This window comes from Labrus bergylta, chromosome 23 (genome assembly GCF_963930695.1).
Source record: "Labrus bergylta chromosome 23, fLabBer1.1, whole genome shotgun sequence".
Classification (NCBI taxonomy): domain Eukaryota; kingdom Metazoa; phylum Chordata; class Actinopteri; order Labriformes; family Labridae; genus Labrus; species Labrus bergylta.
In genome coordinates, this window is record NC_089217.1 from 10,357,466 (window position 1) to 10,429,554 (window position 72,089).

At 39.7% G+C, this 72,089-nt stretch overlaps 1 protein-coding gene across 1 annotated transcript; it reads left to right on the forward strand.

Annotated features, from left to right (window-relative positions):
• The first annotated feature begins 4,679 nt into the window (after window positions 1-4,679).
• Window positions 4,680-20,876, forward strand: LOC109988144 (leucine-rich repeat neuronal protein 3). The gene is made up of 2 exons (XM_020639535.3): window positions 4,680-5,070; window positions 17,087-20,876. Exon 2 carries the CDS (start codon window positions 17,516-17,518, stop codon window positions 19,643-19,645), a length of 2,130 nt encoding a protein of 709 aa, XP_020495191.1. The 5' UTR covers window positions 4,680-5,070; window positions 17,087-17,515; the 3' UTR covers window positions 19,646-20,876.
• The last annotated feature ends 51,213 nt before the right edge of the window (window positions 20,877-72,089 follow it).

Below are 72,089 nucleotides of genomic sequence, written 5' to 3' on the forward strand. Positions count from 1 at the left end.
AACTTATACGGTAAAGGTTCAAGGTATAGAGGGGATGAAGGCAAAAAAATGCAGAATCAGCTCTCATTCATCCTGAACATCTGAAGATGTGAGTGCCTTAAGGGCGTTTATAATCTTTCTAAGTAGGGAAAAGTAGATTTTCCTTTACATTCAATGTATTATTGCAGCAACGTTTTGTCATACTATTGGTGACATGCTCTGATTTTCAGGCACAATTAGGAGGACATATATGCTTTAAATATTCAGAGCCCATTTTTAAAGCACTGCACAATCTTGTGTAAGACAGGATTCTCTGTGCAGACGCATACATACACAGACAGCACACATGCTAAAGTGGTTTTTCATGTCTCTGTCAGTAGCTATAGTCCACACTTGAATAGAACAAAGCAATGTCCAGGTGTGCATAACTAGTACTGTTACATACTCTATGTACCCTCATTGATAAAAGAAAAGTCACAAGAGTGGATTTAAAGCGATGCTAGCAGGTTGAAAAAGACCACAGTTGCATTTTTTTGGGGACAATGGTCATAATTGATCTTCACATTATTCAAAAACCTACATCAACAAAGATAAATAATGAATCCAGAGGCCTGTTGTAGACAAATCATTCATATTCCTCAAACCTCAGATACAGAACTTGGAATGTGAATGGATTCTGTTTGTAGTCGTCTCACCTAATAATGAATGAAAGACTCCTCTGATGCAACAGAGGCAAACTTTTAAGAAGTCTCATTTCTTGGCAGTGTATTCAGTATGAATCCATTCTGAAAGGACCAAGCCCTTCACCTTGCATCTTCCTTGATCTATCAAGGCTATAAAAACATCACATTGTCTGATGGTAGTTCACAAACAAGAGATTCTTTAGTTACTAGACTCTTTAGTGTCACTCTGAAAGCGTCTTCAAACCAAAGCAATTTAAAATCACAGGAAAGCCTCATTATCCTGTCAGATTCCTCCTTTGCTTAAGTTGTTTGTTGTACTGTTACTATGGCAAATATCAAAAAAAGCAAATGTACACAAGTACATGTTATTGCACCACTATATGGCCGTATTTCTCTGGAGAGAATCTATTTTTTTTTTACTCTACTACATTTGTCCAACAGCTTTACTTACGACTAATGTGTTAGATTATATTTTTGTTTTAAAAATAGTCCTACATCTTCAACCAAATCAAAAAAGGTTGAAAATACAAGAAAATGCAGCGTGAAAATGTATTTTATAGCTAGTTGAAATAAGGGATGAGTTATTCTCAGAAGACAGTGACATAAAAGAACACATAATGATCTTATGGAGAATGCCATATTGACACAGAATAATGTCCCCAAAGGTTAATTAAGTAGCTAACTTTACTAAGTAGAACAACTACAGCATTAGAAGTGAGTGCTTTCACTTTGCTGCTTAGACTGCATATAATAAGTACATATTATGACATAATATGCCAACGCTAAGAACTAGTATTGTAGTACTAGGAACCGGTCTTGGTCAAGACTATTTTTTTTTTATGGACACTGTCTCGTCTCGGAATCTAAAGCATTTTTACTCTGTCTTGTCTCGGCCTCAGACTGGGCGGACTCAGGATTTTGTAAATCAAGACCACCACTGGCTATGGTCACGCCATTACTGCTGTGATTGGAAGGAAAACGCCCCTTTCTACAAGAACATATAACTGCAATTCATTCATTATTTGATTTTTATCCCCCCAGTTACGGCTGCAACCTTCCTGTTGTAAGGTCTACAGTAAGTGAGTGACATGCCGGGTGCACAAGAGGATGATTTTTTATTGATATTTATGGTCTTGGTCTTGACGTGGTCTCGGTCTTGACTCGGCCTCGATCCCTAAATGTCTCGGTCTCAAAGCACTCTGGTCTCAGGTAAGCCTTGGTTTTTGTGGTCTTGACTACAACACTACCCTCAATAAAGTAAAGTATGAAACAGCAAATCTTTTGATGCTGAAAAACAAATACAGTCTATTTGGCAGCTGCTAATTTTAATTGTGACAACCACATTGAACTGTGTTTTGTTTCTGAATCTGGATTTCAAATGAACTTGACATTTGATGATTAATGCTGTTTTGCCTACATGTTAATGAAAACAATAAATGTGTCATCCTGTCACATCCTGTTTGTGAAGCTGCAGACAGGCAAAAGTAGCACCTCGTCATGTTAATCTGACGAGGTGCACACACATTAAACATGAGCACATTAAAGAACACAATAAAGTTCCATGGTGAACACTAAAACATACAAGCCATAGCATCCCCCTAAGCTAACTAGTTGGATTGTACCTGCACTGAATTCAAACATCCTGCTGCTTTTTTGTGTGTGATAATTACACAAAGCTGGGGTCTTTAGAGAGTGAATTCGTCCCATTATCACAGGCGGAGGGAGGTTTGCAAATTCGCAAATCTTAAGCAGCATTATAAAAAATGCAGAATAAGCAAAACAGGGGGAAAGAGTATGTAAAGTATTTGAAGAATTGCATAATTACTTTTGAGTTTGAGTGAGCAGCACCTGGGGCATGGCGAAATCCTCCGCATCCAATTAAAATAAAACTGTCTAAATGGTATTATGGCATTGAAATTATTCATAAAGGTCATCCATTTTGGAGTAAACTTTCAAATAAACTACTTTGTGCAATTCACATGAGATTTGAATCATTTCTGGAGATTTAAACAAACGGGGGGGAAAACTTGGATTGTGACCCAACAGAAACCCCTTAAAGTCTTTACAGAAATAAAAACACCACATAGATTAAAAAACATGTACAGGAAGGTTGTATTTATTAAAAATCACACTTGGTGAATTGGGGCACAGGTGGAGTTATAACAGCCTACAGCAGTACAGTCTTTGGATCAGAACTCTTTGGGCTGACAGATGAGGTACGTCTCTCTTCTCTGAGGCAGCGGATAACCCTGCTCGACCTCCAGGAACATCAGTTTGTAGAACATTGTGTTAGAAATCCTCTTGGGATGTGAGTCTGGAGCTCTGGAGCTAATAGGTACAGATATCCATTTTCTTTCCTGCCTGCGTCTTCTTCCTCATTCCCCTGCACTGCAAAAAATGTCCGTTTAAAATGGGCTACAAAGAAAAGTGTAAGCTGCTGACCAGAATGAGTTTCAATTCATTCAGCTGGCAATGAATGTTTACCCCCACTGTTTCTGCAGCCAGAAACACAGCGGGAGCACGCTGGTGCTGATGCGATTACGGTGGCGATTATAAATAAATGATGCAACTGCTGCATTTGGCATATTTTCTAAAAAACTTCAATTAGGAGTTTAAAATGGCTATTTGAGTTTGTTATGTCTTTATGACCTACATACGAACACTAAAGCATAGACCAGAAGATTGGCCTTTTATACAAAGCTTTTCTTAATGTCTGTATTTGGACAAAACAATGGTTATCAAAACAGATGGACAGACGTGTGGACTTTAAAGGATTTAAAAAAGGATCCAGAGTTTAAACACCTTATACTACACACATCTGTAAAATATCTATTTAATTTATGGAATATATTGTTAGATTCAGCTGTGTACTGTCCTGAGAGGTCACCTTGGACATTATTGTAAAATGACTTAGAATTTTTCATTTTAAGTTGACCTTGCTACAGAGCTACTATATATAACTTTTCTACTATGGGTAATCCTTTAAGGCTTTTAAAATAGATTCAGGCGGCTGTCATCATGCTAAACAACCTGCTCTTTTGAAAACTGAAACATTACTCCAAATTTACAAAACCAATAGTGAAAGTAGAAAAAGAAAAAAGTATAAAGTAGTACTGGAAGATGTTCTTTTTTTGATTTCTTTTTTTGCGCAGTCTTTTTTGAGTTAATAGTTCCTTTACAGATGTCAAATATGCAATCCTTTACACCTGGCTACTCTGCTGTGTTTATGGACAGTTATTGGTTTAGTAACAAATTCACGTCTGAACAAGGTCTATCAAAGTTAAAAATGAATTCTTAGTAGTTAATGTTAAAAACGATCTCCCCTCATACCAACAGTAACTACTTGCACCTCAAGGTCGCGGTAATTAGGACATAATACACGATGGGATATTTTCTGCATTGATCACATTCATTCTAAGGGCTTTAGGTACATTTTACTTTACACAGATGATACATATTTAATGCATTTCTTATTTGTATCCAACTTTTACAATGGTATATCGCTCCATCATCAATGACACATCTTATTGATTATCCTACTGCATTTGCACATAGTCATGATGTAACATTTCTTTTACAGTCTCATTGTTTCACATGCTTTAACAGAATTTAGCAGCATTCAGGGCTTTCATATAAGTACTACATATTGAACCGGAGTATCTATGCACTTTTTATGGGTTTAAAAACAAGTATGTGCATCCAACACTTTCTCTCAGGTCTGTTGCAAATCATCCACATATTTTGATGACAGTGGCTGTATTAAAAACATACATCCTGCAATTCCAGCAAAAACGATCCCTTATGTTTGTTTTTTTTTACAACTCCTGGCCAGAAGGAGAGACTTGTTAATGGATACTTTTTGCAGCGTGCTTCATCTCCGACAGAAGAAGAGATGGATGAGAACAGGCTTCTGGGAAGTGACTGACGGCTGCTCCCAGCCAACCAGAGCAGGGATGCTGCAAGCAACTCGCCTGTTTCTCTGACGCTATTGGCTGTTCTCTGGAGAGTCCGGGTTCGCTCTGATATTAATGACTGCTGAGGACACGGCGGAGCATCTATGTGGTCCGCCTGACACTTGATCCAGGGGAGAGATGCGCCCTCAGCAGCCGCTGTGAGAGCTGGAAGGGAAGGGCACCGGGAACACATGAATCTCAATCCAGACTCCAGTCTACCTGCTTTTGGACTTCTTCGTTTCGTTTTGGTTTCCCCCTTGCGCAGAATCCGTTTGTGGAGGAGAGGCTCGAACTGATTTCTGACCAGCTGCGTAAGAAGAAGAAGAAGAAGAAGACCACACATTGTTGACGGGCTTTATGTCGCGCGCGCTGGGGTTTTCTCATCACTGGAGCGGCGCACTTGATGGAAATATAGAAAACACATTCTTCTTCAAGGGCTATGATGGTTAAATCGGGTAAGTTTACTCTGTACATCGTTGGGATATATGCCTGTTATTAGACATTACCGCACGGGTTGCGTCTGTGCCATTCTTTTTACAAGTTAACGAAAAACACCTGAATCCTCTGATTCGGTGATGTTTTAGTTGACGTATAATCTTGAGAAAATAGTCACAGATACCGATCACTCTTGTGTGAGTTTAGGAATTAAAGAAATAATGTAGGTTAATTATGCTATCTTTAATTATGGCCTCGAACGCTCACAAAACGTGGAGACGCGCGTTTGCGCAACTATGCAGGTTGCGCCTTCACCAAATTCGGTTTATGACGGACTCCTTTTTTCTTTAGCCAAAACGCCACATTAGGTATGGCAGCTGATGGCGGAATTGCGAGTGCATGCATGTATTAAAGTTCGAATTCAAGTCAGTGTGTGTGTGTGTGTGTGTGTGTGTGTGTGTGTGTGTGTGTGTGTGTGTGTGTGTGTGTGTGTGTGGAGAAATGGACTGGCAGTTTCATGTCCCCGGGTCCTGCTCAGTGAGCGCACACCAGACTCGTATCGAAGAAATGCACAGAATGGTGGCCGACCCCCTCCCTTCACCATCTTCACTCATTTCCTCTACTTTAAACCTTTATGTTGAACCATTGAACGACACCTGCCATTGAAAATACTACATATACTCGGGCTTTAATGGGGAACCTAATACAATCACAGACTCTCTAGCGGGGATTAGGATGCCTTCCATTTCACCAACATCTCGCCACGTTGCACGCCGGGCTTAACTCCGCCACAGAGAGGCATCTTTTAGCGGATTCACCATCATCACTTCACCTGCTGGTGCCCATTACACCCACCCACACATCGAGAGATCCGGCTGGAGAGAGAGAGAGAGAGAGAGAGAGATACATAGAGGGGAGGAAGGTATTCTCTAATCCCTTGACTGCATTGGGGCGTCTCTTTCTCTCTCCCCTTCTGTCCAAAATCTGTGTCACCCAGCAGATGTATCACTCATTAATATTTCAAAGGCATAAACAGATAATGGCCGATAATGACAAATTTAATTTTCACCAAGGGGCTACTGGATGTGATTGCTGTAATCTTCAGTGCATGTAGACCATACTGTGCATGTGTGCGTGTGTGTGCATGTGTGTAAAGCCCTGTGCTTGTTCCCAGTGATGGATACAATAGAGTTTGGCCTCCACAGTGCGAATGAGTCACCCCAAAGCAGCTGCTCAATATGAAACACACAGTCAAATGCCACATGAGAGCCATCATGGCCTTGTATCAGACACTGTGCTGCACTGAGAAAACCCTCATCCCACACGCCAAGTATTGTTCCTGCTTGGTATTATTTGACTACCTGCTGAGTTGGCCAAGCCTGTTTGTAACTCTGATTCTAACATTAAGGCATTATATTTTCACAAGTGTTACTCAAGAGCAAATATTACGGAAGGATGTTCCTGCAAGCATCTTAGGTCTAATTGCAAATTTTGAATTCTAACTCTCCGAGGAAGTACGTATAATGTAACAACATAGCGGTCCCATCTCCATGGTGACAAAAACATTCAAGCTAAGCAGTGGTGTATTTTGTTATTAATTTGTCACATTTGTTCAAAACAAATCAATATAAGATGTCCACACTAAGTTATATACTCAAAGTGAGTGGCTTTGCAAATTGTCTATTGATCTGCGTGTGAAACAGTGAGAGGCCGTGTTTGTGTGAGTGTATGGGGAGGTGGGGGTAGGAAACGGTACATTGTGCGTACAGCGGCCTTGTGGAGGCTTGGAGTGCATGACAGGCAGCAAAGTGTGGGCGTTCCATATTAATTTCTCTATAGGCAGAGGGCAGCAGGTGGCTGTGAGGTGAGAGGATGTGTGGGTGCCAAACCAGTCGAGAAAATTGGAAAAATGTTCCATTAAAATCGAATTTCTGTGAAGATTTCTTTTGGTCATAACGGCGGTAACAAGAAGCCTCAGGATCTATCGGCACTCCTGAGTGAAATGCATGTAAACATATTCACAAGACGGCTGCAGGGGATCAGCTTGTGCAGCCAAGCATAGGCTTTGTGATAGCAGCATGTTCCCAAACAAACACAGGCACCCATTAAAATGGAATAAGTGAAGGCAGAGGGCAAAAAGAAATAGGGAGAGAAGGAATTATGTGGGGTTTTTTTTGTCTTAGATCTTGTTGATGGATTGTAAAAGACCTAACTTGTGTTAGTAGACACCAAAAAGGAAAGAAAGAAAGGATCAATATGTGGCTTGATTGCAGCATCCATGACATTTTCAGCTCATATCAAAAGGTCAGAATGGGATATGGCACTTCTTTTGTGTTCAATGACATAGAAGCGCTTTAGCTATTTAGCCAGATCATGCTTTAAACAGTGTGTGGGTGCAACGTTTTAAAGCGCTGGCAACACACTGCTTTAACAAATGGTGTACTAACATTTAACATGTATAAATAGATAAATGTCAGGTAGGTCTTCATGCAAAACAAAAATCATAATCAAAGATTTACCCGCTAATTAGTCGGCTATTCTACAGATTCCGATCACAAAGCTCTACATGATGAGGACATATGCCCATATTGCAGTTTCAAACAGGAGGAGAGAAAAAGGGGGACATCTAAGGGCTACTGCTGGGCCATCCATCTGTTCTACATTTGAAAAGCTTGGTGGATGCTGTATGAGACTAAATCAAGTGCACACGTATTGATGGAGATGCAGAGGCATAGAAGTGCATGCATGTTTACATATGTGCAGAAATATGCAAACAAGTGCACATATATACAGAAGCAATTGCGGTCTCCAAATCAGACAGTCATTGTGCTGCAGAGCCTTTGAGAAGACAGAAAGCAATCATACAGTTTGAAAGTGCCGTATCTTTCATCTGTTTTAGCAGAGGAGGAGTTGCAGAGAATGACAACAGGAAGAAGAAGCCTTTATCAAACCCCATGAAATCATAATAAAGAGGTCCGAGCCGAGCGATAAATGCATTTCAGTGGCATATAATGATTGATTCCATCTGCCGTAGGAGCTTATTCCCTGCAGGCATGTGGCCCCTTGACCAGCCATATATTATTCATATAAATATAGATAGCTGCGCATCTCAGAGGCAGCACACATGCCACATTTGCACCTGCAGATTCAATTTGGCTCTGACTTTGAGGGATACGCCATTGGCTCCACTCTCCCCCTACTCCTCACACCTCCCCTCTTTCATTCTGGCTAGCAGCAATACATGGAACATTATGCAGATCTTTTTGTCAAGAGTGAGTGCGATTATGTTGGGGGAGAAATGAGTGTTGGAATGTTCGCTACGCCTTTGACCTTATCAGCGGCAGCCCCTAAGCTGGATACCTTGGCTTAATTTTAATAGATGCAGCACGGGGCGAATTAGACAAGGGGACCTAGCTGTGCTCTTTCACGACGTGGTGTGTTATGCATGCATTATGTGAATGAGCTTTGTTTTTTCATGTTCTCTGAGAGGACACTGGCGGCTAAGTAACACATGCATGCTTGTGTCTGCAAGTGCATGCTTCTTTAATGGATTTGTGTGTGTTCCAGGCCGCTGTATTTGTGTGTGTGCACGTGTATGTGAGTGCAGGTGGGCGTGCTATACTGTTCAATAGTGCAGCATGTGTGTTCTCCCTCACTCAGCTCAAGGGCATGTCTTGTCCAGAAAAGGGTGGAAAAGCAGAGACAAGGTTCCTGTGGTTAATTTGGAACATTGATTTTACATTAACAGTCGACTTGCTACTGATTCATGGCAGTTCTTGGTTTCTATCCGCTTACATATACATACCGGAAGCTTCATTATGCATACACACCACATAGAAGTTTCTCTTTAATGGACTCTTCCTTACCTAAGAGAAAGTATAATAGTAAATCAATGAGGTGAAGGGCGGAGGGAGGGACAGTCAAGCCTTCCGGAGGCTCCTTCCCTCTAAGGGGCTTACCCAGAATGTCTATTCAAAGTGGATTGGTTGTATCACTGCTGCTCTACATGTCCAATGGAAGTCATTAAGGAGTTCCAGCCTCTTCATTTATTTATTTTTTGTCAGTTGTCAGAAGAAATAACATTGCAGAAAGAGACACAGCAGAACAAAAAAATAAACAAACATTTCTACAATGTGTTTCTAGCATATTCAACCTATACAATTTTCAGACAAATTGTTACTTTGATGGGTCAAAATGTTTGTTACCAGTTTAGAAATAGGAATTATTTTAAACTCATAAAGCACTGATACAAAAAAGGTTCCTCAATTGGAATTGTGTGGTTTGTTTGGAAATGAATGGAACTTCAGAAAGCTGTATATTTGCATAATTGCAAATTGGCTGCCTCCAATATGAAGAACTCTACAAGCCTAGCCGCACAAGAAAAATATATGTTTAGTACTTGAATTAGAACTGCTAAGGAAAATAGTTTATATTATTAAATTGATAAAGTGAGGCCAGGATGAAAATTTGCCAGTCTAGAAAAGAAGGCAAAGGAATGTAAAAATATAAACTGCGAGTACGGTGGATAGCGACTCCCTTGGTGGATTATTATATGCTCTGGCAGAGGTAAAGCAACCGATAACAAGATCAAACCACATCCTTTCAGGGTTAACAAAAAGTCATGTGGTGTCATTAAAAAACACATTCAGACTTTGGTAGATAGGACTGACTGTCTCCTGAGACAGTATGCAGATAGTCTAGATTGGCCACAGCAGGGGTGACAAGTATTGAGGATGCAATTAGGCTGACAGCAAATGAGCGACAAGACAGTGGGAGGCCCGGGAAGAAAGACGGGGAAACTGGATATACACAGAGACAAGAAGACATGCTTACTTTTTTATACAGACCCATGCTAGCATAGATCGCTGTATGGGTTTCAAAGTGTGGACACAAATGTGAGAAGTAGAAAGCAAAGGTAAACGTCTATGAAGACAGATGTGGGGATTGCTATATCATGTGGAAAGTGAATTTGAGAACGAACAGCGAAAAATAAAAAAGAGGCGGAGAAAGCGGTGGGGACTCAAATAAGAAATCCTCACGAGGCTTATTACCAGTGGATCAAAATTCCTAGGGAACCTTTTCGACAATGCAAAGGCTATTCACCTGAAAGAGGAGGCAATTCTACTGCGCCCTACTTTCCACTTACCCCTGACCTTTATGTCTTCCACCCAGTTTTATACCAGCGAGTGTAATGTCTACCTCTCAGCAGATGCAACACTGCCTTGTTACCATTTAAACCATGCAGGTCTCATAATCATCTCCCCCAAGGGCCAATATGCTCGCTGCAGAAGCATACATCTACACTTATTCCACAGCTTAGATCCTGCAAATGTTTCCTCTGTGTTCTTATAAGCCCAAAATCAATGTACAATTTTTCAAACTGTAGGTCATGTACAATAATATCAGTTGTTGCCAATATTAGCCATATTTCTGCAGTCAGTTGTGGCATAGTAACTATAAGTCTCGTGTATATTATTTCTCTCCGTTTCTCTTTTTCTTTTGTCTCCATTTTCCCCACTTTTTTAGTGAGGCCATTGGCGGCAGATGGCTATACACCAATTATTCAGGCTCTCTTTACGTTCCTCTCCGTTCCTTTCTGTTTAGATTTTTGTCCATCTTCTTGTCTCTCCCTCTTTCCTAAATTCTTGGCATTGCAATTTCTTTTAGCAGATTTCTGTCCACAAACGAGTCTGTTGTAGCTTAAGGTTTCTTCCAGTGAAAATACCTTTTTCCTTACCACTCGTCCAAGCTTGCTTGTGATGGATTACTGTTGGATCCATGTACATATATTTTAGAGAACAGTCTAGACCAGCTTCGTATGTAATGGGTCAAGAGGTCACTTTTAATGTGATTTGGCAGTTTATGAATACGAGTTGATTGATGGATTGACAGGTCAACTGGCACATGGAATATCCATTATTATCCAATCCATGAAAAAGCAGTAGCCTTTTTGTCCCTGCTTGGCCAAATCCCATCTAAACCCTGCTAAGCAAGTGGCAGGATTTATAACTAATTTCAATAAATAGCATAAAACAAACAGTTCTGCCCGCCTGTTTGGCCGCATGGCAGACTTTAAATCAGGCTTTCCTGAATTAGCACAGATGAGCCACAAGGACAAATGCTTTCTGGTCCAACTGTGGACACTCATTAATTTAAAGTAGTCATATCTCACTGGTCTGTAATCAAACTGTATTTGTACCATTACTGTCCAGAACACCCAGTGTTAATATAATGGAGGAGGCCCAGTGGGGATGTAAGTGTGAGGGGTTGCCAAGATCTGAAAGGGAATGCTTTTCACCTTGACAGTGTCTGAACCGCTAAGATAAAAGCTGCGTCCTAATTCAGGTATATTAGGATTTGACTGGTGGTGCCACTTCCTATTGGAGTACATTACATGAGATAATTAATATTACTGATACAAAACAGAGAGTGATGTTAGGTTTTACTTGACAACAACAAAAGCCTACATAAACATGCACCATTTTATTGAAGAGGCATTTCATTGTTTGGCAGTTATGTTATATATCACACTAATTAAGAGTGAAATTTGAGACTAAAAAGAATGGAGATATGCCAGGTAATACTGGTGATGCAATGGCATTGCCATCTCTCAACAGGCTTTCTGTTGGAATATTTAAAAAGATATATAGAGATATGATGATGGTGATGCAACACTTGCATGAAAATGATTTTGAAATAATGCCTGATTGATTACCAACAATAAATCTGGATATATTCTTTCGTTATAAAGCTATGGATTAAAAAGCAATGTAACATCGGTAAGAGGTCGCTTGTTGTTACACACCCAGGGTTATTTTAAGAAATATGAATTTGCAAGGCTGACTAATTTATTTACGGCAAGTAAACTTTACCACTACTGGGATATATATAGTAACAAGAATTGGTTTGAGGTAAAATCTTTCATGTGAAAAGGATGAGTATTTTTTTTCTCTTTGTTTCAGGCAATTCTTGGTCCTGAAATCAATAAGTTATTATGGTTTAGAAAATACAAAATATCGCAATGACTATAGGTCAACGAAATCCAGTATCTCTAGGGATTTTATTATAACAATAGCTCTGCTCAGCTCCATTGGAGTTTATGGTGTCTTTAAGGTTACAGGCCTGTTAAAGCCCGCAGGAAGTGGCTGTTCTAAAAACAGCCACTTCCTGAAGTACAGGAGTACCTGCCCAGCACCACACAGCGGACAAATACATTTAGTGACTACTATAGTATCAGAGTGAACCATTAAGCAGAGTTAAAAGACTTGGTAACTGAACAATAAATTACTCAGATCTAAAATTATTATTTTCTGAGTAAACAATGGTATTAAACAAAAGAAGCTCTATTTCACAGTTAGGATTGCCCTAAAACAAACTACATAGCAGGAGCATGTTTGCTGTAATGTTCGCAGTCAGGATTAACACAAGCGTAAGTGAAAAGCCCATGGGCTAGACTGTCAGCCTTGCTACGGTAATGGAGGTCCTTTGGAGACCATGGCTTGAATGATTGTCCACCCCCCTTCCTCTGACACCTGGGAACTCATGTTAGCTCCATGAGTGAACACCTTAGAATGACCTATAAAAGGCTTCTATTGGTTCCTCGAGCAAATGTCATAGCTTGCACTTAATATGTTACTGCAGTTAGATGTTAAGTTACAGGAGATCTACTTTCAGTCTTCTAGTTTCCCGTATATGGCAAGCTGCTGATAATGTATCTTTTCACTCAAGATTTCCAAAGGGGCACATAATACAAGCATCCATCTGTGAATTCTATTTACAGCAGCCCTATTAACTACATTTCTCTTTGTCCAACAACTGCACAGTCAAAAGGAATTATTGCCACTTGCTGCCAAATGAAACAAAACATGTTTCTAGCTTCAAAGTCCTTGTTTTCATCCAATCTTTAAGTGGGTTTGGGCTAATTTCTCTGTTACATGGTCTCACCAAGGCTAATATTTCCTGCAATGACAGCATTCGTGGGATCACTAAAGGTTAATACACCACTTCAGTTACTACGACAAGTTCCTCCTCTGGCAAGTCGTTCTGTCCTCCAGATCGCCCCGTTCTCTCTCTTTTCCCTTCCCTCTCCCCTCGCTCCACCTCAATTACCAGCAGCTGAGCAGTGAATTGTGGGAAATTAGTTCTACATTGTAGCAGTGTGTGTGTGTGTGTGTGTGTGTGTGTGTGTGTGTGTGTGTGTGTGGGTGTGTGTGGGTGGGTGGGTGGGTGGGGGGGGGGGCTTGACTGGACCTCTTACTAATAGGTTGGTACAAGCTGTGTTTGGACTCCAAAGCCGAAGCAGTCACGGTGCAAGGCCGAGAGTATATAGCCTGTCACTTCACTGGGCTTTAGATAATGCAGTTGTACGATAGCAATTTACATGTTCAACTACCTGTGGATGATAAGGTTAGTTTACTTGCAATGATACAGTTTGCTGAAGTATATCAATATAAGAAAAAAATGTATGATGAAATGCAGTATCTGTGCCTTTAACAAGCACAATTTCCCTGTCCAAACAAGCTTTCTTAATGGAAGCTGTGCTAAAAGCTTTTCCATTTGGCTGATGCATTAACACATCTTGATTAAGGATTGGCTGACTGTACTCAGAGGACTCTCCACTCCTCATTGTGCTTATTTGAAAGCATGTGCTGTCTAAAAATCTTCTGTATTTATATTTCATAGCCTTCAATTATCAATATTACAAACTGTTGTATTGTGTAATTGAGTCATTGATTCTGCTCAGGTGGCAAGCATGCCTTCAAGACTGAACGTTTGCCACTTCAGACACATTAGCACAAAAGATGTCACCCCAATTTTTTTTTCCTCACAGATGACTCAAAATAGTTTACTTTAACAGCCCTTGACTGGGAGCGGAGCTAATATCCAGGATACTGTATGCGGGGATAATTTGGGATTCATTAAAGCGGCATTAATTTTGATAATGAGAGAAAAAACTTTCCATTTGAAATGTATTGGCTGAGTTTAACAAACTCACTGTCAAGGCCAGTCTTAAGGCTGAGATTAAATCTGTCATTGAATATAGTAAAATTTGATCAAATAACCACATTTTCATTAAAATGGAATGCAAAATGAATAGTGAGTAATTTTGAAAATTATTCAATAGAAGAACAAAGGGATTGTCTAAATATCTTCTCTGAATTGTTTTCCTTTTCAAAGTTTGGTGCCTATTTTACCCATAATGCAATTGGGTGTGTAATGCAGCCCTCAGCTGTTTGTGTCATGCAGATATGAGAGGGACTAAAGGGCTTTAGTAAACTCCTTTCTGATACACATCAACTGATATTTTTATTGAAAACATTTTGTGCCCTCACTAATGCTGACTCAAATGACATCACATGAGGCAACTTGTTAGTGCTCGCTGGTGACAAAAAAGGCTTTAAACAAATGTTCTTAACACACATAAAATCAAGTGTTGGATTATCACTACACAATGTTATCCTCATTAATTAACGGGGAAATATGTCTGCTGGCCACACCATCTTGGAAACTGTCCGGTAAAGCCATCCTAATTCCATCCTACAATTTAGCCAATGAGGAACAACAGCTATTAACACTAAAATGATGACAATTATGAGTTTTATCCCTCAATCTGTCTCCCTTACAATCAGTGATGTCCTTCCAGATGACATGCCATATGATTCAATTTGTTGTGATAATAGGGCAGTACTATTTTTTTATTCCACAGCAACACTTACGGTTCTTACTGCTGGTAAACAGAAAACATTGATCGCAAAGGGGAAGCCTTGGTCTACATATGTCTCTACTGACACTTTAAACTATAATAATTTGTAAAACAAATATTGGACATTTAAGCTATACAAAAGCAGTTATCCATATTGCATTCACTACACGGCTGGCAATTGTGATTACTAAGAAAAAAGCCAGAGGTGAGGTCCAGTCGCTGTTGGCGGAGTTACAGACTCCGGCCTGTGTTTTCAGGGCACGGATCAACTGCAGAGCAAACAACGAATAGCCACTGCTGAGGGAGAGAAGCTAAAGCCTGTTTATCAGAATGCTCACGGTGTTGCAGCTTATTAGAGTGCAAGGTGCTTTTGAAAAATAATATCGCTCCCTCCCTCTCCTTTTCCTCAAACCAGACCCCAGCCATTGCTGGAGCAGAGGTTGAGGAATGAACCTTTGGCTCAGTTTCGCCAGCGGGACAAACTGAACCGTTCTTGCTGCCTTCAGAAGGTTTTATTTATTTATTTATTTCTATTATTATTATTTTTTCTACATCTCCCCTGTGGCCACTGAGGTGGAGACAGCAAGGTTGATGAAACGAAACCATTTCTCTCTTTTCTTGTTCTCACTTCCCAGCCGCCGTCACACTTACACTCTTGATTTTTCTCATTTCATCTCCTGTCTCTCATGACTTTTCTCATGATGTGCTGTGTGCTCTTATAGGCCCAAAATACCACAAGCGCCATCAAACCCATCTGTTCAGTAAGAGGCGGTTACATACAACAAATTACATGGTACACTTCAGCCGTGGAGCTTGTGCTATATAGCAGCAAGCGATGGGGACACAAGTTATGTGGTATAAGAGTTGCAGCACATAAAAAGGGGTCTGACGTTGAAGAGTATTGCTTATTAATTATTACGTAACTAAATGTTTATAAATCAGCGTGCCAATAGGTGTTTATGTGCCAATGGACATGTTAATCAATATATTTTACTGTAAGAATTAAGAGAACTAGATCATCTCTGCTACACTAAAAGTGATAGAATATTAAAGGACAGAATCAGGTTTATTTTCTCAAGGTACCTCTAGTGCTCGTGTAAGCCTTAACTGTTCAAGTTGTCCCCAAACCACACTGGGTTCTATATTTAACATATTTAACAGTCATTTCTGTTATTATAGATGTGCACATCTAAACTGTTAAAAATCTGTAAATGACAACGCAGAATGAAAATTTCTAACAACTATTTTTTCTGTGCTCACTATATATATACTATATACTATAAGTAATCTTGTGAGTGCATTTCAGTCACTTTTCTTTTTAAAGGTTTTGCTCTATTAAAGTATTTAAAAATGATTTATAATTAAATCAATCCACACATAAGTCTTGTGGAAATCTCATTCAAGGTAAAATTTGGGAAAATGAGTATCCGGTGTATGTTGTGGCTCAGTGGTAGACTCGATGGTCCCTTGATCGTTAGTTTGACGTCTCATTCCCCAGCTGCTGCAATCCACGTGTCAAAGTGTTCTTGGGCCACATATTCCTGGTGGCATTAAAATCTGCGTGTGAATGTGTATGACTGAGATGAATTAATACCGGTGGGAAATTTAGATGGCATTCTCCACCATCACTCGCTAAATGTGACATGTATTGTAAGAGAGTCTTTGGAAGACTGGAAAAGTGAAGTCAATTAACCATTTTAGCATTTACCTGAACACATTTTTCCCCCTTTTAGGCCACATATTTTTATCCACTATGTTGCCACTGATGGAACTGCTTGACATGTAAATCCCATTAATTAAATTTTATCAGTGCGCAGATTTGTTGATTGCTTAAAGATAAACACTGTTTACATGTAAATGCATTTGCATTTGTGTTGCCTGCTTCCTGAATGCAGAGGTTCAATCTGCATTTGTTACTTGCTCTCTTTGGATTATTGTATTGGCTGTCTGTATACTCGTTGCTATAGTGACTGAGATATCGCAGTGGTTTTCAGCAAGGTGCCCTAAAGGCCAATGCTAAAGCTTTAAGATTTAAGAATCTCAGTAAAGCCTTCTCTTTAACCAATAATAGACTCGCTGCTTACATCAGGACAGAAGTCCGCATTGTGGCGACATAGCCGTAAGGCACTTGAATTAAGACTAGAAGGTCAAGCAAATGTAAATCCATGATTTTCTGTCTTTCAGGGAGTGTGTTTAAATGCCAACATGCATCAAAGTGCATAAAACAAATGTCAATATGACTAAATCCTCCTCTTATCATATTCCATAACCCTACCCCCCTCTCCAATTTTAATTTAATACTCATACAACTTCTTTCTGTATTTTCTGCACAGGTAGGAATGGAGTGGGCTGTGGACTGCGGAAGATAGTCACGACAATCAGCGAGGACATCTATCTATAAAGAAAGAGCTTTTATTGAATGGATACTTTTTTATGTTCTCAACATTGTCCACTGTATAATACAAGTCAATCATTTTTTCCTTTCCCCCCTACCATTCCCTGGGTCTGCCTGACTTCAGCCTCAGCCCCGAACCCTGACACCAGCAGGCAGCATTGAGTGATTGCTCATTACTTCCAAGGGCGTCCACACAGCAAGACAAAAAAAACCCAGGGAGCCCTGCTGCAGTTGGTAGCGGCAGTGGCAGGGGTGGTGAGTCAATCGCCTCAGCAGCTGGAGCAAATGATTCATTATTTGTGAAGTTAACAGCTCAGACAACTTAATCTACAAGGACCAATTTCTTACTGGAGGGAAACGGTCCAATATGAAGGACGTGTCATTTGTGGATTGTCTCTTTGTTGGCTTGGCCATGGCCTCTTTTGTTTTGGCCACAGAGGAGAGGCTTGATTGCCCAAAGCTCTGTGTATGTGAGATAAGACCCTGGTTTTCTCCAAGTTCAGTGTACATGGAGGCACAGACAGTGGACTGTAATGACTTGGGACTCTTTAGCCTGCCGGAAAAATTACCTGTGGGCACACAAGTGCTATTACTGCAAACAAACAATGTTGCTAAAATTAACCAACCCTTGGATTACCTGGCCAACATCACAGAGATTGATCTGTCACAAAACAACTTATCCTCCATCAGCGACATGCATCTGGGGAATCTTCCCCAGCTGCTTTCCCTTCATATGGAGGAAAATTGGATACAAGAGTTGCCGGAACAATGTCTTACCGGGGTTGCTAACCTTCAGGAGCTCTACATGAACCACAACCTAATCTCCTTTATTTCCCCAACTGCATTCCAGGGTCTCAGCAACCTTATGCGACTCCACCTCAATTCCAACAAGCTGAAAGTGATTAAAAGAGAATGGTTCGAACCCATGCCAAATCTTGAGATTCTCATGATAGGTGAGAATCCCATTCTTTCTATTGATGATATGAACTTTAAACCTCTCAGTAATCTCCGCAGTCTTGTTCTTACCAGAATGAACCTGTCCCAGCTTCCTGATGATGCACTTACTGGACTTGATAGCTTAGAGAGCATCTCTTTCTATGATAACACTTTCCCTGAGGTGCCTCATTCTGCCCTAAGGAATGCTAAAAACCTCAAGTTCTTGGATTTAAATAAAAATCCAATTGCTAGGATACAGAGAGGCGACTTTGTGGATATGCTACATTTGAAAGAACTGGGGATTAACAGCATGCCAGAGTTAGTTTCTATTGACAGCTTTGCCCTAAATAACCTCCCTGAGCTAACAAAAATAGAAGCCACCAACAATCCTAAACTTTCTTACATCCATCCTAATGCTTTCTACAAACTACCCCGGCTGGAAACCCTAATGCTAAATGGGAATGCGCTCAGTGCTCTCCACAGGATTACTGTTGAGTCCCTCCCAAATCTCAGAGAAGTTAGCATGCACAGCAACCCCATCCGCTGTGACTGTGTAGTCCGCTGGATGAACATGAACAAAACCAATATTCGCTTCATGGAGCCGGATTCACTCTACTGTGTGGAGCCTCCAGAGTACGAGGGCCAACATGTCAGACAGGTGCACTTCAGGGAGATGATGGAGATTTGTTTGCCACTTATCTCTCCAGAAAGCATGCCTGGGCATATTAAAGCAAAGAATGGAAGCTCTGTGTCCCTCCACTGCCGGGCCTTTGCTGAACCAGAACCAGACATCTACTGGATCACCCCGTCTGGTACCAGAGTCCTACCTAACACTGTTTCTGACAAGTTCTACATGCACCCAGAGGGAACTTTTGACATCTATGATATAACGGAAAATGAAGCTGGTCTGTACACTTGTGTGGCCCATAATCTGGTTGGAGCTGATCTTAAATCTGTTTCAGTAGAGGTGAATGAATATTTTCCCCAACCTGCGAATGGTTCTCTGAATGTCTTGATCAAATCAGTGGAAATAAACTCCATCCTGGTTTCTTGGAAGGCAGGTCCTGGCTCTCTGGCTCCCAACATTAAATGGAACACAGTGACAGATGCTAATCATCCCACCACAGCCTTTACCACTAGGGTCCCCTCTGATGTTAAGGTATACAACCTCACACATCTCAGTCCAGCCACTCACTACAAAGTATGTGTCGATGTCCGCAGCATTCACAACAACCATGACACCAAATGTGTCAATGTTACCACCAAGGGATTAGAGCTGGCAGTCAAGGACACAGAAAAATGGGACGCAGCAGTAATCACCGTCTTTGGTGTGCTCTTGGCGGTGATTTCAGTGGCATGCCTGCTTATTTATGTGTCTCTGAGGAACCACCACATTCATGGGGATATAAGGAAATGTGATTCCAAAGCTTCGCTGACACCGGTGCAAGCTACCGGTATGCACTCTTCTTTCTTTACAAAGCTGTGGGTTTCGGGTAAGGGACTGCCAAGTGGAGTAGAAGTGAAAGCAACAGTGATAAATGTATCTGACAATGCCTTTTAGAAGCGCAGCTTTGTAGAACACCAAACAACAACAACACTGAATGGACAAGGCAATGGGCAGGGGGTTGGACGATGTGTCGTACTGTTTCAAAGGCATACCCATTGCTGGTCCCCCGCTCAGCTACACTGGCAACACTATTATTGGACTGGGATGGAACAGTTTAAAATAGACTAAATGCTCTCCCAGTTTCAACCCTAGCTGATGTGGTGGCTTTGTTACCGCTACATGAAACCAAGCAAACATCAAAGGAAGGGGCATTCACAGCAAAAAGATATATTTCAGTACCTTCAGACAGATATATTTCAGTTCATACAGAAATGCAGGCAGAGAAAAGAAAGTAAAGATAATGACGATGATGGTCAACTCTCTTGTAATTGACTGTTAAATGTGTTAAGAGTTGTGGAACTGTCCGTGTGGTCCCAAGCAATACCGTCTGTGCTTTGTAAAACCTCCATAGACGAGTTAGAACTACAGTAATAACAACTGTCTATTACAGGAAGGGAGATTTAGTAGAGTAGACAAATAACAGTGACTATGGTGTAAGCCTTTTGATGAAATATACCCCCCTTTTTCTATTTAAAAATGGATTCTCGTTTTTTCATGGAAATATTGTTATATATTCTATTATGTTGATGTAATGACAAATCCTCTGTGTCTGAACAGTTTAAATGAGTTTTAAATTGAGGCAAGGAGCTGACTACTTTTGATTACAACGTCACATTAAGCTTAATTAAATTCAGCTACAAAATGAGTATCTAGAGAGGACATTTGCAAAATGGCTGTTTATGCTGTGTAGTTCTCATTGCAACAGTTACTTGGAAAATGATGCGCTGGACTTACACAAATTTAACAGGTTAATTAAAGCCGAGTTGATTGATGTGTTGTCTCCTCAAGATGTGGTCTGTTATGCCCTGGTAAGTGCCTACAACAAGAACTACATGCGGTAAACAGAGAAGAAACTGAAGAAACACATCAGCCACAGCAAAACAAGGCCATTTCATCATTGCAGAATCACAAGCTCTTCTCTTCTCTTCTTCAGTACTTTTAGTGCAAATACTTTCTTAGTATTTTTAGCATACATATTTTCAGAAAACATTTCGTTGTTGCTTTGGATGTAAAGTTAAAAAGCCATTTTTATATTAACTGTACTATATGTGATCAATGGGCACAACAGACTAATTAAGAAAAGTGCTGAGAAAATAATAAATGTCATTGTTTCTTTTACAAAGAATTGCCTACTTTTCTCCTTTACTTTTTTCTCTCTTAATTGCCATGATCCTATTTATTTCAAAGTAATGTCATGGTATCATTATCTTTCTTTTCTGTCTATTCATCCACGGGGTTATGTGAAATGTGTAATGACTTTTATCCGTGACATTTCCAGTGCAAGCATGTAAAACAAAATATTGATAATGGCCAAGTGGTACAGAACAAGAAAACGTCTTTTGAGTCAGACCACGGGGGGAAAGTCAGGAGACTTCAGCTGAATGGTTGAATGGCCACACTGACCCTGGGAGGAAGAAAAAAAGCAGCAACAAAAGAACAGAACTCATTAGCTGCCTCATTAAGAACATGTTCGTCCTTCAGCTGGTCTGAATATAGTCACTGTGCTACAGCTTCAGCTGCTGCTGCTTGTGCTTAGACAGGGACACAGCGTTCTTAAAGCACAGAGATAAAGTACAGCACTGAAAGGTCGACGCAGGTTGATGCGGAGAGGAGTCGAAGCTTTCTGACTATTTTATTTGTCTCAGTGAATTATCCAGCACACAGAACATTTCACATGAGAAAGCCGGGCTTGATGAATGGTTGTCAGAGGCAGAGTGACATGGTGGATTTATCAAACAGGGCGTAGCACTCATACATCAGGCCAGCCTTCAGCACCATGGACAGAGGCTTTTAGAGCCGGGCTATCTGTCAAAGACAAAGGGAGTTAAAAGATGACACAGTCTGTTTCTCATGTCATGGTCAAGTTAGAGTGAATATGTCTCTTTGGGAAAAACAGGGCCACATAGTGATTTGCAAACAAACCTATAAAACCATATGCTTACACAGAAAAACATACAGTTACATACTAACATAAATTCAAGACCAATCACTTGTACAAAGAGACCTTTTTGTAGAGAACATAGACAAGCACCCTCACCTACAACACAACAACACTCTCTACCTCTACATCAACAAACCCGTCATACCCAGAGGTGTTTTGCTGCTTTTAGACTTCTGGGGTCTACAGGCTTTAACAAACATAACATGACAGCCAGAAAAGCCACTAAATAAGATCAAGTATCAAACATGTTCCCTATGACAAAAGCAGTTCCTGGATATTAGCCATATTGTGTCTTATTTTTTCTTTATGTCCCCCTTGTTCATGAGTAGATTACATACTTGAGTAAATAAACTGAATGTTATCCGGAAACTCATCTCTTCTGCTGTCTCTCCCAATCTTGCGCATTCCCATGACCTCTTTCTTTCCTCTCGCTTCCTCTCTCTCTCCCCCCCCCCCCCCCCCCCCCCCGCTGTTGTCACTCCTCCTCCACTGGTAGGCTTTTGATTTTTTTTTCTAAATGTGTCCATTTAAGCAACCCATATTGGAGAAGAAAATAAAACCTCTGGATCTAACTTAAATCCCACATGAAAAGAACCAGTGAGCTGTCACCCTTTAATCTGCAGGAAGGAAAAAATGTTTCTGCTGAATCTTCAAATATTAAAACCGCTGTTTTCTATTAAAAGAAAAAACCATGTGTGTTGATGCAGATATTAAAGCGTGCTCTGTGAAGACTTATAAACGGGTGTTCCTACTGGTTACATTCATTTTAATTTGGTGAGGATCATTGTCATGCGGAATGGAATGGTGCCCTCTACGTGTTGAAGGTGCTAGTTCCAGAGTTTATCTGTTATTGGCTTTTGACAAAAGACATTCAGTAAGTCAATATACTTTTAACATCATTAGATAAGAAAAACTGGAAAAATTGATGTACTCTGTTTAAACGCAATAATATTCCTCAGCTGATTTAGACATGTTGTCCTAGCACTGTGCAAACGGGAATGCTGTGCGGCTCATTTCCTCAAAGTCATTTTCAAGAAGTTCATATTCACAACTCTTACTCTGATAGCATCTCTATTTTCTAAGAAATGTCTCTCCTCTTTAGACCTGCAATAAAACAATTTAATCACCCCCCTATCTGAGATAGTATAAAAAAAGTCTTCTAGTACTGCAAGGGCAGCAGAAAACAAACAATGTTCAGGTTGCTGCAGGCACTTTTATACGTTTGAATTATCAGCTTATTAAAGTTACAAACTTCCACATACATAGGTCAGCCAGTGTAGCTACGGGCAGCCACAATGCAATGAAGAGTAAAATGTCAACATGCATTTACAATCCAGCTGTATGTTTAATGCCACTAGATATTACCAAGTCAACTAGATGACGTATAGTTTGTAAAAACAAAGCACTGATTACTTTCATGAGAGTAAAAATGGGATTTGCCTTTAGAGGTAATCTTTAAGAGGACAAGAAAACACTATATTAATAAATTACACATGATTTTGAAGGTTAATAGCCGTTTAATGCTTTTGGCGCAGCGATGTATGTTGCTTTGTTTTCTCCATCTTTTGATGTGTTTCCCTGCAACTGATGTCACTCCCGATGACAGGTGAAGTTTTCACGTACACCATGTTTCAGCAGTGATGCACAATTTTCCCAGTGCATCGCTATTCTGAACATGCATTGCTGTGTATTTCCTGAAAAGTAGAGACAGAATGTCACAGCCAATTTGGCACGGCTCGTCAAAGAGCAAACCAGTCAAAAGCCATTTGTGTGCGTGCGTTTCTTGCTCTGTCTGGCCTCTTCCTGTCTCCATTTCCAGTCCCATCACCCCCGAGGCATCTTCAATGTGCAGCTAAATAATTACTTGCTTTTTCCCCGCCTGGTCTCATCAGCGCACATACACATGCAGGGAAATCCATTAACATATAGGGAAAGTGCCCAACTCAAACACATCTGCGAGTAGTCACTTCCATTTTAGACTAACCCATTGTGCACTCAAAAGAGTGTTTGAGATGAAATTTGCTTTCACGTTTCTAAATCTCCTTATCCTCAATGATATCATTGCATCTTTAAATATGAAAGATGAAGTCCATTGACTTGAATCAGATGGTTCTCATTTTAAGATCCCTAACGTATTGATGAATTCAGTTCTTAAGAAGTCTTGTGTTGACCACAATAAAAAGCAACCAGGATTAACCCCACAGAGGGCTTTTTTGCTAATTGGACGCCCCAGCCTCAAATAAATGATTGGTTTCCTGGGCTTCTGATTGATTGCTGCCTTCCTTTGTCTCACTGCTGTTTCCTCCATGAGGAAGGCATGCAGCCGGTATATGCCTGGGTCAGATCAATGGAGGGACTAATGAGTTATCTACCTGTATGTTCTCACATTTGTGATGGATTGGGATTGTAAAAAAAAAAATGTTGTAGGGGGTTGGGGCAAAAAACAAGCTAACAAGCTAACATGAAAGAACATCCTTTTTAAAGCAGGTTTCATAAAGCTTTGTCAACCTCATGGCCCTGATGTACCATCAACCCCATCAGAATCATTAGCGCAACATAGACCATCAATATTCCAGGCAGCCAACATTAATCAAATAGAACATTAAAGTCTCATTGTAATACGGGAGAAGAGCCACCCTATTGGGATAGTCCCTGTATAAGTAACACATTATTAAAGCAGGCTGTTTCATGTAGAGCCTCGCTTAGATCCATCTGTAAAAAGACCTGCTGCGGACTCCATTAAGCACATGGAGGGTTTGAAGTAGAGTTATAGGTAAGATATATTAATTTCAGCCAAGCCAGGTAAAGTAGACCAATCATTCGGACTATTTTAATTATTGGAGATAATAAATGGCATACAGTTTCAAAAGCATGTCTAATAAATTCACAAACAGCTCATCAAGCAAGTTTTTTAAATAACCAGGGAGAGTTTGAGTGGTTGAAATAGTAAATGATCAGGAATGTGAAACATTAACATACATTTGTTTCAGTATGTGTGAAGACTGTTGGAGACATTTAAGACAAAAAAGTCTAATTTTTGGTGTCACTGGTGCCATTTTAGTGCCATTTTCTCTCCACCTGCTTATTCTGCTTTATTTCTGACTAGAAGTCTACTCTTTACAGCAGTACCTGTGCCAAAATTTTGCTTTTCGAAGAGCATAAAACTGAATTATGCAGTTTGGTCGCAATAAACAGCAAAAACAGATTGTATGCAACAGCATGACTGCAAACAAGAAAAAAAAAACGTAAATGCAGCTCATATAAAGTAAAAAAAAAAAAAAAAAAAAAGATATCTGGCACACCTGAATGAGATTTCTGTGACTCCTCAGTGGTAAGTGGGGTGTTTCTAAGAAATACAAAAATAAGGAGAGAGATTGATTTGGGACTCAATCTACAACCACAGCTTGGCATGACTGTTTCAGGCTAACGCAATGAAAGACAAAGAAGCTTAAATCATTGGTTAAAGGTTTGATTTGTTTACACAGCCATGTAATCTTATTTTCAAAATGAAGGCAACATGAGTAAAATAATGGGAAAAAGGAAACATAATTGTGGCAGTTTGAAAGCTGTGTATTATTGAATTTAAAACCAAGGAACCCACTGAAACCTATTCTAACTGAAAGGAAACCTGACAAACCCTTCAATTTCCAGAGAAGTTCTTATATTTTAATATACCTCAATGACTGAATGATTGTATCAGTGTATCATTGCACAATTTATACTTTTAAAGTAAGTCCATTAATATATTTTAATGTTTAAATGATGGATGGCACCGCCTCGATCATGGTATCAGATATCAGTTTGATCCTGACCCAAATAGCTAGATCCAGTTTTGGTGACAATAGACCCACCCACACTGCAGATCCTTGAGGCAGATCTATACAACTTTGTTATATTCCAAGGAGCAAACATAGCATGGAGGGTGCTAACAACAAAGGCTAAGCAGTTTGGATGCATTCACGCTTGTTACGCCAACAACATCTACGACCGCAAGAAATTTCTGCACTGCTCATGTTTCAAGAGGTGTTTGTTTGGATTTAAACACTATAAGCCTTACCTCACATACCTCAGATGAGCTAAGACATTACTGCACAGTGCAGTACAAAAGGCTACAGTCTGAAAACTTCCACGGATCGCACAACAGTGACATGATTTGAACTGCCATCAAAGATATTCTTTATCTGTTTACTACATTGCAGTTGATTTCAAGAGACAATGCTAGCAATATATAAGAGTAAACAGCTTCTTTGTACATACAGAGCAGGCTTCAGTGTGACAGCAGAGTGATGCTATTGCACGTGGTACACAGACTGTAGGTCAGATTGTGGCAGTAAATTAGCCATTTTGTATGCAATTATTTAAAGTCGTTTACCAAAGTTGGGAAAACCTGATATAAAAATGATTCCCAGTCTAATCCTCAAAGAGAAGAATACAGGTTAATAATTTAAAACTGATACAGGACCTGTATCATTAGTGGGTTATGTCATCTTTCATGTTTTATGCTGTGTGCTGACATATCATTTTCAGGAGCTGAGTTCCTGAGTGGAGTGAGCCATCTTGCATCCTTCCTATCTCTGCTGAGGGTTGCTTATAGAAAAACAGCGACGAGAAGCGACAGGGAAACAAAACATAGCATAAATGCGGGCTGCACAAAAAGGATCTCCCCTGGTATTTATAAAGCAGGCCTTGCTTGTCATGGGAGCATGTAGGTAATGTTTGAAGAAAAGTCACGCCAAACGTCCTTCTTTTAAAAGTTTCAGCCACGCAGTGATCGTTCTCCTATTTACATTGTCAGTCCCTGAGAATGATTTATCTTTTTTTTCTCCCCCTTAACTCTCTCCTTCCAGAGCAAACCCTGACGAAGTTGTTACAGTAATACAGATTAAAACATAATTATCAGTCTTGCATTAGCCCTAGTTATGTTTAAAGCCAAGACAAAATATGGCTGAATTAATATTTTGAATTATATAGTTTTTAGTCTGAAGGAGTAATATTAAATTACAATTCTGATAGATAATTAATTATAAATTATTTGCAAAATGTCAAAATAGTCATTGCGAATAGTCAACAGTATTGGCAGACACCCGAAGCCCAGGCATTGGACTTGAAAAAGTTGGATCATTCCATCTTGGCTTAAATGAAGTCATGTTTTTTTTATTAAGGCTCGGTAAAATGTCATTTTATTTATTTTGCTTTGCGTAGTGTCTAAAATTTGGTTAATTCTTTTCAAGACTGGCCTTTTTATTTTATTTAAAATGGTACTTCTAATGTTGTTCTTGTTCTTACTTTCCCCAGATAATGAAAAAAATTCAATCAGTCTTTTAAAGAACATACAAAACATACAGGGATTGGATTAGACCTGACTTCAACATGACCCCTTTGACTTCTTCTAAACGCATACTCCAGTTATTGGTATTCTTCTGCTTGTTTTAATCACAGAAAATGAAAAAAAAAGTCAGTTATGTGAGCTGCATTTTTACATCAAAGACTTTTCAAAGCTCCTGAGATTTTGTGTACTGTGTGAATGAGGAAGCATGGAGGTCTATGGCCTAAATAAAATGGCTCTGTGTGTCTCTTTCATCATAACAGGCGGCCTCGTTCTTTGATGTAATGATGGCAGCATCGGGCGGGGAGAGGGATGGATTTTATTAGATGGGGGTCGGGGCTCATGAGGGCCATTGAGCTGAGGAACACATCAGTGCAGATAAAGTGTTGTACTTCTCTTCCTCATATGCCTCAAATCACTGTTCATACCTGTGTGCACTGGCTGGATTGCGGGTGTATTTATACATAAAAATCATCAGTTTTATCCCTAGCTTTGGAGCAATCGAGCTAAAGTAAGTAGAAGATGTCATTGTATGCATTTCCTTCCTTGTTCACTCCATTTTTTAAACTTGCTTCCAAAATGAACACACAAATGGCAGTGGGTGACGATCAATCATCCTCCCAACCCACCTGCATGATGCTCTGTGTGGTCCCTTTTACACTGTGGAGCAGTGGTAAGGTTACAGACAACAACCATATTCCTTCAGTTCATTACACGCTTCCCTGGAAACAAGAACAACAATAACCACCGCCCTGTGTTTGATCTTCATTATCTTCTTGATAGATTCCCCTTTTTTCTCTCTCTGCTCTTTTCTTTGTTGATATTTTTCACCTCTTTTTTTCTGCTTTCCAGTGTGTTTGTTACTTATCCACATAAGACAAATCCACCAGTTTAGATTCAATCACACAAGAACTGAATGACCGTTTCATATTGATGATAATGGTATTTTATATAAATTATTTCTCTTGATTATTTGAAAATTAAATCCAGGGAGTGGGGTTGTTAACAGTGTGGCAATCTGCTCTCCTCCATAATGAATACATCCAGAATGATGTGTCGTCTGACTGAGAGCTGTTCGTCTATGAAATAAAAGAAACAGAGTAACCTATTAAGTTGTATAATGTTAATGGTGGAATTGGAACCAGACTGGGGAATACCATCACGTTCATTATTGTCCCAATAACAAATTATTTTCTCTCTCGAGGACATGTTAGGACATTTTTCTCTCACTGGGGAATAAAATGCTAGTTCACCAGGGCTGACTGCTGATGACATCACTGAAGAGAAGTCTTTCAAGAAAAAGGCATGAATAAAATGAAGAAGACTCTTAGCCTTCTATTTATGCTCTGTGTTCGCTACTAGCTGTAGAGTTTGGCTGTTGTAAGCCCTGTCTCTTTTCTATCAAAAGAGAAAGCCTTTCTCAGTCCTCTGAAGTGTGTCCAAAAGAACATGGGTGATAACGAGTTCCCTGGCTCGTATCTCTCCCAGTCCTGCAAGCCATTAGTGGGAAAGACTCTTTGCTGGATCTCGATACTATGAAATTACTACTTTTGTCTCCATGGGCTTTCACTTTGGAGTCAGGAGAAGCTCGCCGTTGAGTTCTCTTCCCCCGCTGGCCCTCAAACAGGGGGTGTTAAGATTGAGCAAGTGCCAGTCGAGCGTTTGCTACTTTTACGATGGATTAGCGAGGCGAGAAAATGCAAAAGGGGTTGTTGAGCCTGATCAGAATCAAAAAAGGGACGTGAGGTATTTGAGAGGGCTTCAATCAAAGGAATGGGACGGCTCTTAGAACAAAGAGGTCTTACGCATATAGCAGTCAAGAGACAGATAGAGATACACGGCTACTAAAGGAAGATTAGTTCTTGATTTAGGTAGAAACCCAAATGATTGAAACCTTTTAAATATCCATGAAACATATTGAAATCATCATTATATATATTTTTTTCCTAACCAGCTAAGCATTAAAATTCATTAATCATGCTAATGTATTTGTTACTGCGCCATCTTCTTCAACAGTGTTTTGAAACACTTCTGAAATACTGGTCTTAAATATACAGTGTTAATAATATTTTTGCAACACTGCTGGATTTCAGATAGATGGGGTTAAGTGTCTTGCCCAAGTACACATCGGACATGTGGCTTCAGGAGCTGGGGATCAAACCCCAAACCTTTGGGCTAAGAGATGATTGACTCTACCACTGAGTCACAGCCACACGTTTCCAGACTGACTAAAAGCAGTTAGTGTTAGGTGTAACAAGTCTTTTTATAATACGAGTCATAACATTTGGAACACACAAACCACACAAAGCACAGTAAGAAATCACCAATCTACGCAACTGATTCAAATGAAATACTCTAACCATCTTTGTGTTGCTGCTTTCCGACTTGGGAGGATAAAAATACCCAAATAAAGTTTCAGTGTATTACACCGAACCAGTGCTTTAAGTCATCCCTCATACAGCTGCTTGGTTTCTTGCCATCTCCCACCCACGCCTTGCACAGTGTGTTTTCATAGTTCACTAGCACAAATTGGATATTGTTTATGATGCATGATATTGAAAGCAGACAGACTCCTGAGGGAACCGGCGACAGTTTCGTCAACCGACAGAACAAGCTAACAAACAGATCCAAGTGCTTTCTGTTGATGCTCGGAGACATGTGGCTCCCCAAGCACAACAAAGGGACATTCATTCTATATTTATGCCACCACTGGAGTGTCAGAAATATTGATGACCCTGGGCAGAAATTAGCCCGCTTGTCAAAGTAGAAAAGTGCCAATGCAGTGGTTTTTTTTTTTTTTTAATATTCTTTTCATCCCGCACAGCACTCACAGTCTTTGCAACACTCATCAAGAAACCAGAAATTGTGACTGAACAAGCACAAAGCCCCAGCAAACTGGATCATTGTCAAGCTAAATTTAAACCGTGTCATTTTGTGTCACTGATGCACAAAAATGCTCCAAGGTTATAACAGTACTTTCTCATTTGAAGCGAGACAACTTATTTTCTGTTATTGCCATTAGGGAATTTTAGTATAAGCTTGTATCTGTCACTAAATGGAAATGAGGAAATAAACAAGACTAAATTGTTCAGGGGCTGGCACACCCTCCTTTGTTTATGTTTAGTTTGCTAACCGAGTTAGAGAACTCTAATCCAGAATCGCTTTTTACAGGCCCAGACTTGTAAGTAACAGATGAAAGCATTGATTCACATCTGAGATCGATTCCTTTATTTCCTTGACTCAAAGTTCACCATCAAACTCTTAACCGCAAAAAGCCAGGCCAGGCGGAGAAAACAATCAAAAAATAACAACGAAAAACATCAGGGCCCAGAAGAGACAATGGCAATTGATCAGGCGTTCGACGAGAGAGGTGGCATCTCTCCTATCAGATTCATTAGTTTTCCGGCCGCTCTGACATTTCCATTTGCACACTCCAATTGACAAAATAAAATACCCTTTCGGCTCTCATCCCTCAGCTCCTCCCCCAGTAATCACTCCTCCACTGCGCCATACACTCACTCCTCCTTGGTTCCTCCATCCCTCCGTCCCTCAGAGTGCAGCCTCATCATGACAGGGTATAAAACATAAACTGAGCGAACGCCTTTTTTGCAGAGGAGTCAGAGGAGTACGCATGCCACTGAGCATCATTTCAATCTTGGGTCACTTGTACAAATCACCTCAGGGAAGGGCACACTTCAACTTTTCATTTTCTTCCCATCACCATCTCTCTCCTCTCTCTCTCTCTTTTTGTCTCTCGCTCTTTCTGCATATCTAAACAACTCCTTCAAAGTGCAGCCTTCTCTCAGAATCTCCATCAGCACCTTCCTGCCAGGCTGTTGACTGGTCACACACTTGCAGGAAGTCTCTCAGACATCAATTTTCATTAAGACGCAGCTTTTTTTGACTTCTCCACATTCTGGGTCAAAATACACATATGGGGCCAAACGTACTCCTTTCAAAACAGACCCAGAAGGGAAGCAAATTATACAAATTGAGTGGCAGGAGAGAAGGGAGCAAGGCAGAACCCAGACAACCTCGGGTTTTCTTAATGATGTCTTCACAAAGCCAGACGGAGACACATCGGATGATTATGCTGCAGATTGGGCGGAAATCTCTCGGTCTCTCTCTCTTTTTTTTTTTTCATCCTGCAACACCGCCATCGCCACAACAACCCTCCTGCCGTCCATCACACAGCTGCTTCTCTCTTTCCATTCGGTTCTCCTCAGCCTCCTCCTTTCCATCTTTCTCCACTCTTCTGTACATCCATCCTCCTTCTCTCTGTCTCTACACATTTATCTCCTAACGCTCCAACTTTTCTGCGACCTCCATCCATTCGGAGCAGTGGCAACAAACTGAGGGACTTTGGTCAAATCTGATGATGCTCCCTTCCAACTGTGGCATTTAATCAATTGAAATCTTATTTTGAGGATGAGCAGAGAGGAAGTTGCTTTTTTCATGAGCTGCTCTATAATAGAATAACATAGCCTGAAGGCCAGGTCCCTCATCACTGGGGACTCCGTAGATTGAGGTGATCGAGTTGTTTGAAGATGAATTTTGAATACTGCCTACGCTGGCTGGCAGGCTGTGCTGGACTGTAATTTACTTGAAATTTAGGAGTAAGATATAAAATGTCAATTATGAATGGAAATGAGAATTTAAGAAGCAGGATGATTTGCATAAAGCATGTTTAGAGAAATAGAAGGTTTGGTCTTATTGCAAGTATCAGTAGGAATGTTTGGTTTCCTTCTCCTTTCTCGAAAAAAATGTATTCTTCTATTTTTAAGGGGGGAAAAAAACCCTCTTAATTTTAAGCTCACTGTCCAGCTGAGATTTAGTTAACTTTAAAACAGGTCAAGAGGGCAGCATGAAGATAAATACAAACCAAAAAAGATACTAGCTACCCTGCCAATGTTGACAAAATGCGACAAAAGAGTTTCATTGCTCCATTTTTTGGGGTAAGTCAGCATCTTTACGACTAATGTCAGCAACAATTTCATGAAATAAAAGATTTGTTTCTACCTGAAATGTCTCATTGAAGTACCAACATTTGCTATTCCGATTCAGAACCAGGTGTACTGCCATTTGCTCTAGAAGATGAGTAAACATCTTTTTTTAATACATATTAAACTTCAGGCATCTCTTGGAAAGTTATAAGAATAGCAAACAACATTTTCAATGCCAAATATACAAAAGTAATGATAAAGGAGACATGCTCTTAAGCAACAAACATTATTTTGATTATATCCAAATGTAAAGGAAAAATGCAATGTGAAGAAAATCCAAGTGTTCGGTATTTTACTGTGGGGTAAAAGAACAGAATAGTCTGGAGCTGTACGGCTGCAGGATATGAGTTCTGCCTCAGATCTGCCATCTGACAGAAGACGCAGCCTGTGCCTGTTAGAGCCTTGACAACAGATGGGCAGATGAATGGTGGTCAGGTGTCACACACACACACACACACACACACACACACACACACACACACACACACACACACACACACACACACACACACACACACACACACACACACACACACACACACACACACACACACACACACACACACACACACACACACACACACACACACACACACACACACACACACACACACACACACACACACAGTGTAAAACTTCCTCACACATACAGGCACACACAAGCAACCAACAAGTCTTTGCAGGCTACAACACAGACACACAAGGCATGGTAGACCACAAGTATGAGCCTTCTACATTCCACATTGTGAAATAGTACTGGTCTTCAAGACTACTCAAAGATGCTTTTACACTTCATTTTACTCTTACCCGTTCACACCACATTCACACAATGATGGCAGAGGCTGCTACATAAAGTTTGCTATATTAGTGTTAACTTATCCCATTCATACACAATCACACACCCCTGACTAATTGACTCAGGAGAAATTTGGGATTCAGTGTCTGGCTAAGGACACTTTAACATGAGGCTGAAGGAGGTGGGGATTGAATCCCAAAAGGTAAATATAGACTTGTGTTGTTGTTGTTTTTTAACCAAAATACATCTGATTATATATGTGGATGGTTTTACCTTTGTGTTTAGCTCATGTATAAGCATCAGTTGTATTGTTAGTTTAAAGTTTATTCAGGTGACGCCGATGGTATAATCCAGATAAATGCATTGCACTCTATGATGTCTTCATTGTTATTGTGGATTGAGCAATATTCTGCATAGTAGAAACTTACTTAGATGCAGGAAAATTTGCATTTGGTATTGTACCAAAGGACAGAGCATGACTAAAAGTACACAATTACATTTCATCACTTGTGGAATTAAGATACATACAGGCACTAATGTTTAAAATGAAGGTATACTTTTATGTACAAAAACCCTGTCTTGTGAGAATCATGTACAACTAATTTGAATTCCAATATGATTTTAAAGAAAAGATGACAGTTTAAGTATTTTCAAGATCAAAAACAAATGTATAAAAGGTACTTGGAAAATCTAAATTGCTATAGCGGGTGCGTCTAACTATTTGTACTGAGTGTACCTCTAAAACCTGTCAGACTTGATTGAGTTTTCTCTAAATGCAAGTCAAACCTCAGGGATAAGGTCAAGTAATGATCGCAAAACAATTTCCCTAGTAGCCAAATCCTAATCCCTTTAGGGACACAGGACACCAACTTCTGTAACAAGCATGCAAGTTGTAAGCTAAAACTCATGGCATTGCCCTTGTACCAAGGTTCAAGCCTCTGAAAAAAAGAAAAGTCCCCAGGCTCTGCCACTGCCCCTAAATTGTCAGGATGGGTCAAAAGCAGAGGACGAGTTTCCTCATGGGGATGAAAATAAAAACTTTGTAAAAGACCTGACTTGCAATTGTGCACATAAACCTCGCACTACCTTTACGAGGAAACAAAACGCACACATATTCACACGTACAATGATACAGCTTTGACTGATGGTAATGATGATGGCATGGCATTTGGCAGGTCACACATACATATGGTGAATACCGAGCAATTTCACCGGCTGGCTTTAGAGTGTTAGATGTTGGAGCCTGACATTCATGCTGCGTCCTTAGGAATCACAAGTTTAGAGGGAAAAAGGGAAAGGTGGTGGTGGTGGAGGTGGGGGCGGCTCTGGCCCATCAGATTAACACAACAGATGTTCTCACCTCCTCCATCACTGACAGCCAAACACATGATGACTCAAAGCAACTACAGGGGTTGGTTTAGGTTGAGACTTGACTGACAGCCGTGCAATGACCGCAGCTGGTCTGCCATTGTGTGAATATGAAGGAGACTTGATCTAGATAGCGCCCCTTTGAATTCTGGGTCTCAAACTTAGCAGTGCTTGCTCCCAGCAGGGATTTCTCCAACTGGCAGAAAGCCACCTGATAAACACCCAAGCATTATACTGCTCTCACACTGGCTCTATCATTTAATGCATGAAAATTAGATAAATAAATATGTGCATGGCATTAGCCCCCAAAGAACTGTGCTCTCGTTTTATTGATATAATGCCACAGAGGGACTGTTTATTGTGCAGGGGCATTCTCCAGACACAGTACAGTAAACATAGAGAATAGGCTTGGCTATGATTGGAATAGCAATGACCTTTGTTGTATTGATTTTGGCAGGGGTTGCTCCAGGACAGGCTCAGGCACAAGCTTGGTGTGTTTCTTTGTATGTGACTTTGTGTGGTTCTGAAACTTGTGGCTTGGTCTTCACTTGAAATACAAACATTCCTTCAACAATAACAGTAATGCCTCCCGTGGACAGGTGTTGAGAACTAGCATGCTTGCTAAAACACTTTAAAAAATGCATTTGGTTCGTCCAATGTATCTGTGATGTCCATGCCAAATAAAGTCTATTATTATTATTATAAGGGTGTGCACTAACTGGCAATAATAGCTCCTCAGGAAACCTTTACCACCTGATCGTACAAACAACAAACAGTGACAGAAAGAGACACAATGTGTCCAAAAATACACAGTAAACTGTGTATCTTCATACATTACAACAAGGCCTTCTTTGGCAACAAATATGTTGAAAATACCACTGCCTCAATTTGCCACATTCTCTCTCCATCAAACATAAACATTTATCTATTTATACCTTCATCCTTTTATCAGCAACCCTCCAAGTATCCATCCAAGTATTTATCCAACCACCTAACATACCAATTGATATACATAAATGCTGATGTTGACTAGTTTGTTTGTTGTTTTGCTCTCATGAATGTAACTTGGTAGGCTGCCAAACTGAATGGCCTTAGAGAACAAATACACTTTTCTAAATCTGAAATGTCTATTAATCTGAGTATCTCTACATTTATCCATTTAAGTAATCAGTCATTCAGGAATCCATTCAATTTAACATCCATGCATCCTTTCATCCACCAATAATATCAATCCATCCAAGTATAAACTCACCAGTATATTCATCCATCCAAGTATCGTCTATCAAAGTATCAAAGTATCCAACACTCTTGCTTTCCGTAAAAGTAACATCCATCCAAAAGAAGAGTAAATTGTTCAATTTTTATCATTTTAATTTTATAAATTAATATGATTAATTTAAAAGTTATAAAACTGATTAGCTAACTTCTGATTAGCTTACTTCTGCAATGGATGGGGCAAAATTGATACATTTTATGTAACTACAGAGAGAGAGAAAGAGAGGGGCGCAGAAAAAGGAGGAAGTATTTGCAAAGAGGTGCAAGCTAATGTCAGTGTGAGACTTTATACAATCTGGTGCTATATTAAAACCAATCCCTCAAATGTGGTGACCAAGCCACTAGTTGTTTTTGTTGTTAGAAATCCAAGGAGTTGTGGTCACAGAGCTTTAGGGGACACTTAAGGGGTAGAGCTGTAATATAGACTTGGAAAAAAATATATGCGGCGATAACTTACGGCAGGGGAGGCTCACTTTCCCGCAATTTGAAAAACACTAATCTATAAGATCTACCCATATATTCAGCGCTCCATCTGCCATCTATGTATCACACCAGGCAACTCAATGCAACAAGATACACAAGCCATAATGGCAATTTAAGGAAAATGAAAGAGCCCCATGAGACAACTCAGAGACATTTCAGTACAAATTAAGAGTCAATAAAGCCCATTACACTGCTACTACTTCACTGTTCTGTAATTATGCTGTTAGTTTTCACGGTCAGCGACGGTGCTAAAGTGGATATTACCATTAAATGCTGAGACATACAGTTGTACAATTGTGATTCAACATCCAAATGACTCAAATAGAGAATATTTAAAAACAGGAAGGCCAGAAATTCAGCAAAGTGTGTTTAGATGGGGAAATCTAATGTTCAAGCGGGTGTTTTCTGAAACAAATTTACAATGGAAGCAAGAAAGAAAGATAGTAGTTGGGGAGGGGTTAAGGAGGTTTTTAATGGGCTTCTCAGATGACTAACTGAAGGTCCCAGGCGTTTTTCTGCTAATGAGGTTGATTCACCAGCTATGCTTAAAGCATTGTGGTTTGTTGTTTTGCTATTATTATGCCTTATCTTGGCGTCCAATCTTTGAGGCTCCGCTTCAAAAACCATCCGAACCCTATGGAGAGGAATATGGTGGGGGGGGGGCCCACACCCTCAAGTCACAATGAAACATTGTGGTTTTCTTTTCTCTTTGGTGTCAAAAGATTTCAGGAGCTAGAGTAGCTTGAAATTAACTTTACTGTAAGACAAAAGAAAAAGCTAACTTAAGATAAAAGGAATAAACACAGTGCAGGAGTTTTGCCGGCGGAGCCTTTCAGAGGAGCCGGATGTTGCAGAATAATCTCTCTCAAAAAATGACACTTTTAAAGCAGAGACAGATTGTGCTCAAGAGTCAATGTGATGCCACTTGTCATATGGTAACAAATCAACAACAATCAGAAGTGGGGTTAAAGGTAAGTGCAAAAGATTAAAACTGTTATTTACCTTCAAAGCTGAAAATGTTTAAGTGGAGAAGTTTAAAGAAATTCCTCACCTTTGTCTAAAGCAGCCATGAAGCAGAGTTTGGGCTCCAGGAGGCAGCAAGTGGTTAAATACTCCCTTAATCAATAATGTAATAAGCTTCACAGTGGTATGTAACCGCAACGAAGCCTGAGAACTCGAAGCCCTATTGGGCTTCCTCTTGATGAAATATTCTGGCTGCCTGAAGTTTTGAAAAAGATTTGAATTTGACAAACAATTCAACAATATTGTTTCATCTACTATACATGATCATTTTCTACCTAGCCTTATTAAATACGAGAAGATCAGATAATTCATGATTTTCAGTGCAATGTAAATTCCCCAGAATTCATGGGGGAGATGTAGAAGCTGGATCTGTATGTAGATGTTAAAAAAGTAATTAGACGAAGCTGAGAAAGTGTCTTCTTACTCTTCTTTTAACCTGTGTTCCCTTTTTTGGGCCAGCTAAACATTTTAATGACACATCATCACCTAAATCGCTGGCACAATTATAGCGGCAGGTCATTAGCAGTCTACACATCCAGCAGATATGGTGGAGCATTAGCATTGATAGTGTTTTTGGCAACCCCATAGTACCTTAATAATCTCAACTCCGGAGGGAAATATTTGGCGCTTAAGCTTCTACATGCCCTGTAGTATGAATCAGCGGGTTGCTAAGTTTGTCCTTCTGTTGTTTGTTGCTGCACAGGAAGTCTGTTAAAGCATTTCTGCTTTTTACTCGAACACTTCCCAGCTGCAGTAAAGGACAAGGCTGATAAGAACTGTGAGTCAACCAAATTTGTGGAGTTGACGGCTGTAACTATCAAAATAATTATCGGAAAAAATGCTAGAAAAAAAACGGTAAAGATGAGGGAAACTTCAGGGGGTAGATGATGGTAATGATTTCAGCTGTACGTTTTCCATTTAGTTGTGTAAACAAAGGCATACATGATCAAAGGAAGAACTGAATAATGGCAAGTGCAGGAGGACAGCGATCACTTTTTGTATCTTCTTGTTTTGTTTGCAATCATGGATTTGATCGTTTTCATAAATAGTCAAACTGAAGACGGTGTATGTGAAAATCTCAAGGCCATCTCACGCATCGCACTTACAATAGCACTGGACAACACACACCCACTCAACTGCTACTTCACCACTATGGCCTCTGGACGCAGGTACAGGTCCCTGTTGTGCAGGAGGGCTCGTTATGGCAAAAGCCTGGTGCCTGCAAAAGGCCAAAATAAAAACACCCCAGTCCCACTCTGTCCATATATTTGTCTGCATGTTATCTTGTTGTGCTTGTCCATCTGTTATTATCTGTCGGCGTGCTGTCCATAACTGTACCGTGAAGTGGAAAAGAATTTCCCCTTGGGGACAATAAAGTCTAAAGTAAAAGAATAAAACTTTTCTAATTGCAGTATTAATTAAAATGGGCCTGAGCTCTAGTGGGTGTAAAAGCAGTCCAAAAAGTAAAAGTTTCTGAGACATATTTCAGTCTTCTGCTGACTTAGGAAGCAGAAGACTGAAATTAGAAACTTACTTGCAGAGACAAAATAAAATGTCATGTTGGCTTGCAAGGACAGGGAAAGTCTGCACACCAGAAGCTGCTCCAATTAAATTTCAATGGGAATTATCCCCACATGAAACGTTTTGGGCCCTTCCCCTTCATCAGACATGAACAATGTTAGCTTAGAAGCCTAATGGCAACTCCCAAGCTGATACCTGGGCCCATGTGAGCCTTTCCTCACAACACAAACATATTTTCATGGGATTCTCATGATTTAAAAAAAAAAACACAACAAAGCTCTGCATGTTATCTCCAGCAATGATGAGTGCTTGCAAAATAGAATGCACTTTATAGAGCCTAGCATGTGATGTACTCACTGCTGTGATGCATTAAGCTACAAATTCAGGAAATAGCTGCTGCCTCTGCATATAATTACAGCATTCTTCAGAAGGAGAAGTCAGGTACACAAATGGATGTGCCACCTGCGTATGACAAAAATGTTTCAATCAGTCAAAGCTGTGAGGAAGTGAGCAGGTTTTTGCGTGCACAATCGTTTCACTCAAATCCAGGAGTCTGTCGAGGCAAAAAAAGGGGGAAACAAATTCAAAGCCAGCCACCAGAAAACAGCTTGTAAGCCATGCATCATACGCAGACATTTTTTAATTAAAAATTGGCACCTATTCCTCCTTTATTAGTTGAGGAGGGAAATAACCAGGATAATACTTCAATAAGCAAGACATTTGGGGGTGATAAGGAGACTGTAACTGAGTGGCAAGATGTGGATGATTTAAGTTAGTTAAAGCAGATATTGCAAAGATCAGCAGGTGACAAGAACTTCTGTACAGGTTTTGATGGTGTTAAATTAGAAAGATGATGATGTAATGCAGAGTGAGATTTATGGGTAATTTGAAGGAATACAGTTTGAAGAGGATTGACTGTAATTAGTATTGCAAATATTTTGACAAGTTGTGATTTGCACAATTGGAGAAAGATACTCAAGGCAACAAGCAAATTAGCTGTCAGCTAATTGTGAAACCTTTGTTTTCTACTGTGAATCTCCTTTCAAGTCCACCAACCTTCTTTCTCCTACCTTTCCAAGCTTCACAGGCCGTCATTAATGAAGTATTTCTCACCAGTGCCTCCCTTTTTCCTTGCTTTCCCCCCTTTTAACCTCGCCCTTTGCTGAGCCTCCCTCTGCTCATCAGACGGCGAGTAGTGGGGTTGCTCGTCTGTCTCGCGCTTATCTTCCCTAACCACTCTGCAGTCATATCATCCTGACCTGACCATCCATCTTCCAGCATCTTCCTCCATAACAGAGAGTGTGTTTGTTTGTTTGTGTGTGTGTGTGTGTATTTGTGTTAGACCTTGAGCTGCCTGGCCACACACTTTTTTTTTTTTTTTTCCCAGTCATGTTTCTCCCACAACAGGCCCTGAAAACCCTTCTGCTAGCTGTCTGCGGCGGTTGAGATCTCTTGCTCTGAAATTTCTGTTTGGTCTTGTGGAAAAAAAAGAATGCGGGGTCCGCCTCACTTTCAGCTCACAGTTTATTGCGGGCGATGTATCTGAAGACAACTGCTGACAGCTTTGCAGCCCTTTGAACCCCACATCAAAGGATGACAAAATAGTGGGCACTTTGTGTCAATTTGATCTTTTAAATGAGCTGCCGCCAAAAGACGAGGAAAATCAGTGATCTGAAATTTAAAATTGAACTTTATAGGAGGCCTGTTTACCAATTGCTGCTGAGCAAAATAAATTCTGTTAGTCAGCACTCATACGAAAAATTCCCATCATATGGACAGTGCCCTGTCCTGATTTAAAGGAGAAGTCTTCTCAACTGGCACAAACTGTATGCCACATTTGGATGGTGCTGAGTTGCCCCACTTATCAGCTGCTACACCAAGTGTTGGATCTTAACCATAATGCTTTAAAACCTGCCGCACCACATGTGATAAAATCCTTTTGGATCCCACGATGAAATTGTGTGCCTAAATACTGCTGGGTACATAAACAGGTGCTAGAGATATGCCTTTCTGGCATTTGTCAGTAATCTATTTCAAACATTTACAGAGCCCAGCAGAGGTGATCCAAACTGCAGCTGAGCAATCATACTCTGCAATACACTCAAAGGGGAAGTAAGAATTAAAATGAAATCAGTATGGGATTGTTCTTGTCCTGTAGCATTTTGTTGCTTTACTAAGAATCCAGACATGTGGCCTGTGGTGGACATGGTGTTTGTAAATGTGTTGCTAGTTTTATATAAATGAAGTGTTGACTCGATTGATCATTTCAGAAGGCTTGTGCCTATTAGTGACAGGATCATATGTTGAGGAACATTCATAAAGGCTATTTTAACTACTATGAGACAAATATAAATAATCTGGTGAAATAGCACCCTGCTGTGTATTCAAAGATATTTCTGCTGGAGATGAATGCAGATGAATGGCTGCCTGCTGAGCTGCAGCCCCGTTAATCTGTGCAAGTGAATTTGTGAATTTTAAATCCTTAATTAGAAACCAGTTTGAGAGAGAGAGGGAGAGAGGGAGTTATTCACAATTCCTATCCCAAACCCTTGGTGAGTGACATTCCTTTTTCTCAAGGGTCATAGATTTGACATGAAAATAACTTTACTGTCGCCAAATTCTTAACAAAACATGTTCCGAACATCGGGGAAACAGCCCTACAAACAATCCGGTAGTTGATCACAAGATTATTTGTCACCAACACTTTGGTAGCAGACTCATCGTATTTAGTCACCAGATTATTTAGTCTCCAGACTCTCAAATATGAGGACGTTCTTGTGTTTCGGATTTAAGTTATTTGGGTTTAATTTAACACTTGACACTTTTATGATATTATTGAATAATGAATTGAGTCAAATACAATTAGAATATACAGTAAATTAAGACAACTGATAAACAGAAAGTATTAATCCTTATCGGCAGCCTTACAGGTAATGGCAAAATTTAAGATGAAGCCTACGTCCTGTAGATAATGCTGGCTGGCTCTTCCATAAATTAGAACAAGTACTTCATATAATACACATATAAGGTTTTTGTATCCTGCTTTGCATGAACATGGAACCCTTTCATTAACCAAGACCAATTGTACGTTTTAAAGCCAACTAACAATCTCCTTTAAAAAAACACTTGAGTGTTTCCTTGTCTCCCTGTCGGCGAACTACATCCCCTTAATTGCATACGTTGCTGTGAGGACAGCCCAGAAAGTGGTTCGAGATTAAATGAATGCAAATTGCGATCGAAAATTCTGGTCCCACGCATTGTCTGCTGAGCATGCTAGCATACTCAAACACCAGCATGCCACATCATACATAATTTCTTTGACGACAAATCTGAGATTAGCATACCAAGCAGTAAACTAAGGGGTATGGCCAATAAAGGAGAAGGCCGTTAGTTAAATCAATTTGTGATTTCCTACAATACATGTGACGCAGCTGAAGAGGAGGTAATTAAGAGGACGCACTGTCTTGCATGTTTCATAGACTCCTCGCTGGCTGCTGTTTTGTTTGTGTGCTGTACGTGTGAGCACCTGTCCCGGGGGATATATGCTGTCTTTTTCTTGTGGGTAATTATGGGTAATGTAGGTTGACAGAGGAGCATAGTCGCATAAACACAACGCACAGAGAGTAAAGACTACTGCACTGACGGCACTCTGATAAATACATATGTGCAAATGTGGTCTCTTAACCTGTGTAATACAAAAGCAAGTACACACATGCAGTTTGATTGTTACAAGAAAAGACACCCACGAGTAAATGTAAACACTCAGCAGGACATGGAGGTGTATTTTACTGTGGCTCATTGTTGGCCCTCAGCAAACACGTTCTTTTAGTCAAGCATGTTCTATGGAATAAAATCATCAGCTGTTGTCAGTGTGAGACCATTACAGAAGTTTGTCATGAGTCATGAGAAATTAGCTTGGGAAGTCTGAAATTAGATAAAGTACAGCATGTATGTTTACCACTGTATGTCTGTCTAATGTACTCGTGCATGCATGTGTGTATTGCCTCTCTGCGGGGAGTACCAGAGCCAACTCAGTGAAACCATGTCTTTGTATTTCTATCCAGCTAGGCTAGACAGTTTATCCAGCGTTTTGTCAAGCATTTATGCACACACTGAGGACACCACAATAAAATAACAATGGATTTCTTAGCTGGAAATGGATTCACCACGTTAACTACTGAGTAAAAAAAAAAAAAACACACAAATTGATTCCAAATCCTCCCTCGTCTCTTTGTGAGATGTTACGTTCTGATCAGAACACAACAGTCAGAGGGTTCCACGTGATCTGCGGAAACCTGACATTTCTCTGTTTCATCTCACCATGTCTGTATCTATCATGCAGGTATCAGCTGGTGGTTACAGGTGACAACAATCAGAAATGTATCGTCGGTAACGTAACAGCCAGCTGTAGTCTGTAGCTTGCAGGAGCTACCTTCTCTAACAATTATTTCATGCTGAAAAATAATCTGACATTTTGAGAAAGATGCTGGCCTGTTGAATAAATAATGTGTGATTATTAACAAGACTGAATTGAAAAGATCCATATCTCTCCTACATCCATCCATCATGTAGAAAGATTATCCAACAGCTAAGTAGTTTAGCTCAACAGCTAGTCTTAATTTGCAAAGTAAGATATGAAATAAAAATTAAAAAAAAGATGGAAAAAAAGAAATAAATGCTAAATGAACCTGGAAATGTATAGTGTTATTCTAGTCTTCTAGTCTCCTCAAAGCTGTTTTTACACTACATGTCTCATTCACACATTCACACACTGATGCCAGAGGCTGCTACATTAACTGCCCCATCAGTATTAATTTATTCCATTCGTACTCATTCACACACTGCTGGCTTTGACACTCAGGAGCAGTATGAGGTTCAGATCTCTATCATGTGTATTTGATGTGGCCTTTTAAAGGCTACAGGTAAGAAAAACTGGTGTATGGGTAGCTGAAGCCCTACTATGCAAAAACACCCTTCTTATTAAATATTTTTTTTAACCAGAGCTTCCTTTTGAACAATCTTTAAGTTCAATCACAAATGAAAGATGTATCATTGATTCACAATGGATCCAAACCTGTGGCACATTTGTTCTTGTTTCAACTGGATTGTAAGACATTTTCCCATCTCTATGCCCCATATAGCTACCATACAGGACAATAATAATCCTCTCCCTTTCCACCCCCTTCTGCTTCTCAGGTTAGGGAATCAGTAGGCTGCCTCAGAGGGAGACACAGAGCTCCCCAGGCATAAATCACACACCCACACTATTTTCCATCCTGTCTCCCCCTTCTTCATCCTTTTCCCCCCATATTTTCCTCTCCCTGTCCAAATCTCCAACCTTCTCATTTAGTCTACGAGCTCTGCTTCTCTATTCCTGTTTTCATCACGTAACTACAACTGCCTTATTAGAACTCATCATGCCTCTTTCTCCTGCTTAAAATGTCTCTACTTTTATTTGAATCATTCTCAGACAATGTTTCCACTATTCTCTATCCTCCTGCTCGCATTATCTCTCTCCCTTTATCTCCTGCCTCCTACACCAATTTTATATCACACCATCCTTTGTTTCAAACTGTGTGAGGGTGAGTGGCCACCTGCAGAGTACAGCATGGGTGTTGGAATTAAACTCGGATTTTTATTCACTATTAATAAGACTTTGAGGCGGAGAGGTCGAAAAGGTGAGACAGAAGGAGAGAGACGAGTGGGGAACCGATAGATAACTGGAATGTGCTTTTTATTGTGGTTTTTCGTCATAGTCAGAGAAAGTAGAATTATTTAAGAGAAATGACCACAATTGGTGTGTGTGCTTATTACTTTATCTGTTCAGTGTGTATTTGCACTGCATGTGTGGATGTGAGTGCATGTTAGTGCACGTTTGTGTGCTCACATGGGGCTTTAATTCCAGCCTCACTATCTAATTACTTAAATTGTGCTTACAGGTCTTATTGTGCTGCACACATTCCCTCGGAGAGCTATACCCTGTCTTCCTGCTTGCCTGCTGCATTAGTGGTAGAAATAAGCACATTAGGCAATTTTGCGCTCCATAATAAGTACTGCACCTGAGGGATGTTTTTCAGTTTAAAAAAAAATGTCTGGACAGAAAGAAAAACAGCCTTCTAGCCCAACCACACTCTGTCCTTCTTTTCCCTCTCCCTCCATTCGCTCCCCCTCCTCCGTCCCCTCGTCGCTCGCACCAGGAGAGATGAGTTTCTCGCTAGAAAAGTCCTTGTTTTCTGTGCCGCGCCCTAACCGCTGATTGCTCTGTGATTTTACAATTATTAGTTGAAAGGACAGTTCGCCCCTTCAGGAAATCGTTTCTCTGAGCTTTCTCACCGATCAACAGGTCAGATAGCCATGTGTCACCTGAAACAACAGCTCTTCAAGGAATACTATGGAATTTGCAGAGGCCATCCCTATTTTACACTCACAACTCATGTAGTTGTGAAAAGATAGGCTTTTTTCTTTTCTTCACAGTCACCCAGCCTGCACGTTAGGCATGCAGCTCCAGCTTTCCATCTACCCCAAAATACACATAGAACATATATATTTGTCTGGAAAATGGACAGTAGGTCTTTCTGAACTTCAACCTAAGTTTGTCCATTCATAGTTCAACAAAGTTTCTTGTCATTTAAATACAATCTTTAGACAGGTAGAGACTGTGGAGAGTATACAGACAGCCAATGGTTGCATTGTTTTTCTGATGACATTTATTCAAGAATAAAGAAAAGAGCCAGTGCTCTCTGAAAATTAGGAGGCAGAATGTTTTCGACACTGCTCTAGGCTTGACAAAAGCAGATACAAAATTGCACCAGCTGCTGAAATCCGACGCAAGAAAGAAGTAAATTGAAATAATTCCGTCATACTGCTACTATTTGGAAAAAAGAACTACAATGGAGAACTTTTCTACAAAAGCATAGAACAGATGCAAATACACATTAATTGAGAGTTCTCAAGCTTGACTTTTTCTGCAAAATCATTGCCTATTAGCGCAGTTACACATGCAAAAAGGAAGGAAATAAGGAAAACAGCTGATGAAAGCAGCACACAGGGACTGTAGCTGTATTGCTGACGGGCACTATCTCAAGTCGTTTGGAAGAAAAATGCCTTCACTGATTACCTATAAATTAGCTGTTGTTGGCACTTTTCCTTTTTTTTCCACATAAAGCAGTGTTGTTTTTGAAATTGCATTGCCATTAAGTAGAATGAATATGGTCCTGGTAGAAGGGGCAAAATGAGATCATTATTTTGTGAAATATCACATTCACACCTCTTGTAATTACGATGGCAAACAGCGAACGATAGAAAGACTGGAACACACTCAAGCTCAAGATATATACAATATGTGGAACCATGTTCAAGGGCCACGCATTGCCATGGGACTTGCACTCCATTAACTTTTGTAAGGGCCTCTGTTTGGGTGGATTGTAGGAGGGTGAGGTGTTCCAACTTGTGCATGCATCTAATGAGGCAAGACGGGGAGAATAAAGAAAGTGTGTGGTTGTTTGCAACATAATCACCAGTCCCCGGGTAATGATGAAACACAAAAGAGTGACGGATATGAAGTAGCCGTGTGGGTGAGGTTTGTTTTTGTGTGTGTGTTTAGAGAACTACACACATCCTCACTGATAATTCTCCCAACATGAGAGTGGTAAAAGCTTCAGAAAACTGCTCGAGAGGGAACATAGGGAATCGGTTGCAATATTTTCAAGTGTTTTGTCTATCATGAAAGCAACTTAAGTGGAAATTTAAGGGCAACAAAGGCAGCATTAGGGCCGTTAAACTATACGGCAGTTCTTAATTTTTAAGTATATTAGAATGATATCATCCTAGTGAATGAAAATTTGTGTGCAGGAGATACACGACTGAAATATAGGACAAGATTTGCTCTTTCATAAAAAACTGCAGTTTGTTTGCTCGCCTCTGTGAGTGAGCTAAGTGTACAACATTTGGCATTGCCTGAATAGAATATTTCCCAGGGGGCTCTCTGCTTGGCGCTTTGCTGGGGGAAAGCCTGGAGCATCTTTTCAATATCACCCCGAGAGAGAATAAGCACATTCATGAAGGGATTAAATAATTGTTGCCCTTATTCCTCTCCGTCGTCGCCACCAATAAAAACAGGCTCAAAGAGGCTCTCTGGATGCAGTGCAGTAGAGGGCGTTGTTTGGAAGGTTTGGGTGGATCATGTGTTCAGATCCAGTTGGACTGAATTGAATTGCTACCATGAGGGAAGATTGCAACACTCTCAACAATACATTATATTGATTTAACATCTCTGACGCATCACAATAGTCATTCTGTACATCCAAGTGTAAGAATTTACCTGCTTTAAACTATACTCGAGTTAAGTAAAGCCAACTTGAAGTTTATTTTCCAATTCATGCCTCGTCTCTCAGCAGTGCAGAATTGAAAGATCAAATATAAGATAAGGAATCAGAGAAAGAAGTAAACATTTCTTGAAGGCATGTTGTTGTTTTTTTCTCCCTACTCGTGCAGAAATATTATAAAATTAACAGAAATTTAAAAATAGAATGTGTATCACATTGGATCGCTGGTTCCACCTCGTGTGCACTACTCTGACTTTAGCTCCTGTCTGACGTAAATCAATAAAACAAAATACATGAATAATAATTTCCAGCCCTGGCACCTTGAAGTCATTCCAGGGTACAACACCTGTTCAAGCTAAATGCTACCACTAGCATGGAGCAAAGCTCAAAATGATATTTCTCTTGTTGATGTTTCAGAGGCTACAATGTTGACAACAACGTTCAGCATTTAGTTAAGCTTGATTACATTAGCTGATTCCCACTTATGTCCCACAAAGTACATACGTGGCTGCTGGGAAAGTAGTAATTGGTCATACATTTTTCATTTGATGTAAATGCGTTGAATCGTCTGAGTTGATATTTCCATAACAGAAGAAGTAGGTGAAGGAAGGGGGGCTGTTAGTATCTCGGGATGGGGATCAAAACCCTGCTCTAGTAAGGAACTGGTTCTGCATTTTTTTCAATCCCAAAAATCAGTAACGTTTGAGCTTACTGATGCTGCTATTGAGTCTTGTTGCTTCTATAACATAATGTTATATCTTGAGTCAAAACATTAAAATCTAATAACTGGTGCACAAACATGTCATGAATTGTCAAATAATGTAAGACAATCGAAATATCAAATGAACAGCCAACAGTTATGAAACAATACAACTTTCTGCAAATTAAATCAGAATGCAGTACCTTCGACTGTCCGTGTTTTGAAAAACTCTGTCAACTACGGCTGCTGCAGAATAGTCATCCGCCTCCTCTAGTGTGTGTGTGTGGTGGAGTAAGTGGACACAAACTTGGAAGCAAGTCCCATGAATTATGAATAGTAATGGCAATGTTGAAATCAGTGTTGAAATCAGCTGGATAAAAGCTAGTAGGCTGACTAAACAAGAAGACACATTGTACGGATATTATTATGATGTGTTCATCTCAGTCTAGACCGAAGTGGACCAATCAAGCAACAATACCATTGTAACAGGCATGTCCTCAAAATTGCCTAGAAGATGAATATACAGCAATGGTAACAATTTCACTGCAGTTATGTAACCTACCTTATTTAGGGTTTAGAAAAAGACAGTTAAGCGACTTCCCTTTGCCATGATCAAATAAACTACACAAAACAAGCTAAATTTGCAATGTGTAGCCTCAGTTAAAAGAAGCATCTGGAGCTGTTATAACATAATCAGAGTTAACATTTTGTTTCAAATGAAATGTACAGTAGTTCTCCTACATAGAAAACAAAAAAAACAATGTAGCAGATGGTTTTGGCTGGAAGCTTTCAAATCAGCGCTGAAATTTGGATGCTGAGCTACTCCCTGTTGCGTGGTTAATTACACTGATACAAAAGACCCAAGACCTGCTGATGACATGGGGAGGAGAAGGAAGAGCATAAGGAGGAGGAGAAATAAGAGGGGTGCAAGTAATAACGTAGGCTGTAAAGCCATCAAAGCTCCAGTAAATGTTGACTGAGTGTCCTTGAGATCATCCCTTTGAGGGGGGGGGGGGGGGGGTGGGCTCTGTCTGCGTACATCTATAAGTCAACATGTGGCTATGTGTTTTCGAACGCAATTGAGGTTCATTATGAGGAAGATGTGCAAAAGCTGGAGAGTGTGCAAATTAATCTGTGTGAAAATGATAGGTCAAAAGTGTGATATAGCTAATGAGGATTTCTGACTTATCAGATGACGCTCTATTCTCCCAACGTATGGAACTTAATCATAAGACAAAGAATCATGTCCTTATGAGTCACCAAGTTATAAACGTGACATCTTTCTTGCGTCCTCTTCAAATAGCTCACTTTTAAAAACACAAAACTTCAACAAAATGAAAGAAGCTTTCCTTTCAGCTAAACATCACACATATTCAATTAACCTTATGCATGAAAACACTCAAATGCTGTCTCTTACCGTAAGCATCGAGTGGTAGTGATTTTTTTTCTTGTGTGAAGAGAAAAAAACAAGAGATTTAATGTAAATAAACATCTTATATTAAAATGCTTCCTTGAGCCAGCTTTCACATACTCAATCTCAACAAGCCTGCAGGGTGAGAATACTGTAAGCAACCAACTCATCAGGCAGTCAGCACATGTGCAAATGCAGATAAATGAACATCAGTGTATGAGCTCGAGTTCTACTGCTCACTCTTAGCTGATCACCACTGTGCACCTGTCCTATAGTACCCAGCAGGAGCAACTAAAATGTGTGTGTGTGAGTAAATACTTCTGTGTGTGTGTGTGTGTGTGTGTGTGTGTGTGTGTGTGGTGACAGGTCTGTAACTCTGTTTATCCCCTAATCCGCCCTCTAAGGGCGAGTGTGCTAAACACAGATTGCACACCCAGTGTAATCTACAAGGGCATCGTCACTAGCATACGTGCAGGAACATACGCAAACACACACACAGACACACACACACTCATGCTGGGTGGCCTTCAGCTACATCTGAAAACAATAAAACTATTGTATGTTCAGTTACACAAATGCATTCAGAAATCGGTTCGAAAGACTGGATAAAAAAAAAATCTAATTAAAAAGAACAAAAATAAACAGAAACATCTGTCTCCTTGTACAAATGCAAACACACAGACACACGTGCAGTGTGCAAGGGGGCCCTCAGCAGCATCTGATAATTCCATTCAACCAATCAATGCTCATCAGCCCACCGGCTGGGGGTATGTAGAGGAGGCTCTTAGTGAACATGTGCTCCTGACAACAAGCAAACGCACATATTTTCTCTCTCTAATACACACTACAAAACTCTCTGGCACTCACTAATTGCATTGCTTAGTTGCACTCATGCATGCAAACACATACAACTCACCTCAAAGAACAGGAATAATGAGGGATTTATATGCAACTTCCTCTCTATGCAAAAATTTTGCTTGGAGTAATACAGGAAAACACAAACAGAAGGACAATCACGGAGCTCGGTTATAAGCCTCGTTTTGCTTCATTTTCGACTCAATTTAAGCTATTTAAGATTTATATTTTCATTGTTCTTACTTGTTGGGAAATCTGTCACATTTGGTTTTCCATCCTGATGTGGAACGTCAAACACAGTTGTTTTCAAGTAGGTTACAACAGTTGAGGAGGAGTGTAAATGAAACTGTAATAAACATAACTGTTGAACTGGTTCTCACTGAAGTAGAAGTCTATCACAGAAGTGATTTGAGTCAGTACATCCATGTGGCACAAATGACGTCCTGTGAGATTAAAAAGGACTCAACACCCCCACCGCTCCGGGTATGAGCTACATTCATACATGCAATGATAAGGAAGTGTGCTTTTGCTCATTAGAGCATTTCAGTCCCCAGGTTCTGTGTCCACATGACAAATGAGCTGAGGGTGAAAGAAAATCTCTTTCTATCTTCCTTCATCTTTCCTGTTCTGATCTTTGCTCTCGCTTAAAAGCGTTGACTCTGTCCATCTTTCCCATAATGCCTTGCCATCTATGTCCCCTTTTTCACTGCTTTAATACAGTACTGTGTAGTGTACAATGCTTGTACCAAAAAGCTAGTTCTTTTCTTTGTCTGAGTCCTTTCATCTCCATCTTTACCTGCAGGCCTTTGTGATCCCACAATGACTCAAACATTTACAGACCCCATGGTCCTAATTAAGCTAAATAGAATATTGAGAGAACACAAAAGGAATGCTCTAGCATCCTGCGTCCGTGAGGATGTTTTATGAGCACTTGGAATGTCAGTGGCAATTTACCCGAGGGCCGGTCTCTTCTCCACAAAAAGCCCTTTTCAGCAGAGCAGGTCTACATCACTCAGAGTAAGCCATGCATCATCCCACGCTGTGGAGGACTGCAGAGTGCTTCTGATGCCAGAAGGCTAATGCTGTCTATCATATCCAGCCTTTGAGTTTCTAAAGTCAGTGCTTTATATTAGGATCTTGGAAGGCTGAGCACATGCAATGCTTTACATGTTTGTAAGGGCTGCCAAAACCAATGCAGTCCTTTTTATTTTTACCTATGAATTGGTAGCAAGATCAAAAAACTGTTGGTGTTGTAGAGATAAGGGCTGAAGGATATAACGTTTTACCACTGCACCTGCCATGTGTGTGCGCGCATTAGTCAGATTGTAAGACCTGCAATGCCAGGCAAGTGAACTGAATTGATCATGCTGCCACTTTTGAAGATAAAAACACTTGTTCTCACCTAAAAAAAAGATGTATAAACTCTGCAGTAAGTATTTATTGTGATTTTAGTTCACATGTGCCAATCTAATTTTGAAAACCGTAGATTAGTTAAAGCCTTGTGCCCCCTATAGATGTTGGCAGGGGCCGAAGTTGGGAACCAATGTGTTAGGAGATTGTTAGCTTAGAATTGCATAAAGCCTTGAAACTCCTGTAAAAGCAAACTTTCTTTTTTGCCAATGATAAAATACATTCCAAGAAAGCCTCTCTTTAGTTAAATAATGAAAGACTAAAGTCATGTTTCTTTATAACCCAAGCTGAGCTAGCTTAGTTGCTGCTAGAAACTAAGACACAGTAGCCCACGACATCCTGTACAAAAAAAGAAACTTCAGGTTTTTAACTGAAAAAGTTAGTCGTACATTTTAGAAGTGCTAATAAAGCTAATAAAATGACCAATATTCCTGCTGTAAAATAGCCTCTTATTTTATGTACGGCTCTACAAGAGGTTTCATTCTTCTCATTTAGCTCTCATCAGAAAAGTTATTGGTAGTTTTTAGCATTGTAGCATGCTTATCATGTCAAAGTTGGAGAAAGACTCAAAGAATTGCAGAAAAATATTGCTGAAAGAACCTTTCTACACACACTTTAGCAACCATCATCAACTAGATATTTAGTATGTCCAAATTATAAAGACATATACTGTTGCTTTTAAACTCTCAGCTGTATACCTCCTTACTGTCGATGTAGTATTTTCCACTTACTATCCACTGCCTGCTCCAAGCAGAGGAAGAGAGAGTGATGCATATTTCTTGAGAGGACAAGACAAGTTTTGAAGCAGATCTTTTTTTTTTCCCCCAAATAGCTCTCCCAAAGATGGGGATGTTTAATATGTGGAAGGGAAATGGCCCGATGAACCTTCCCCCAGCCTGGCACTGTTACATCCTGTTCCACGGGACATAAAAGTGTGTCCCTGTAATGTGCATAAAATCATGATGCCTTCAGCAATGTACTGTGCAGTGCTTGATAAGATACAAGGAGGTTAGTAAATTACAAGAGCTTTGTCTGGCTCTGTCTGCAAGAGTAGAAGTCTTTCTATTTTTGGTTGGGTAAGGAATCAGAGTTCAGGGATCTATCTTGCAGATAATTTTTCACTAAAAAAGTGAATAAGATGTATTATTCCTCCATATGTCATTTGCCATCCTGCATATAATGGATGTTATGACAGTTACTTAGCTACTTAATGACAACTAGCACAGCTTCAGAGATCATAATAATCTAATACACCTGCACAGTGAAACTTTACCTACCTCTGTATCCACGTCTTTAGACTAAATCTGGATATCTGTACCACAAACTATCTGTGCATGGGTATGTGCATTGTACTTAGAGCCAATCATATAGCATTTACTGGTGCCAAAGCCAGAATCTAAATGCTGGGAAAGGAAAAGTGAACTCAGTTACACCTCTACGTGGGAGGTAATACAAGAACCTTATCGTACTTCCATTTCTATTATCCTGCAGAGAATGCAAGCACGCTGGCAGCAGCTCACACTCTTGTTTATTTGCCTTTTATAGATTTTTTTCTCTCTGTCTCACTTTTTTGTTTTTTTTCTAATGGAAACCGGCACAGTGCCACCTGCCAAATTGTGCTGGTAGAGAGAGAAACACAGAAATAAAAAAAATAAAAAAAATAAAAATACGGCCCTTTTGTGAGTGTGTGTGTGTGAGAGTATGCAGGTGTGTTTCAACTTGAGGGAGAGCAAAAGACAATATGTGTGTGTATGTGTAAATGAGGGAGAATGTTGTGGACTTTCACAGCCTGTTAGTTGAGTGCTGCTGTCAAATGAGCTCACTGTGTAAAAATAAAAAAAACAAAAGAGGAAAAGAACGGCAAGCCAAGACAACAGGCCATCTGACAAATCATAACATGATCTTTTTGAATGATCTTGTTCTGTCATGCCATATTGGCCTGGTGTAATAATGCTAGATGGCCTTCACAATCAAGTATGTGCTTTGGGCCTTTTTGCTTATTTTCTAAGCCAAGAATGTGGTTAATAAAGGAAAAACGATAGACACATTTTTGCAGGAATACAGAATTGAGAGATATGTGGATTAATGTTTCAGAGAGCTGATAAATGCCATACTGTACATGCAAAAAAAAAAAATGTATACATATATGTCATGGCTAAAAAACAAGTCTCTTTAGCTAGCCACTTCAACCAGCTCTCATGGTTTGTTATCATCATGAGTGCTTGTAGAGCCATCACCTTTCAATAGTGACTCATCCTTATGACCAGCATAGGCTGGATTGCCACTTCACTCAAGATGGGTTAGAAGTGGTTTTTTTTTTTGTTTGTTTTTATTCTTTTTGACTTCAACCACCACTCAATAAAGCCCATCATTGTGACACTCTTGATGCATGATTTATTCATCATTTGCTAAAATATGATCCCCAACAGTGTTATATTTTCAGATCTGGGGCTTTCTTTTATCTTTTGATTATGAATTCAGGTACCCTGTTGTGCCTAAAGTCCTAAATTATCTAAATGATGGTAAGTTGTCTCTCAAACCTCTGAAGTATAGTAGTAGTCATTAAAAATGTTCTAGGGTTGTAAATCAGAATAAAATGCTTAATTCAAAAGGACAACAATCCACATAATGACATACCAGCTCCCATCGACAGTATTCTTATGAGGATTGGTCTCTGTGAACGGATATCTGCCTAAAAGTTGAAGCTAACAATCCATAATAGATCAAACATTTAAACTTGAGTCACAAATCCCCTTGATGCTGTTTGGCAAAAGCAAATCAGCGTCCAGATTCCCTGAAACGCCTCAGGTAATGATCGATCCATCCTCCAATCAACCATGAAAAAAAATCAAAAGTTTTTTCCTCTTGACAATAGACCTGACAAAGTTTGATGTTTTACAAATCTGCATTGCAATGTTATTCCGGCCATGTAATTCACCTAAATTGCAACTACATTACATTGAAATAGGTTGCTTTTTGGTGCACATGCCGCTCTAGTGAGCCCGAGTGAAGCCAAAGTCGTTTAACGCTAACCTCTGTCTTCACCAGAATTACGGGCCCAAAGGCATATAGTGATGAACAAAGCAGGAAAGTTATTAATTATTGCTAAAGAACCTAAAACTTGACAGGTGTAGAAAGAGCAACTAAGGAAGGAACTGTACTTGGACAACTACTAATTTCAGAGGTTTCAGGGGTTGTTGTGTTCTACACAATGATAGATGATGAATGCCAAAAAGGTTCCTAGATTGATCAGCATTCAAAGTTAACTGTCTATTCAAGGGCTTTTACAGCAGAGAGCAGTGATTGTGTATACTCTTGAAAATTGTCCCTTTTCAAGAACATGATTCATCATTACCTGGGATGAAATGGATGTGGATACCCACTTATTTGGTGTGTGTGTGTGTGTGTGTGTGTGTGTTAATTTGTGTGTGAAAGAAAGTGAATGATGTGCGTGGGTTGATGCATTAGCAACAACCTCCTTTTGCTTCATAAAAAAAAAAAAAAAAAAAAAAAAAAAAAACTGCTTTAAAGGGTGTGTAGAAAAATAATTCAACAGGTTTATGAACACAAAACTCAACACATGGCAACGCATCCTGGTGCTGGATTTCAGATCTGTCATTACATGGGTTTTTGTTTGTCTTTTTATTCAGCAGGCTATTAACCTGCTCTTTGGTAAGTGATATAATACAATCAGTCTTTGAGTCTAAATACATATATTTAATGTCCTGTGAAACAATGCCCATTTTTAGATTATGTTTTATGCTTTCCCAACTCCACTTCCCCATTGGGTTTAATTTACAGCAGGTATCTGCTTTGTAAGGATTAAATGTCTGTGTAATTTCTGGTAAACATAATTGCTTAATTTTCTGGGGATGTATGAACAAGAAAATGTTTATTAACGAGCAAGGACTTTATCATACCAATAGAGCCAAATTGTGAATTTATGTGAAGAATACAACAACCCAAGAAAACCTCAAATTGATAGCTGTTAAAGTCCAGCTCTTACTTAGTTGCTGTTTCTACACCATGCTTTTTGCATTCACTGTTTTTGGTTAAACAGAATAACAATAACAAGGTGCTCTTAGACAATGTGAAATGATCACATTTGATAGAAGTAAATGACAAAGTCCACTTTGGGTGATGATCAGGGGTAAATGGATTAGTTAAAAAAAAGCAGGATTTTTACACAGAAGCCTTGGGTTTAAATCCAATGTAAAATGAGTCAACATTGAGGTATCTTTTACACTAACACCATGTTGCTTTCTCAAACTTAATAAAGTAGACCAAACTTCTGACGAAAATTAGCGTCTCAAGTAATCAGTCTCAAGTAATCAGTCTCAAGTAAACCATGTTGCCCATGAATAATTATGTAGATGATTCATGTTTATAAGTACCTTAAAAGATAATTTACAATGTTTAACCATTTTCTGGATTTATTTCGGCACCAGGAACAGTTTCATTTTGCTTTTGGAGGACATTAGGGGCTGTGTGGTAGGGTAGGTAGTATCAGTGGTGTCACTGCCTGGAGCTTGCATGTAAGGAGCCCGGGTCTGTTGAGGGTGGCGATGCTTTTTTCGGCACAGTCTGCCATTTGGTATTGGCATATTGGCTGCTAGTGTTGCAAGGCATGTTGTTAGACATTCAGACATGAGTATTTTTTACTTTCAATGTTTCATAACATTTTTAGAGAGTACACTTTCCCAAATGTAATTAGGAGCCAGAAAGGGCTGCTTGCATTTCCCCTCATTGTGGTATAGAGCCTCAAAGTAGTGGGGAAATAATACTTAAACATGAATGTGTTATCATGAATAGGGATTTTAAATGTATCCAGTAACCCTACAAAGGTGCCTGCAGCACACATAGCCATACATCAAAATCAGTCATCCATTTATGTAAACATGCACCAACAAGTAAACACACGCATGAAAGACAGTGCAGAGCACTATGTTTCCAGCCAGCCAGATTGTATCAGTGTGCTAGCTTTCGGGCCCTGCGGTGCCATCAGATAGCATTTGATAAGAGTGTGACAAGCTGAGGCAGCAAAGGTCAGGACATGATGGCAATAAGGGCAAAAGCAGCCCGACTCACTGTGCAAGGGAGGAAGATTGTTGGCTGCCCAGGTCAAAGATGACACAATTGACCAAAGCAAGAGATGCTTCAGGAGATCTGCAGTTTCAGACCCAAAGTGTTTGGCTCGTCTTTTGTCTGATTCAATTGTACAAATGTGCAGGAAAGGAAAATGTGCTTTTGAGAGACAGCTTTCCCTATGCAATGTGACAGTTTTTACTATATAATATATTTGGAAGCGGCCGGTTTAAATACAGGGACAGAACTGATGAAGGACTGGGGCTTTTCCATGAAATTTGGGGAAGGTCCTTATAATTACAGCCTGCTGAATTTTTTTTTTTTTCAATCTTAATGTCACACATTGCTGTAAGGTCATGGGAGTTGAAATTTTAAGACAATCCAAATAGCATGTGTCTCTGCCAAGCAGATTCCAACAATCCTCCCATTACACACACATCGTCATGCGTCGCCGCTCAGCTCTGAGTTACAAAGGAAGCAGGGTGGGGAAACATTAGCAGCAGTTGGATGGGCTGGATGCATAAAAATATTAGAGAGTGATTTATGGGCCGTGTCTATAGCCAGTTCCGGGCAAACAACATTTTGTAAGCAAAGGCCCATTCTGGCATCTCTATCCATAATTCTGGCTCAATGGGTGACAAGCAAAAACCTTTGAAGAAAGAATCTTTCAACATCAATCGAAAGTTGTGTAACTGGGAGATTTTGCCACTCAAGTTAAAGTTCAATTTTAAACCTATCCCCATCATATCCTTACACCAAAGTGGCTAAACAGCAAAAACAGCAACATATTAGATTCAACGTTCACAAGAATAAGATAAAATCAATTACACTCAGAATATTTCTGAGTGACATTTCAGAATCTGCTGATGATAACTATTTCAAAGACTGAAAATTACTGAGAGCCAATGGATTTCGAGCAGGTGTTCAAAGGATAGTAGATACATATTGTGCTTTCCAAGTTGATTATTTTAATTACAATGTGTGACAGCAAATAACCAATGAAGACAAAAGGTCTCAACGCAAGTAGCAGCTGCTGTTTGCTATATATTGGTTGAACAAAGATTGTTCTGTTCAGCTACACTTGAGACATTGCAGTAACAAATACTTTATTCAGTCTCAGAAGATGTGGAATCCCACTAAGTGACTGGCTGCAAGGCTGTCTATCAATGCACTGCTACAGAAGAAGGTTTATCATTACGGCGTCAGGCGCTTTTTGTTCCACAGAACAGTACTATATGAATAGACATAGAGCAAATAACTGTTATTAGATGTCTGGGAAATGAGCACTGTGTATGCTCTTTTGTTATTAGACTGTACAGTATGTATTAGACTTTTCTATACGCTCCATAGGAGAACTAAATTATTATTTTCTTTGTCATTGGAATACAAAAAACAATAATGCATTTACTGTACATCAACATCTGTGGGTCAAGCTGTCTTTCTGCAGTGGTTGAGCCAGTATGTACACGACATACATTGGATGTGTGACATTGTTTCTTACTCAGGTGGACTTTTAAAGACACACAGCTTCATTGACACTGATGTCTATAACTGTACAGTGTCAAGTGTTCACCACTTAGACAGCACTACATAAGACACAGGACCAGAGATTGGAAATTGTTTTGAACTACAACAAAAGAGAACCTGTAATAGCTGAAGGCAAGTCCAAAACAAGATCATTGAGCGGCGTAGGTTGAAGTCCCGAGCGTGACGGATCAGAAGCTAATATTTAATGTCCCGTGTTAGATGCATCTGGTCGCCTATCCATTATGTTTGCCACTGGACCCTTTTCATAGGCTACAAGATTATCTTATCTCTAATATTGAGATGGAAGGCTTTTGCTGATAATAAACATTCTAGATTGGCCTTAGTGTTCAACATAGTTCAAGTTATTTACAAAGTGTTATCTATAAAACCATGTTTACCAAACTATTATGTATTCTGTAGAAGCCATTTGACGAATTAGGTGTTTGAATGAGCAGCACAGCCTACGGCTATGTAACAGGTTTTGTTACTTTGAAGCATTAAAGGGCTTTTTTTGGTCCCTGCTTACTTAAAAAGCTCCTAGAAAATTAAAAATAAACCCTTGAACGAATGACCTTCACATTTACACAAAGGTTTAGCCTTTTGTATTATTTAAATCTGACTCTTCTCAGTCCTCAATCTTTAATTAGGAACTATCAAAACTTATTTCAGCTGTATTAAGTAACTCCTGGTGATTAGAAGTTCAAACAAAAGTTGTTCATTTTATACTGCCCCTTTATGCAGCATATCATTTCAGCAACTATATATAAGAAGCCATTTTAGCTTCCTTCTTAAGCTTACAGAGGGGCAACAACAACATCGTCCAGCAACTTCCACCATCTCTGATTTTTTATCATTTGAGACAATTCTTTACATTTCTTGGTGTATTTGTTTTTATAAGTTGTAGCAGCACTATCCATGACAGCAGCATTTGTCATATCTCCAGAAAAAAAATACAATTTATGTAAATTATTCACTCTTTTTATGAGTGTTAAGTGTGAGTTTTCCAACCAATGCAATGAGAGTCATCACGTTAGGTTATACAGTTATCAGAGGTACCCAGCACCTTCCTTGGCTCCTGTGAGTGTGACAATTCACACAAGAGGAAATGTACAAACTGAAGGTTGTTGATACAACAGGGCGCCTAAAGCACTTGATGTTGCCCCTTAGGGGTTAAAGCCAGAGGCAGCAGGTGCTCTTTCGGTGACATCAGCTCCCCATAGAGTGGGTTGGATGGTTTTGTGTAGGACAGATTTCAGTTTTGTCCGCGCCCTCTGCCCTGGTTCTGCCTTCAGGCTGTAGCAGCCAGCCTTTTTTTAAAACCAGTTTGTTTATTCTGCTTGCCTCCTCCATCTTTCTACTGCATCTTCTGCACACAAAAGCTGAAAACAGAACACTAGCTGCTGCTGATTTAATACTGGCTTATGAGTTTTTAGACAAGGTTGCTGGTTGCTGGTATGTATAAACGGCTCAGTGTGTGACTTCACCATATGAATCTTTTTTAACCTAATGCTGAGAGATGTCTTTGGCTCTTTTTTTATTCCACTAGTTTCTTCACATCGCTGTCACTGAAAAGCAGCAACAACAAACAAAGTGCAGTGTGCTCTGTGAGAGCTCAAAGGTAGAAAAGTTCTAACACATACTGTCATGCAACTTTGTCTTGTCCAACTAATTGGGTATGAATCTTGAAAAGTGCTTCTTTACAGCTTTAAAATCGCTACTATGATCTTACATTTGTTAGAAGCTAAACTGTTAACACATTTGATATCTCCTGACTGTGAACGCAAACTGTAAGTTGCTCATCACTCCTTGTCGTCCACACGTTACCATGGCAACATTCTGTAGACATACAGTACTGAACGCTCTGAGCCTATCTCTTGGCAGATCCAACAATGTAATTGTCCATCCCCAGCACCCCAGGATGAATCTAGGAGAATGAATCCAGGATGAATCTAGCAGCGGATGTGCTGCAGGATCACCAGCCACTCAGAACAACTGTCACATATTTTACCCTTGTAGCCTTTGGAAATCTACAGTACGTACACGCTCGTACACACCTACATCATGTGATTGAACATACATACATGCATGCATTCATGGATACGCAGTCAAGAATAGAACTTGGATGTTAAAGGGGAAGCAGCGAGTATCGAGGAGACACTTTATGCACAGTCTCACCACAAGGTCACAGCCCCGCAGGCAGCAGCAAGAGCAGCAATAACGGCTCTCTATCTCCCGGCCCCATTTAACTGACTGATGCTTTTTGACATGTCGGAGCAATCGAGCCAGTTAGCCTGTGGGAGGCTTCAATAAGGACCAGGACTTAATGCAGCAGAGAACTTTGCAAAGTCCTGATATGAGGTTACAGCCAGAGTTGCATTAATCTAGGAGAACATGGCAAAAGGGCAGTCATACTGAACCCGACTTTCATAGAGCTGCTGATGATTAGTTTGGTTGAGGCGTGCTCAGACAGAGTTTTACCTTTTTGAAGATTTGTAGTTTTGTTAATCAGCCCAAAAATGAAGCCAATACATATGCAGCTCTCCTTACTGTTGGCTGCAAAAACTAGGCCTCCTTAATGTAACAGATAGGACATGAGTCAAACAAAAAAATATATATATACATTTTTTTTATACAAAGAAAAAAACATGCTGTCATTATAGTGTGTTTTATGCTGATTTATGTATCAGTGACAAGGTTTCTAAAAAAAAAAGAACTTTGCACTCTTTATTTGATGCTAAAAAAAGGAGGATAACATCATGATTGACAGCTCTGTAACCCTGCGGCGCTCATATAGCGTGTACAGTCTCTATATACATGTATTGCTTAAACGTGTTTACATCGTCAAAATGCACATTAGAAATGGTTTAAGCTTTACCTGTTGCCAGTATTGTGCTTCACACACGTAAACGCATCTTGCTCCAGTATGATAATGAAATAAAGGACCAGAGCTGTGAGTGACACGCCTGCCGCACTATTTCACGGCTCGTCCGACAGGCCCATTTCCTTGCAGCAGGCATGCGATTCAGCCGAGGCTCCTATATAACTGCCACCGCCACCTTGCATCGGCCCTCCGTACCTGATTTATGGATAAGATGGGGTGTAGTTATACACTCCCCCAGGGACCGAGCCTATTTGATTTTGTCAGGGGCAATTAAACAGTCCAGGATCGGGCTTGCAAAGTGTTATATGATGAAGCATGAGGAGAAAGTGGTGATGGTTTTTATTTTTTCAAAGCTTGGTGATTCTTGATTTTGCTGGGAAAAAAAAGGTCCAAGGGGGAATAATGTTTTGAAAGGAAGTGAGTATTGCGCCTAAAAGTAGTTTTTATTTTTGCTTCAGCTTCAGTGAAAAGCAATCAAGCACTTAAGCTTTGTCTGACTTCTTGTCAATCCTAGAATACTTTTTGACATTTTCCTAGTTCACCAAAGTAGAGGATTGAGTTTGATGGCGGCCCAAAGCTTGTTTGATGGAGCAATAGAAGAAAACAACAACGTTGCACCAGACAGACCTTGAGGTTGCCTGTGTACCATTTCTCCCCCCCACAGCGCGGGTGCATCATTGTCTGAGCCGTAGCAGTCAAAAATGACAAGAGAGGGTGACACTGAAAGGTCCCAGAGTTCAGCTGCTTGAAAATGTCACCAGGCTGGCTCTGACAGTACACCACACAGGGAGAGGTGGATACGACAATAAAACAACCTGAAAGTGCCACAGATCTCTTTCACAAACACACACACACACATGCGCTCAAGGACGTGTGCAAATTCTCTATTCTCCTCTATCACAGACTACTTTTTTGTTAGGTTTATTCTAAAGCATAAACACAGAACGATTCTGTTGTGTTAAGTGAATTGATGTTTCATAGTAAATGCTTTTGCAATATCCTTGTCTGTTTAAAATTATAAAGGTTTTGGATTATTTTAGAGGGAAAAGGCAAAAACAAACGACGGGGCGAAAAAAAAGATTGTACCTACCTTCACAAATTAGGAAAACCACAATAAGCATTTTCTGAGGAAGTATTTAATAACACTTACCTGGTCAAAAATTCACTAAAAATTATAAAATCGGACAATTAATGATCTCATTAGTTGCAGGACAAATGCATGTACTGTCCTAATCTCATCAATCTCGTTTAAAAGATAATGCATTTGAATACAAAATCTATAAATAAGGGAAACATTTTGGGTGTAAGAAGCTTTCAGATTTGAGTTTTTCAGTCTGAATAGATTAGAATAGAATAGAAATTTCCATTAGTGTCCCTGCAGACATTTGGTGTATGCAGATAAAATTCCATGTGAAGAACTAATGATCTAGAAGTCATCGGACTTAGTGCATTACCAGAATCCATTTGACTGCTTCTGACACTGATTTAGATTTTTATTGATTTGTATAAAGATTTTTTTTAATAAACATGAATAAAAATGTATCTGTGCAGCTAACAATGGGCTTACAGATGTCATCCCTCAGTTCTTAAACATTCGGCTGGTTGTTTTTAATGTCTGCAGCCTTTTTTTCCTGTGCTTTCCTTTTTATCTTTCTGTATTTTTGTACAATATTATCTCACCATTTTAAGAAAAGTGCAATATAAATAGTTGATGATAATAATGATAACTCCAACTCAATTTTTGCTTTTCGTTTTTAAAGTACGCTTGTTTTCTGTTCAATTTATTTTGCAGAGAAAGCCCTCTATCGATTATCCAAACACAGTATCTGCTGGCAACACTTGTAAAACCCCCCCAAAAATATGCTCTTCTTTTTGGAGACAAGAAGGCTGCTGCTGTACATTCAAAGCATTTAACCACTGAATCACACATGTTGTTATTGTGAAGCCGTAACAGTTAATTAAAAATGTTAACTCTGACCACCAATATGCATTTAAAACATGATCAAAATCAACACTAATACATTTCAGTGTATTAGGTGTGTTTCTTCATATGGCAGACTAGTGGGTCAAGGTGTAATATCTAAACTGTTGAAGCGCACTTGCTGTTGCCGTGGTAACCACAAGGGTCAGCCATTTAATCAAGGCTGAAATGTTAATTACAAGTGTTATTTGAATGATTTACAGAGAGCTATTCATCTGTACAATCTACTGAAAATATTGGGTGAATTCCTTGAATAAAATTCAGACATATGCACTTACATAGTAAGGATGATAGTCCATCTAACATCAGCCATAATGTTTCTGAGTGTGTGAGCATAAGTGCACATGTAGAAGGGTTTGGTCTGAAAGTTAGGTGTGAATTCAACATAGGGGTTTAACTGCTATGATATGTGACTGGGAGGAGGAGAGAGTAAAGCCAAAACGTCTCTCCTCATTAGCCCACACTCCCCTTCTCCCTGCACCGCTGACAGAGAGACTCACATCCTACCTCCACCAGTCAGCTCTCTCAGTATGGCATCAGTCCATCCGCATGAGTAACTGTAAAACTCTTCCCTCCAGTCAAAATCAGTGCATCCGCTTGATCCAATTGGCCACGCACGTCAGCATCACCTTGTGTGAACAGAGGAGATAAAGAAAAATGGTTCAGCGTCTGAAGTGTGGCCAAGTCCTGGAGCTCTGCAGTGACAAAAATTAATGTAAAGTACATTCCCCCCCGGGTGTCAACTTATTGTTTCAGCCACTAATCTTTCCATGCTGTCAACCTTGTTTGTGTCATGCCTGTAGTTCCTCTGAATTTGCTAGACAACTATAACAGTAGAAAGCATGAGGGATAAGATACACCTGTTGAAGTATGGAGGCCTTTAAACAAATGAAACTGCCAGACTTATGCAAAACCTTAAAAGGAAAATCAAATTTTATTATGGACTTTAGTCTACATTTAAAAGAGAGTTTATTTAAATTTGTATCAATACAATGGTGGCAAAAAAACATTTAAACTCGGAAAGAAAGCCACCCAATCAAAGTCAATGCCATAGATTATTTTGAAAGGGGATTTTTTAATCTCATGTCATGCTTAACTTTGGTTAATCATAAAAGAACAGTTTTTCAATCAATGTGCAGTCGCTTCGGTGCAAAAAATATTGCAATGTATGACACTTTTTTTTAATAAAGACATATGTAAAAATGTGGCCTGCAACTCCAACTAAGACAGTTGTTAGTTTTTCTTTTTGCTAACGACGTATGTTGCTATGTGCCGAGTTAACACTGCCACATATGTTGTCTTAAGGGAAAAACGATGTCCATTGCATGCTGCCCCTAAGATGAGTCATTGACAGTAAAAGAAAGAAAACAGAGCAGTAAACACAGAAGCTTTTTCATACAATATTAAGCTGATAGGTACGGGAGACTAGCAGCTAACAAACATATACTTACAGCAAACACACATACACATACAGAATGCAGTACAGCCATAGTTACTGTAACAATGGGTAAAAACAATGAGGACCATCACAAAGGGAACATTTATTCTAAAGAAAGGACAGTATATTTATTTAAATAGCATAGTGGGAGACTGAAAAGAAAGGACAGTATATGAATTCCCTTTAACTGTTCCTTAAACATTCGTGCAGAACAGCTGTATAGTACTAGCACATAAAAAAAGAAGCTAATCTAGCCATCATTAAATTATTCATTTATTTAAACCTTGGCGTTTCTACAAAAATCCCTTCGATTAAAATGAAATATTGAATACTTGGGGCTCATATACCTACAGATACATTTATAGTCCTTTTCAGTTCTGAGATAGCAAGAGCTTTATGTTTTCCATCTACCCCTTACCATGCCTCAGACTACTTCAAAATTGGGTAGCAGGAGCATGAATACAGGAATCACAGCCATACATTGAAGGTAACATGAAAAAAAACAAGTGCAAATAGACGATAACATTGGAGCAGACACAGGCACAGCTAAGAGGTTTCCCTGGCAACCAGAGGCCAGGAAATGGCTTGTATTGAGCGACGGCCGGTAAAGTGCATATGACCATTTGACCACATATTGAATCACCCTGCTTGTTCAAAAAATGATTTTTTTTTTTTGTTATTTAACAGAAATGCTAAACAGATTCAATGTGGAAACAAAAGGTAGAAAATACCAAAAATTCTTGTAGGCTATGTGTGTTTAAATACTCAGCTCGTTCCTAACAGCTTGTGTAGTTTCTTTTATGGCTTACGGAGTCTATGATAAGAACGCTTCCACAGATGTTATCTTTGAGCAGCACGACAATGAAATCATGAGTTTCCAGGTATCTGTTTTCAGAAGACACATTATGGCAAAGAGGATTTTACACCCAAAAGCACTGTGGTGTTAATTGGAAGAGCTGTTGTTATCCTCCAGTCATAGTTCCGCTTTGTGTGAAAGCGGAACTAAGCGTGAAAAAATGTTGACGATATTAACCCACAGCAACTCTATACCATCATGTGATAGCTGTTAAATTATTAGCTACAAGGCAGAGCATGTGTCAAAGTGAGTGAGAGTGTGATTGCATATCTTGGATGTAGCATAGATTAATTTAGGACTATCACGTTTGCTAATAAGTTTGAAATGAAGCCCTCTCTCATGTGCATGCATGTCCAATTAGTGGAGCGTTAAATTCAGGATGGAATGTCTTCCTGTTGCAGTTTGCCAAATGCAGCAGCTGAGCACTAGTCATGAGCTGTCAATTCAATCAGGAACTCTCTGTCAGTGTGTCTTGCTCTTGCAGAAAGGCAGGGGAAATGGACCCCCCCGGGGGGAATCTTATACCTCACGGTGGTTGGTATCTTTAGAGGGCTCGGCAAGAAAGAAGGCAAAGTAAATGTAGAAGTTATTTAACTTCCAAGCAAGCCGACATGTAAAAAAAAAAAAAAAAAAGTATACCCCAGAGGATCCTTCCTTTTTGAGGAAGAGAATTACTTAAGCAACAAACAGCCATATGAATTAAATCAGACATTCTTGCTGATGTTAAAGCATTTTTTTGATTAAGTTGCTTGTGCATCATGCGTTTGTTTTTACACAAGCCCCGTCTTCAATTGATGCTCTTTTGTTCGGCTGTGCTTCAGGAAAAAAAAAAAAAAAAAGGAGCATTCCATCTTCTCAGAATCGAACACTCTGGCTCCATGTTCACTTTAACATGCTTTCATCAAAGTGCAGTCAGAAACAATGTGCAGAGGGATTCATCATTTCCTTTAGAGAAATTATGATGCGGATAACGATACATTAAAACAAAGATGCCGTCATGTCATTTTAAGAATTGTAGCCATATTTCTTTCCAATAACCTTGGTATTCATGAGCATAAAAAATCTAAGTACACTTCTGATAAAGCTTATCACGGCTGTAGACATGAGGCCAGCTCTACAGTTGGACAGATAGTGTCATCTGCAGAAATTAGAGGTCTATGTGAGGGGGAAAACATGCACCATAGTTTGGGGGGAATAAAGAAAAAAAAAGGGGTGGGGGGGGGAGTGATCTGACAGTGTGCATGTGCAGTTGTGGGAGTTGCAGTCACTTCAGTAAGGGTGACTCTCTTTGGGATGAACATCTTGATCAGTGCAAGGGGAGGATCAGGAGGCTGGAAAAAAACAGCTTGTACAGAAGGTATAATCAGCCCCAGCTTTGGCAGAGAGAGGCAGCGCTTTATTACTCGTCTAAGGAAATGTATAATTGAGCGAGTCGCTTCATCCACTTGCTGCAAAAACTGGCAAGACAGACGCATTTATTTAAAGGGAAATCAGGCAGGGGAGCTGAATGACATGGGAGCTGAGGACCTGAGGTTTGTAAAACACTTGCAGATTTTGCACAGCAGCTCTTTTTCTGGGTTAAAATTTTATTTCCGAAATCCCTGGAAATAGTGGAGAATTTTGTGCTTTACCTCCCCCGGGTTCATATTAAATGAGAACACTGAGATCAAACTTTCCTGGCACTTTCAATTAGATGCCATTCCACTTGAGCCCACTTGATCTTGTATGTACAAAGCTATGCGCTGCATTTAGTTCAGATTTAGTTTGTTTTATTAAAACATAGACTGGAGGTTTAAAGGAATGTACACACATTGATGTCCATATCGGCACTATCTGATAGTCAAATGTTAAAATTGTTCAATTTAACCCTTGAAGAACCGAGAGGAAGAAACCTCCAATCTATTGCTACTCAATAGAATGAAAGTGGCTGCAAGTGCAAATTTAATACAGAATTGCATAGGTTAGAGTGTATAGTTTAGAGCTGTAAGTCTGTCTGTCTTAAACCATCACCATCATTCAGTCTCTCTCTATTCCAATGTGTCTGCTTTAGTTTTTTTTGCCCGTTTAAATGACATTTGTGTTTTCTCATTGGTGGATTTTATGTTGACTCTTTAAAACTAATATAACAAACAATTTAGCCCTTTGTAAATAAAAAAAAAAAAACCTGTACAATATGATTTCTTACTCTACAGAGCCTTCATTTTTTTTTTTTTTTATCATATCGGTTAGAACAAAACATAACTCAACATTATAGAAAGGGGAACAGAAGGGGTTTCATTTCCACAGCGCTTTCTGCATCATTAACGGTGGCTTTGATTAATGGTTTACATACACCCAAAGCCCCACCTGTGAGAATCGCAATAAAGACGATCATTTGTCGGGGCCGCAGCCACCTTCCATTCCCTCACGTAGACAAGAAGAAAAAGCAGCAAGGTAAAGGCACAGGGGGTTAATTTACACTTGCACCTGTACTAAAGTCACCACTGTTGTAAATATTGTGACTTTTTAATCAGCAACTTTGGTGCCAGTGCAGAAGGGGCACACAGTAGGCGTGTTCGATGGGAAAAATAGCCTTGCATCAATTCTCCTGCTCTCTTCCGACCTCTTCGCTGTTTGCAAGCAACCCATGTAATCCATCATGGAGACATTAATTATGTGCTAGGCTCTTTCAGGACAAAGACTCTAATGAAGGGCCTGTCAACACACGCCTTATCCCAAAACAGTGCAGTCATGGAGGTGGAGGAGATGCTCCTGCTGATCCTCCCCACTTGGATCCGATTTTGAAGAGCAAAGCAAAAAGAGGCTAACTGCGTTTTCACGAGATACTGCTTGCTCAGTTTACACCTGGAAAGGCAAATTCTAATGGATAAACATGGGCCTCTTGGGAAGAGCTAACTTGCTGTCAAACTTGATTCATTACAATTAGCATGTTAGGAGGCTATTTTTTCTATTCTTGTAACAAATGCGTCCCAATTTGTGATGCTAATTAACTTAATGTTTTAGAAAAAGATGCATAAAACTCAATTTCTTGATCATTTGGTGTTAGAAACAGACAAAGAAAACAAAGTGAAAAATGTCATATGTCAAGAAAAAAAGTTCTATGTCAACAGCCATTTGCATTAAAATAGTTGTTGTCAGGAAGCTCTCAATGGTAGAGAAGAACCCCATAGAGGATAAAATAAATATGACATAACACAGGGTTTGACATTAACCATGCATGAATTGCCCAGGGCTGCTAAAAATTAGTATTTTGGCCACCATATTACAAATGGTGGACCCAAGTTTTATAACCGTACTTCTAGCCTTTCCCAACAAAAGTTCAACAAACATCACTATTCCTTCACTCCAGCGTGAACAAACGTTGATGCGCCAGCTTTTACTTCAACAGCGATGGACCAGCGATGTGTAACAGAAAGACTACCAGCAACTGAAATCTGCATCCTCTGGTTCGGTTGCTATTTTGGTGGTTTAAGGGCTTTTAGAAGCAAAACAGTTCACTATTCCTTTCAGTGCTTTTGATCTATCTAGCTATTGCAATACTTGACCTTAACCACTATTACATTTTCAAACATCTCTATTTTTGTCTTTTATATTTTCTGAAGGGAATCATGGGCTGTTAAAAATAAATTAAAAATGTTATGTTTCTAGTTTTTTGATAGGAAACATGAGCAACTTGGTCCCACTGCTTGGAGGTTACATTTGGAGAACCAACATATTTAGTAACGCTAACAAATTAAGGGGGTTTGTTGACCCCATGGGGCGTGTGATTAAAAATATTAGTGGATATACAGTAGTAGTTCATCAACTCTATCCAGACTTGAATTTGTTACATGAGGAATGTCGTTATTATTTTCTGAAGTCGCATCAAACTAAAAGTGTAATTTTAAATAAAGAATTTCAAGTTGTGTAAGCAGTGAGGAGTTCCAGTTTTATTCTTTAAAAATCACTGAAATAACATCCTCAACTGAACAATCCATCTCAAGACAAGGCAGTTTGTCAACCTTCATACATCATTACATGTAATTTTTAACATTTTGGACTTTTTTTTAAATCATAAGCAAATATTGGGAGAAAATCAAAATGTATGATTTTTCAGCTTCTTAGTTCTTTGTCTCTAAACCAGCGTGCAACATGCTGCCCCTCAAACCTTGCACTTTTTGTAGAGTGTCTTGAGATCACATTTGTTATGATTTGGTGCTATACAAATAAAGATTGACTGATTGACTGCTAAGTACTTTGGCAACTCTAATGCTGGGATTTTTTGTGCTCTTGCTCTTAAACACTGGCACAGCTTGTACATTGTAAAAACAACTTCCAACGTTCACAAGCTTTCAAGGTCCATGTCAAGGTAGCATATTACACAAAGAAAGTCAGTAACATGCATTACAAATGCATTACTAAAGACTTCTGAACAACCCCTGATAATAATGTTATCTTGAAATGGCGTAACAATTTGCCAAATGTTTTACAAAAGTTAAATCAGAGAAACAAGACATAAGAGGATAGGCTTATCAGCAATTTATTCATTGCCAAGAGTAAATCAAAATGTAAAAATTGACACTGGTTATATGGCCGTACTATAAATATGGAGTTAAAGCCAGCATGTGATTAGCTTAGCTCCATGGAAAGCTTGGAGAAACCAGCATGCTAAGATGTCTCCTGTCAAAGTTCATACAAGTGCTTGCTAACATTTCTAAAGGTCATTAATTAAAACATGTGCCTTTGTCAGGAAATGCATAATAGTGTGAAATCCACAGGTTGAGGCCTTATTTGGGTACTGTGTGCTGTACTAATTGCTAAGCTAACTGTACCTGACACACAGACATCAATGTATCAATCTTCTCATCCAACTCTTGTATCGAACTTTTCTTGTTTCACCTGTAAAGCTGCTTTCAAGTCCATTGGGATCAATAATCATGTGCCCTAGACAGACATGACAAGTCAGCCAGACAAAGCACCTCCCTGCCAGTCGGCCACAACGATACAGAAGTGTGGAGGCGGTGTGATGGATTGAAGACAGAGCCAGGACTGTACTGCTGCAGGTCTGCTCTGTGTTTCAGATGGACACCTCACAACAGCCGCAGCCTCGCTGAGCTCAGAGCCTCGGAGGCTTTGAGAGATGGCTCAAGGTGTGAAACTCGAGCCATAACTGAGCCGAGTGGGCTTTTGTTTCATGGCTAATTACCGCTGACTCCTGGCTCTCATCCTTTCCCCCCACACCCCCCTTGGCTTCTTCCTACCTCCATCACCCCTCTCTGCCTGCTCCGTCTTGCTGCTCACTGGTGGAAAAGGTATTACTAATGACAGAAGAAGGTTACCCAATTTATCTTCGGGCAAAACCTTTCAGAGCTAGCTCCTCTCGCGTCCCTGCAGAGCACAGATTGCCCGAGGAAAACACACACACACACACACCAAACATACACACACACATGCACATGCACACACAGCAACAGCTGCAACCAGGGACTTAGTTTATCTCAGTCTGACTCGAGTTGAGATAACTAAAAACAAAAAATTCAGTACTCTTTTGTTCTGTTGGTTTAGGGCTGATACTTCAAGATCATTTCGGACAATTTGAAACTCCTTTTTGAAATTCACTGGAGGTTTTTAAGGTGCTATGTACAAAGACATTTCCATTTTCTGAAAAGCTTAATTGGATCTTCTTAAAAGGTGTCTACCACATCCAGGTGGCGAGGTTGGGATGCAGATGGTGTGATTAATTACACAGAAAAAAGGAAGAAGGACTAGGATGGGAATTCAGATTTGTTGCAGTTAGACTTTTTCTTTTTTGCATTACGAGCGATCACAGGTTAGGTAACAGGAAAAATAAATCTTTGTGCAGCTTTGGATGTCACCTGGCTTTTCTTGAGTCATAGCACTTTGTGGCAAGGGTCAATGTGAAAACTGTTGAAGTGTGTCTTGAGTGGTGTGATGCTTAAAATCGCCTAAACGGTTTAATGGCCATTAATAAAACACTGGCTGTAAAGTCACAGATGTGACTGTATAAAAGCCAAATGTTTTTAAGATAAAGTCTGTGTTTAGTCACTGCTAATGAGATAAACCATGTAAAAACCATTATTCCATTTACTCTTCACTGCCAGTCACAAAGAGTATGCAGATTAGATAGCCCAGTTGCAGAAGGGGTGTTAAGATTTTGAAACAACAAAAGGGCAGAAATGACTGCAAACTCAAAGGACAATATCCCTCCTGTATTTGACATTACAAGTCATTGCAAGAAAGCATCTCATAGGCCTACTTTCAGCTGTTCTTTCTTTGATAAACTAATGCTGACACAAGGGTCAAACAGTTTGCAATGCCAGAATATTGTGAATAGGTACAGATTAAGAGTGGTACATGTAGAGTTAGAACTGAGAAAAAAAAAAAATGTTCCAAAAGAAGAATCTTAAATTGTAAGGATGAAGTGACTGACATGTCTCTGCTAAATAAATGAGGAGAAGGATGTCCACAGCTGTTAGCGACTAAACCCTGATTAAACAGTTATTAATCAGCTGGCTGAAGGATTCACTCCAACATCCATCCTGTTTAACTGCTATGCAAAGGCCAAACATTTTGAACCACTAAAGCAGGGGCGCAGATTGCCTAGTGGTTAGTGCAAGCCCACTTGGAGGCAATATTCCTCCAAGTGGGTGGCCCGGGTTCAAGTCCATTCTCCCGGTTTTCTACTCTTTCCACTGTCCTGTCCAAAATAAAGGTTAAAGCCCACAAATAAATATAAGAAGAAGCCCTACTAACGCAGCCAGATTACATATATTAGCATGGAAAGTCCTGTAGGTTACCATATTTAAAGGAAACGTTTCTACTACACCTTTGTTACATAAAAAAAAAAAAAAAAAAAAAAAAAAAAAAAAAAGGATTTCAGGTGTGTAAGCTGAGGTTGATTTTCCAAGGCTGATGTCTTTCACAAATCTCCACCGTCATCTTCACTCTGCGCTGTCCTTTTTCATATCTGCCACAAATGCCAAACAATTCAGTAACGTAATTTATCATGACACTGTCTATGTTCTCAGCAGTGACTGCGCCTCCTCTGTCACTGCAGCGGTGCAAGCTGTCAGTTAGAAACCCACCTACCGCTTTGACCTTTGCGATATTCATCTTATTAATTTTCCCACCCGT

Bases quoted from the DNA above. Each gene is read 5' to 3' on its own strand.
- LOC109988144 (XM_020639535.3), top strand. From the start codon at position 17,516: ATGAAGGACGTGTCATTTGTGGATTGTCTCTTTGTTGGCTTGGCCATG.